Consider the following 69,781-nt stretch of genomic DNA (forward strand, 5'->3'; position numbering starts at 1 on the left):
GTTTATATGCATCATTAGGTTTTGACTATCTCTATGTTTCTGGTGTGAATATTACAGCAAGTGGAAATATAAGGCAGCTTTACTGCCTACAAGGTGACTAATAATGAACAAATGAACCAAATGGAAGATGTCTCGTTTCTGTAGAGCTCTCTCTCTCTCTCTCGATCATTTTGGCATATTTGCTGGTAGTGAAGAAACCCAAGACCCCTCCAGCCTGATTTCTAGTTTGGAATCTATACGCACCACCACGTAACTTATCTGCACAGAACATTCCACTAAAGCTTTTTCCTATAGATTATTGTTTTCTTTATTTATGCTTTGTTCATGTTAAATCTTTGTTTCTTTTGACATTTTCAATTCCTCGTTTTTGTCCTCTTTTCGGGACAGAACATGATGTGTTCCTTGAACTGGCACTGTTTGCAGTAGCATAAGCAGGTAGGTGAAGAATTACTCACTAAAGAGTTTTTAAGGACTTGCTAATTGCCATATTACTCAGTGCTTTCATAGATAGTATATATTAATGATGCTTATGTTGATGTTTTAATCTCAATCTCTTGATGATGATGATGACCGTAAATCCTAAAATTTAATAGTGATCTAGAGTTTATTCTATGAAAGATAAAATGAAAGATAAAATGACGTAGACAACGATATCTTTAGAAAACAACGATTTAATCAGTTTCCAATAGGCAAAGATAGATTTTATTGATGAATAAGAGTGAATACAATGAATGAAATGAGATCGAACCAATTTCCTTAAAGCATGTATGAGTATAGCTCTCTCTATGATTTTCAACGTGTCTTCCTTCGTATCCATCGATCTCTTTTTATAGCGGATAGACTCTGCGATCTTCGCAACCGCTCTGCGATCTCCGGCTCCTTGGGTCGATCTCTTCTTGTTCGTAATGGGCCTCTAACTCGCTCCGCGTCGCACGGCCCAGACCCCTCCAGCCTGATTTGTAGTTTGGAATCTAAACGCATCGCACGTTAACTTACCTGCACATAACATTCCACTAAAGCTTTTTGCTTTAGATTATTATTTTCTTTCTGCTTTGGTCATGTTTTATATTTGTTCCTTTTGGCTTTTCAATTCCTCTTATCTTTTGAAAATCTCATCTTCGGGACAGAGCATGGTGGTTTCCATGAATTTTTATATAACATAAAAGCAAAACTTCTTTTTGATATTGTTGTTTTGTCTTTAGCTCGGAGTAACTCATGTGATTTTTCTTCAATTCTTTTGTAATTAAATTAAGATTGCTGATGTGTTGGTGATTACTTCGCGTATCAATCTCACTCTCTGGTTCTAGAAATCTGCATAAAGAGATGTGAACATGTCAAATAGAACGAGAACAAACGAAACTCATTTAAGGTTTTATCCGAAGTTAGCTCATTTACATCTATCCTCTTTCCAATTCTAGTTGGGTATTTCAGTTTCCATTCTAGCTGACCAATGAGTCAATGACTATGCATGAGGAAAGACTAAATGTTAAAACAACTACCAACAATTATGGAATAAATTTATATTTATTGATGAGATAAAATAAATATAAAATGTCATAATTTAAAATTTTCTCCAGTTTAGTTTTGATTAGTAGCTCACCAGCGAGTCAATGACCATGAGGAAGGGTCTACAACAACTAGCTAGCACCAACCATGGAAGAATTTTTTTTTCTTTTTTTAAAAATCATGAAAGATGAAAAAACTTACAGCTATATATATCGAGAATCTACAAGACTCAGTTTCAAATATTAAAAGAGCAGAGCAACAAAGCAAGAGAGAAAAAAAAAACAAAACCATATAAATTTTCTTTGAGGTAATGTGTATTTGCATATGCATATAATATTTACCAATACTTGGTCTCTTTTATTCTGGTTAATGTCTTGTAGTTATATATATATATATATATTTTTTCAATGTCCTCACATCTCTATGGTTACTTCATAGTTTTCTTCTAAATCATATTTCATTTCCGTATTCTCTCTCATTTTTAAAGCATTTGATTAATGGATATCTTTGTTTGATTAAGCAAAAACAGACCCTAAGAAGATGTCTTCATCGCAAAACAACTCAACTTCATCATCCTCAACTCAGTCTTCCCTCCCCGCAGGCGCCACCACCGGAGAAAACAACGTTATTAGCCGTGAAGGGACGGCGATTACGTCGACCCAACAACTAAGGGCGATCTTGGAGACGGACACAGTCAAATGTGGAATGTGCGGCAAATATTATACAAGAGAACAGAATCCACATCCTCACCGGAGGGGACACAACAACAATCCAAGGGGACGTAAATGAGGAGAAGTGGAAATGGCGAGTAATGCTACAAGCATTACGATGTTCGGTCTTTGTCTGCAAAAGCTATCTATAATAAGACTTGCATGAAACCATTATCTTTTCTACCTAAACTATGTTGTACTGTCTTTCTTGGTTTCTTTCAATAATATTTGTGTTTCCTTTTTATAATTACCGGTTTCAATGATGTTGTTCGATCATATCAAATGAGAATGCATATAAAACTATTAGTGTGACGAGTAATTTCAAGTCCAGAAACAAATAACTTTGCCAAATTTTCCATATTATAACTCATGCTTTGATTGATAGTATATATTAATGATGATGATGTTGATGTTTTAATCTCAAACTCTTGATGGTGATTGATGATGATGTTTTAGTCTGATTCTTAAACTAAGTAAACGTCTGTTTCTGTTGGATGTGTGAACAAAGGGCTTTTATCACTAAAGACAAACTTAAAAGAAGCAAGAGCCAAAACCATTAAAATACTACCCAAGTCAAAGGCCATGATCTGGCGTCATTGTCTGGTTTTAAGTAGCATACAACATATAATTTTGATAAGATCTTTTAGACCTTCAAGATTAAGCAGCAAGTTGAAGAAAACTTTAATTATTTTCAAAAGTGAGTATGGGAAGTTCTATTCATGGTCATGTACCCATCAGAATCTGTGTACTTGACTTTTCATTGGATTGTGTGTATCAGATTGTTTCTATTTCTTTTGTGGTTTGCTCTATTTATTACTACACAATATTCAGCATCTTTCTTTTGATTTGCAAGATGTTACTAGAACAAAAATGTTGCATTTTCATAGCATTAAAGAGCATTTTTCGTCTCTACTCTGTTCACAAGAGATTAGAGTTTCATAACGCCATGGAAACTTAGACTAAAGAACAATGTTCCCAAAAAATCAGACTCCATGTATGAAACCAAAACGCACCATGCATCAAACTCAGGTCCTAACAACAGCGTTACGATGTTTTCAATCTCTCTGCAAAAGCTATATAATAAGACTTGTGATACCATCTTTTCTAACTAAATTAAGTCGTACCTTCTTTCTTGGTTTCTTTCAAATAATATTATTATTAATGATGATGATGTTGATGTTTTAATGTCAAACTCTTGTTGGTGATGATGATGTTCTAGTCTGATTCTCAAACTAAGTAATCATGCGTTTCTGCTGGATGTGAACAAAACAAAGAGCTTATTACTAAAGAAAAATGGCTTAAAGATCCAAAACCATTAAAAATCATATCCGTATCAAAGGATCTGGCGCCATTTTCTGGTTTTAAAGTAGCATACAACATATAATTTAATAATTAGATCTTTAGTCTACCAAGTCTTGGTTTCCACATGTAAAAGGCTCTTGGTGAAGATCATAATTAGATTCATGGTATCATGTATCCATCAGAATCTGTGTCATTAGGTTTTGACTGTCTCTATTGTTGATGGTGTGAATTTGACTATAAGGTGACTAATAATGAGACAAGTGGAAGATGTCTCGTTTCTGTAGAGCTCTCTCTCGATCATTTTGGCATATTTGGTAGTGAAGAAACCCAAGACCCTCAAGCCTGATTTGGAATCTATACGCATCACCACGTTGACTAATTTGCACATAACATTTTTTTGTAACTGCTAATTTGCACATAACATTCCACTAAAGCTTTCTTTTAGATTATTATTTTCTTTCTGCTTTGGTCCTGTTTTATCTTTGTTCCTTTTGACGTTTCAATTCCTTGTTTTTTCCCTCTTCTCTTTTGAAAATCTCATCTTTGGGACAGAGCATGGTGGTTTCCGTGAACTGTTATAAGTTATAACATATAAAAGCAAATTTTTTTTTTTGATATTGCTGTTTTGTCTTTAGCTCGGAGTAACTCATGTGATTTTTCTTCTATTCTTTTGTAATTAAATTAAGATTGCTGATGTGTTGGTGATTACTTCGCGTATCAATCTCACTCTCTGGTTCTAGCAATCTGCATAAAGAGATGTGAACATGTCAAATAGAACGAGAACAAACGAAACTCATTTAAGGCTTTATCCGAAGTTAGCCCATTTACATTTATCCTCTTTCCAATTCTAGTTGGGTATTTCAGTTTCCATTCTAGCTGACCAATTAGTCAATGACCATGCATGAGGAACGACTAAATGTTACAACAACTACCAACAATTATGGAATTGTTATGAAATAACTTATAATTTATAGTATCGAGAAATTTAATAAGAGTAAAATTCAATACCCGTAGGAAGCAAATAACACTAATATAAGTGAGAGAGTTTATTATAAAGAAGAAGAAGAAGATGTAATGGTGTACAAAAGAGTGAGATGAGTGATGGTATTTATAGTGAGCAACAATACATAAAATATCAAAGATGGTGCTTGATTTGGTAAATGAGTGGGTGATCATAGTGCTTGATGAGTAGATGATCATAATGCTTGATGAGTAGATGATCATAGTGCTTGAGTTGGTAAAGGAGTGGAGGATCATTTCAAAGTTTATCTTATAACACTCCCCCTTGATCATCCATCTTGTATTAAGTTTCGTAACACTCTCCTTGGGGACCGGTGTCACTCTCCGCTCTCGCTTAACGTCTTTGTTGCCTCGTTAAAAACCTTTCTAGGAAAACCCAATGGGAAAAACCATAGTTAGGTAAAAAGAGTACAACTACGTAAGCTCCCCCTCGATTGAGCAGTCATAGATCCTTCTGATGACGCATTCCAATGTTATGGACATGTTTTCTGAATACCGAAGTAGGAAGTGCTTTTGTGAAGAGGTCGGCTGCATTGTCGCATGATCGGACATATCTTACTTCAATCTCTTTCTTTTTCTCGAGCTCGTGAGTGTATGAGAAGAACTTTGGATGTATATGTTTTGTTCTATCACTTTTGATATATCCTTCCTTCGTTTGAGCAACACATGCTGCATTGTCTTCATATAGAATAGTTGGCCCCGTACTTTTGTCAATCCCACTACTTGAACAAATGTGTTGGCTTATTGATCTTAGCCATACACATTCTTTACTTGCTTCATGGAGTGCGATGATCTCAGCATGATTTGAAGAGGTAGCCACAAGCGTTTGTTTCTGAGAACGCCAAGATATAGCAGTGCCTCCGATCGTAAAAACATATCCTGTTTGCGATCGGGCTTTGTGTGGATCTGAAAGATATCCTGCATCTGCAAAACCAACCATTTGACCATTTGAATCTTTAGGGTAAAATAAGCCTAAATCAATAGTCCCTTGTAGGTAACGAAAGACATGTTTAATTCCATTCCAATGTCTTCGTGTTGGAGATGAGCTAAATCTTGCTAGAAGATTAACAGCGAATGATATATCAGGCCGTGTACAATTTGCAAGGTACATCAACGCTCCAATTGCACTTAGATATGGTACTTCCGGACCAAGTATCTCTTCTTTTTCCTCAGGTGGTCGAAATGGATCACTTTCAATGTTAAGTGATCTAACGACCATCGGGGTGCTAAGAGGAGTTGATTTATCCATGTTAAATCGTTTCAACACTCTTTTAGTGTATGTGGATTGATGCACAAATATACCATTTTGTGAATGTTCTATTTGTAGGCCAAGACAATACTGTGTCTGTCCAAGATCTTTCATCTCAAATTCTCCTTTGAGATAGTCTGATGCCTTTTGTATTTCTTTTTGAGTTCCAATAATATTTAGATCATCAACATATACCGCGATTATCACAAATCCGGATGTTGTTTTCTTGATGAAAACACATGGGCATATAGGATCATTCACATATCCTTCTTTTGTTAAATGTTCACTGAGACGATTGTACCACATACGTCCAGATTGTTTTAACCCATATAATGATCTTTGCAATTTTATTGCACATAACTCTTTAGGTTTGGAACTTAATGCTTCTGGCATTTTAAATCCATCAGGGATTTTCATGTAGATATCAGTATCTAATGATCCGTATAGATAAGCTGTAACAACATCCATGAGACGCATCTCAAGATTTTTATCAGCGGCTAGACTCATCAGGAATCTAAATGTGATCGCATCCATTACAGGAGAATATGTTTCCTCATAATCAATACCAGGTCTTTGAGAAAATCCTTGGGCTACAAGGCGAGCTTTATACCTTGTAATCTCATTTTTCTCATTTCGTTTTCGAACGAAAATCCATCTGTACCCAACTGGTCTCACATCTTCAGGTGTGAGTACAATAGATCCAAACACTTTTCGTTTGTTAAGCGAATCAAGTTCGATTTGTATTGCTTCTTTCCATTTATTCCAATCATGTCTCTTTTGACATTCATATATGGATTTCGGTTCTGGATCATCGGTATCTTCATTTACCTCACTTGACACGATATATGAGAAAGCATCATCAAGGTCATTTTGTTCATTTCTATTCCATATCCTTTTATTATGGATGTAATTAATAGAAATCTCATGATTATCTTTCGATTCATGATGCTCTGATTCATCAGAGTCCTTATCATTTATTTCTTCCAAAATATTTTCTGCTATTTTGGGTGCATCATATATTTCAGCTTTCTTCTGTTTCCTAGGATTCTTATCCTTAGAACCAGCAGGTCTACCACGCTTCAGGCGTGTTTTTGGCTCTCGTGTGTCATCCTCCTTTTCTTGTTCATTTGGCATTTTGATACGAGCAGGAGCATTTGCAGCTGGTATATGAGATTTAGTTACCGTCTTGGTATCTGCAAATGCATCAGGTAGCTGGTTAGCTATACTCTGTAAATGCATAATTCGTCGAACTTCTAGTTCTGACTCTTTAGTAGGAGGATCAAGATATAACAATGATGGTACACTCCATTTTATATCACTTCCAACATTTTTGTTTTCTCCCCCTAGAACTGGGAATACATTTTCGTCAAAATGACAATCAGCAAAACGTGCTGTAAAGACGTCACCAGTCTGTGGTTCTAGGTATCTTATAATTGATGGAGAATCACAACCAACATATATTCCCAACCTTCTTTGTGGTCCCATCTTTGTTCGTTGTGGTGGTGCTACAGGCACATATACCGCACAACCAAAGATTCTAAAGTGGGAAATGTTTGGTTCTCGACCAAACGCTAACTGTAGTGGGGAATACTTATGGTATGCACTCGGTCTGATCCGAATGAGTGCTTCTGCATGCAAAATGGCATGTCCCCATACAGAGGTTGGAAGTTTTGATCTCATGATCAATGGTCTTGCAATCAATTGCAGACGCTTAATTAAAGATTCAGCCAAACCATTTTGCGTATGAACATGAGCAACCGAATGTTCAACTTCAATTCCCATTACCATACAATAGTCATTGAATGCTTGGGATGTGAATTCACCAGCGTTGTCTAGTCTAACTCTTTTAATAGTATAATCAGGAAACTGTGCTCGCAGTTTGATTATCTGAGTTAGAAATCTCGCAAATGCCACATTTCGAGATGATAATAGACAAACGTGTGACCATCTACTGGATGCGTCAATTAATACCATAAAATAGTGGAATGGTCCACATGGTGGATGTATCGGTCCACATATATCACCTTGAATTCTTTCAAGGAACTTTGGTGATTCTTTATCGATTTTGGTTGGCGATGGCCTTACGATCAATTTTCCTAGAGAACATGCAACACATGTCATTTTATTCCCTTGAGAAATCTCCTGGATTTTCAATGGATGACCATGTGAACTTTCTATGATTTTACGCATCATTGTAGTGCCTGGGTGGCCAAGGCGATCATGCCATAACGTGAACTCTTCTGGGTTCCGTTTTACTACAAGATTTGATTCGATCTCATCGATATAAGTATGATGTAATCCCGAAGGAAGTTCTGGAAACTTTTCCAATATGTGTTTTCTGCCACATTTTTCAGAAATTACATACATGTATTTCTTTCCATCCTCAGTTGCAGACTGAGTATCATATCCGTGAAGATATATGTCTTTAAAACTCAACAAATTCCTTTTAGAACTCGGAGAATATAAAGCATTATTTATGGAAAATTTTGTTCCATTCGGCAAAGTAAAGTTTGCTTTACCAGTTCCTTCAATCACGTCTGCAGGACCTGATATTGTATTGACGACAATTCTTGTCGGTTTTATATCAGAGAAATATCTCTTTTGTCTCAGAATAGTGTGCGTTGTTCCACTATCTGGTATGCATATTTCACGAATCCGTTTCTTGGATTTTGCTCCATTAGTATTTTGATCCATTTCTGAAATTATCATAAACATTAAATAAAAGTGAAACGTGAAATTTATTCATTGATTATATAAAGAAAACACACAATAATTATACATATATTGTTGTTAAAACAAAATTATTCTTTAAAAACATAATTATTATACATTACAAATGAGGACTATTCAGTAGTCTTATTAGAAACATTTCTGTACTCTTCAAGAGTATTCTAGTCCAGCTCATTTGCGAAATCAGAGGATTCAAGGTATGAGGTCCCTTCAACGTTTTCCGTGAGGTTCACCTCTTTAGCCTTTCCTTTTATGGATTCTTGATATAACTTGCACAAATGTGGGGGAGTACGACAGGTACGGGACCAATGTCCTTTACATCCACATCTGTAACATACAGTCTCACTTTTCTTTGTGGTATCCTCTTCGGTTTCTTTGCCTTTATGAGGTTGTTCAGATCTAACCATTTGTTAGATCTAATACTTTTAGGATAGTAAGGCTTTCCACGTTTGTTGTTGAAACGCCGACCACGACCTCGGTTGGTATGGTTTCTCCTTCCCGAATATTCTACCGCCGTAGCATTCACTTCGGGAAATGCCTTGGCTCCCGTAGGTCGGGAATTATGGTTTTTGATTAGTAACTCATCGTTCTTTTCAGCCAACATGAGTGTTACCATCAATTCAGAAAATTTGGTGTACCCACATTTTCTGTAAATTCGGGATAAGACGTTGTGTTCTTTGTGGAAGGTATTGTATGTCTTGTCAAGCATTTCTGCTTCGGTGACAGGGTTACCACAATATTTTAATTGTGCAACTATCCTCAAGATAGTGGAATTGTAATCTCTAACCCTTTGGAAATCCTGAAACCTCAGGGTTTTCCACTCTTCAAGAGCGTGAGGGAGATTGATTTCCTTTTGATTATCGAATCTGTCTTTCAAGGCTTGCCATAGTACAGCTGGGTCCTCAACGTCTCCATAGTCGTGAGTTAGATTCTCATCTAAGTGCTTCTTCAGGAAGATTATCGCCTCGGCTATATGCTCGGGTGGCGATTTGTTACCGACTTTTATAGCTTCGGATATCTTTTTTATTACAAGATAAGGTTTCACATTTGTGACCCATCTGACATAGTTTTCGCCGGTTACTTTTAGAGCCGGGAACTGGAGTTTCTCAATGTTTGCCATTTGTATTTCTAAAACACAAAATAATAATTTTATTAGAACTTCATAATTTAAAAACCGTTTACATTAATCATACAAGCAATTACAAGGAGAAGCGATGTAAATAAAATTAAACCGATATTCATCTTAAATTCACTCGGAGTAAATTCTCCAACGAATAAACCATAAATAGAAACACAAATAAAAATGGCACATAAAAACAAAAGTGCGCGAATCATCTTTCTTGAAATGAAAAATCGGAGGAGAGCGATTTGAAATTTTTGAGAGAAGATGAAATGTTTTGGATGATGAAATGGAGTGAAAATGAGTTGTATTTATAGATGAAAATTACTGTTCATGACCGTTGGAGAAAGGGGAAATTTTTGAAAAATTTTCTTTGTGACCGTTGGGTTAAATCGAGTGCACCAAAAATTAGTCTGAAAATATCGTATTAAACGGTCAATCAAATCTATAAAATTTCATAAAAGTGAAAAATTATGACAATGAAATATTTATGTTATATGACAACAAATCATGCGACGGCTCAGCCGATCAATGCAGAATAATAAATAAATTATACGGCGGCTCGGCCGACCAATTAATAATAAACAGAATATAAGGGGGCTCAGCCGACCAATAAATAATAAACAGGATATAAGGCGGCTCGGCCGACCAATAAATAATAAACAGGATATAAGGCGGCTCGACCGACCAATAAATAAATTAAATTACTAGTAAATAATATAGGCGGTATTCCGGCTATTATAACATGATATAAATAATAGTAGAGGCGGTATACCGACCATTATAACAGGGTATAAATGATACAAATAAATTTTACCGAATCGCAGAGTGATCGTGCTGATAACGTGTTATGAAATAACTTATAATTTATAGTATCGAGAAATTTAATAAGAGTAGAATTCAATACCCGTAGGAAGCAAATAACACTAATATAAGTGAGAGAGTTTATTATAAAGAAGAAGAAGAAGATGTAATGGTGTACAAAAGAGTGAGATGAGTGATGGTATTTATAGTGAGCAACAATACATAAAATATCAAAGATGGTGCTTGATTTGGTAAATGAGTGGGTGATCATAGTGCTTGCTGAGTAGATGATCATAATGCTTGATGAGTAGATGATCATAGTGCTTGAGTTGGTAAAGGAGTGGAGGATCATTTCAAAGTTTATCTTATAACAGGAATAAATTTATATTTATTGATGAGATAAAATAAATATAAAATGTCATAATTTAAAATTTTCTCCAAGTTTAGTTTTGATTAGTAGCTCACCAGTGAGTCAATGACCATGAGGAAGGGTCTACAACAACTAGCTAGCAACAACCATGGAAGAATTTTTTATTTCCTTTTATAAAAATCATGAAAAATGTAAAAAAGTGCAGCTATATATATCGAGAATCTACAAGACTCAGTTTCAATTATTAAAAGAGCAGAGCAACAAAGCAAGAGAGAAAAAACAAAACCATACAACTTTTTTCTTTGAGGTAATGAGTATTTGCATATGCATATAGTATTTGCCAGTTGGTCTCTTTCATTCTGGTTAATGTCTTGTAGTTATATAATTTTCTTCTTTTCGTGTCCTCATTCTCTATGGTTACTTCATAGTTTTCTTCAAAATCATATTTCATTTTTATATTCTCTCTCATTTTTAAAGTATTTTATTAATTGATCTTTTGCTTGATTTTTTTTTTTTTGAATTATACGGAGGTATCCTGGCCCCACATAAGTGATCCAGACTAGTCACGTGTTGCCATGTGCCGGTCCTCTGTCCCTGGCGATGCCGAAATGTTAATTCTCTAGTGGATCTTTGTTTGATTAAGCCAAAGCAGACCGACCCTAAGAAGATGTCTTCATCGCAAAACAACTCAACTTCATCATCCTCAACTCAGTCTTCCCTCCCCGCAGGCGCCACCACCGGAGAAAACAACGTTAGCCGTGAAGGGACTGCGATAACGTCGACCCAACAACTAAGGGCGATCTTGGAGACGGACGCAGTCAAATGTGGAATGTGCGGCAAATATTATACAAGAGAGCAGAATCCACATCCTCACCGCAGAGGACACAACAACATTCCACAGAGACGCAAATGAGGAGAAGTGGAAATGGCGAGTAATGCTATAAGCGCGCGTTACGATGTTTTCAGTCTGTCTATGCAAAAGCTATCTATAATAAGACTTGCATGATACCATTATCTTTTCTAACTAAGCTATATGTTGTACCGTCTTTCTTGGTTTCTTTCAATAATATCTGTGTTTCCTTTTTATAATTTTCATTTCTAATAATGATGTTGTTCATATTATTGATCAATATCAAATGAGAATACATATAAAACTATAGTGTGACAAGTAATTTAAAGCCCAGAAACAAATAACTTTGCTAATTTTCCATATTATATCAAATGATGATGATGTTGATGTTTTAATCTCAATCTCTTGATGATGATGTTAATGTTTTAGTCTGATTCTTAAAATAAGTAAACGTGTGTTTCAGTTGGATGTGTGAACAAAGAGCTTTTATCACTAAAGACAAATTTTGAAAGATGCAAGAGCCAAAACCATTAAAATACTACCCAAGTCAAAGGCGTCAGCCCGTCACTGTCTGGTTTTAAGTAGCATACAACATATAATTTTGATAAGATCTTTTAGACCATCAAGATTGAGCAGCAAGTTGAACAAAAGTTAATTCTTTTCAGGAAGTTCTATTCATGGTGTCATGTATCCATCAGAATCTGTGTACTTGAGTTTTCATTGGGTTGTGTGTATCAGATTGCTTCTATTTGTTTTGTGTGTTTTGCTTAATTTAGTACACAATCTAAAGCATCTTTCTTTTGAGTTGCAAGATATTACTAGAACAAAAATGTTGCATTTTCATAGCGAGTAAAGAGCATTTTTCGCCTCTACTGATTACTCTGTTCACAAGAGATTAGAGTTTCATAACGCCATGGAAACTTACACAAAAGAGCAATGTTCCCAAAGAAATCAGACTCCATGTATGAAACCAAGATGCACCCTGAATCAAACTCAGGTCCTAACCAGACCCGTCTTAAAGATAAAATGGACCCTGAGCAAAAATGATAAACTGAGTCCATTTCTTCACCTAGCTTAGTTAGAAAAGATAAACACACTCTCTTCTTCAGATTCTACTGGTTTCTTCCTCTTCCTCCCATTCTCTGCTTCCTCTTTCTTTAATTGTTACTGAACCATTGCATCATCATCATCATCATCATCCTTCTCCACAACTTAACTTCGCTAGACCTAATTACAATTGCTTTAAAAAAAAAAGATTTCAAACAAGATAGATAAGCAACACTTGAGTGCAGTAGACACTTGACTAAACAATTTGATATTCTTCAAAATCTATACTTTCCAACTCAGTCTAAAAGCTGCAAGCAAGTCTCAATGGATTATCTTCCACGGAAACTAATTTCATGAACCAGTCCAAAGAGTAAAAAAAAAAACAAGTTCTATCTCTTTTTTTTTTTTACCATTCTAATCTCTCTCAAACTTCTTCAGAACAGTTAACACATGATTCACTACCAGTCTACCACCAATAAACAAAAAGAGAGTGAGAGAGACAGAGACTCACCTATGAACCCATAAGACTGAGATACTAACCCAAACAGAAGACAAAATCACTACCACCATTCTCACTGACTCAAAATGGAACTTAAACCCCGTCGAAGATGGATACAGTTTTCTCCCACCCGCTCCACTAGGCGCGTGGTTTCGCATTCTACTCGTTTTCGTTTCGAAGCTGGTCTGTTCTGGTCTGGTCGGATAAGAGTCGTAAAGACGGCTAATAGCCGCGTCGTTTCAAAAAGATATCCTTTTTCTTATGTGACTTTGGGCTAAGGCCTAGTGAGTTTGGGCTTAGCCCCAATTACAATCTTTGAAAAATACAGCTGGTTTAGCGGTGTTTATAAATAAACCGCCAGGTGGTGGGTTCGAATCTCGACATAATTCATATACCCTGCAACACAATTTGTCGGAAACCCTAGTTTCCAGTTTCTGTGTCGTGTCGTCATCGTCTCTTTTCCTCCCTTCCATCATTAAACCCTACTGCACAATATCGAAACGCTAATTTCATTTTTTTTTTAAATCATCGTCTCCTTCGACTCAGAGCTCTAATAGAATAGGAGCTCAGGTTTTGCGTCTGTGATAAGATTAAGGAGGAAGAAGAATGAGGAAGAAGGTAGACGAACGTATCAGGACTCTAATTGAGAACGGTGTCAAACTGAGACACCGTTCCATGTTTGTCATCATCGGTGACAAGTCTCGTGACCAGGTCTAGTGCTCCTTGCTCTAAAGCTCTCTACTTTTCACTCACATCCCCCACTAAACTTGTGTGTGTGCTTCTTCTCTTAACAGATTGTGAACCTCCACCACATGTTGTCAAAGGCAGTGATTAAGTCTAATCCGAGTGTCTTGTGGTGCTACAAGGACAAGCTCGACATCAGCAGGTAAAGTCTCAAGCTTTAGAATTCATTCTTGTTTTAGCTCTGGAGAGTGCATTGAAAGTTGATAGCTTTGTCGTGAATGATGATTGTCAGTCATAAGAAGAAGCGTACGAAGCAGCTGAAGAGACTGAGGGAGAGAGGACAGCTGGACCCTGAGAAGCTTGACGCCTTCTCGCGTTTGCTTGATGTGGGAAGAGTTACTCATTGCTTGTACAAAGACTCTGAACGTATCCTTGGAAACACTTTCGGCATGTGCATCTTACAGGTACTTTTGTCTCTACTCACTAAAGATTACTGATTCATTTTTATGGGTGATATTCAATTATCTCTTCTTGGTAAATTCAGGATTTTGAAGCTTTGACTCCCAATCTACTAGCGAGGACGATTGAGACTGTGGAAGGTGGTGGGATGATTGTGTTGATATTACGATCACTTACTTCGCTAACTAGTCTATGCACAATGGTTATGGTACGAACGACATGTTTATTTATTGCTTACTCTTAAGGGAATGGGGGGCTTAAAAATTGTCTAATTGCTGTTTATATTATCTTATTAGGATGTCCATGACAGATTCAGAACCGAGTCGCATTCTGAAGCTGCGGGCCGATTCAATGAACGTTTTCTGCTATCAATTGCTTCATGCAAAGCATGTGTTGTCATGGATGATGAGCTGAATATATTGCCGCTTTCCTCTCATATCAGATCTATTACTCCAGTTCCTACAGAAATGGTAATCTTTATAGCCAAGTGAACTGGCTTCCGTTGTAACAAAATGCTTTTCAAAATTTCACTGATAACTCTTCAATATCGTGTCAGGATTCCGAGGGCCTCTCTGAGGCAGAACGGGAGCTGAAGAATTTGAAAGATGAACTAAGTGATGATTTTCCAGTTGGTCCTTTGATCAAGAAATGCTGTACACTGGATCAGGTTCAAAAGCTATGAATTGTCTTTTTAATGCTCTTGCTTGTCTTATGGCTGATGTTTAATGGAGATTCTGCATTTATTTTTGTAGGGCAAAGCTGTTGTCACCTTTTTTGATGCAATTCTGGATAAGGCTCTTCGCAGCATAGTTGCTTTGATTGCTAGTCGAGGGCGTGGAAAATCTGCTGCACTTGGTTTAGCTGTTGCCGGTGCCGTAGCTGCTGGGTAAAATTACTCCCATATGTTCCTTTACTCTCAAGTAGTTTTTCTCCGGGGGATGTTTGTTAAAATTATGGTGTGCGTTTTTTTTTTGGCTTTTAGGTACTCAAACATTTACATTACTGCACCAAGCCCTGACAACTTGAAAACATTCTTTGAGTTTGTTTGCAAAGGTTTTGATGCACTTGAATATAAGGTAAAGCAAATTTCTTTTCCTATAGACTACCAGCACTTGTTCCATTTCATTAAGTAAAACCTTCAAGGTGAAAGACATGCATTTTTTATTGAGATGATCACTGAAAATTAGGCCTATGCTAGCTCAAATAAGAAGAATGTCATTCTGCTTTGCAATGTGGTCATATATGTTTCTGAAATACCTTTCGCTCGCTCTTTTTAAAGGAGCACCTTGATTATGATGTTGTGAAAAGTGCGAATCCTGATTTCAAAAAAGCTATTGTACGGATAAATATCATCAAGCAGCATAGACAAACTATCCAGGTTTGTTCTTTCCTCAGTTAATTCATTCATGGTCTTTAAGCTGTTGTGATTTGTGTCCATCTCTGACGTGTTCCATGCTCTTGATATTTTCATGCAGTATATACAACCGCACGAGCATGAGAAGCTCTCACAAGTAGAGTTGTTGGTTATTGATGAAGCGGCAGCTATTCCTTTACCAGTTGTGAAGTCTTTGCTTGGTCCTTATCTAGTTTTCCTGTCCTCAACTGTCAGCGGGTATGTGAAACATAGTTTGATGCTATTTCCATATTATGGGGAAGCTATATGCACGTTCTGGTTTTAATTCAGGGATACTCATGCCACTGATGTTACTTGTTTCTTCTTCTTTTTGTTGAAAGGTATGAAGGCACTGGTAGATCTTTATCACTGAAGCTTCTCCAACAATTAGATGAGCAAAGCCGGGCTCCAGCTACTGGTCTTGAAGGCTCTCTTTCTGGTATTTAATTGATGCTTCTTGCTTTCGTTCTTGTATGTGAAAATTATGAGGGAATATTTTTAGAGGCTCACCTTCAAGAGGATATGAATGTTTGTGGTTAGGAAGGAAAGTATAGTGCTTCTAGCATTTGTTTATAAAATTTTCATTTCCTATGTTTAGCAGTGAGCTCAATTGTAAAGATTTAAGTGGCAGTCAATGTAGCTTTAAGTAATAAATGTAAACGTTCTCTTGAAGAGCAGTACCTTCAGTTTCACTTTCTCCTCTAAGAAGCATGCAAAGATTAATTTAAGTTTCATGCATAGTAGCCCACTCTACTAGTGTATCTGATAAATTCATTATCCGGTAAAATGCCCCTGACTCTCTTAAATTACTTATGCAGGTTGTCTTTTTAAGAAGATAGAACTTAATGAGTCTATTAGATACGCTTCTGGAGATCCAATAGAATCCTGGCTTAATGGCTTGCTTTGCCTTGACGTTGCTACTAGTCTGCCCAATCCTTCATGGTCTGCATATTCTACTGAAGTTTTCTCTTTTCTTCCGGTACTAATCGTCTATAAATGTTATTTTTTTGATTCATCCTCTTTCTTCTTTTTGTATAGCCATCCTCGGCCAAGTGAGTGCGACCTCTATTATGTCAACCGAGACACACTCTTTTCTTATCACAAAGATAGTGAAATGTTTCTACAGGTAAATGGTGTTGATTTGATCCATACATTCTTTTATTATTTTGACAAGAGACTGATATAAGTGCATCCCTACAGAGAATGATGGCGCTATGTGTCTCTTCTCACTACAAGAACTCTCCTAATGATCTTCAACTGCTGGCTGATGCTCCTGCCCATCATTTATTTGTGTTACTTGGTATGCAATTTTTCCTTTCCCCCACCTACTTAAATTTTCAGAACCATGTCTAACTCCCTTTAAACACAGCTCCTGTTGATGAGTCCCAAAGCAAACTTCCTGATATACTCTGTGTTATCCAGGTAAAAAATTATTTGAACGCTCACTTCTTAGGTGTATTGAAATGCATAACAGTTTGATTTAGAATAGTGAGTCAACAGTCTTCATGAATATAGACTTATAAAGATTAAATAATAAGCTTTTTACTGCCTTCTCCACATTTGGCATAAGTTTCTTCCTTGTGTCCCTTTGTAACCTGTGTGATTTTAAGCATCATCGTAATTGGTATTTTTCAGGTCTGTCTGGAAGGACAGATATCTCAGAGCTCAGCTCTCAAAAGTTTAAGGGATGGCCATTCACCATATGGAGACCAGATTCCATGGAAATTCTGTGAACAGTTCCGGGACATTGAATTTCCACATCTCTCTGGTGCTCGCATTGTACGCATAGCAGTCCACCCTAACGCCATGAAGGTAATCTTTTTTCTTTATGCGCATGTTTTTTTACCTGTCCAGTTAGATTTCGTGTGGGAATAACAAGTTTCTGTTTGCTTTGTAGATGGGATATGGTTCTGCTGCAGTCGAGCTCTTGACCAGGTAATCTCATGAAAATGCGCATACGAATTTGTTATCATGTGCATCCCATACATTTCTTATATCAGGTTCTGTGCTGGACAATTTAGACTTTGTACTTACTTGGTGTGGTTATACTCTTAAAGAAATAATGTACTCTTCCTTACTATGCTGATCGACATTTTCAGATATTTTGAGGGCCAGATTTCTCCAATCTTAGAAGCAGATAATGAAGCTGATGTTGAGCATTCACCCATTAGAGTTACAGAGGCTGCTGAGAAGGTTTCTAGTTTTTCTATATATCTGTGTGGGCCATGGATTTTATAGTTCTCTCTCTTGTTTACATGCTTAATTGGCTCCTTCTTGACAGGTCTCCATGCTCGAAGAGCAAGTAAAGCCTCGCACAAATCTTCCACCTCTACTGGTTCCACTCAATGAACGACGACCCGAGAGGCTCCACTACATTGGTGTCTCCTTTGGTCTTACTTTGGACCTATTCCGGTTTTGGAGAAAGCATAATTTTGCTCCTTTCTACGTTAGCCAAATCCCAGTTGAGAATACCTCCATCCTCTCTTCTTGATTGCCATTTCTTGTAGTGGTTTTCTAACAGTGGTTTATTCCTTGTGCTTGGATCAGAGTGCTGTGACTGGTGAGCACACAAGCATGCTTTTAAAACCTTTAAAGAATGACGAGCTAGAAGTCAACGAGTCCGAGGAGTTGGGTTTCTTTGCTCCCTTCTATAAAGGTTTGTTGATTCTTTGATCAAGAACTGAAAACTTTCTTGATCTTCCTAGTGTATCATTGATGTTTAACAACTTCTTTTGCTTTGTTCAGATTTCCGGATAAGGTTCTCTAAGCTTTTGAGTGATAAATTCAAAAAGATGGATTATAAACTTGCAATGAGGTAAAAACACTAACATTTTCTTGTCATTATTTTGCAGTAATATCAATTTCATATGATTGTTTATCTTGTCATATCATTCTTTGTGCAGCGTCTTAAACCCCAAGATCAACTTCACAGGGATTGATTCATCAGACGGATTTTTGAAGACACTTGACGGTGTACTTTCTCCATTTGATACGGAGAGGCTCAGAGTGTTCACCAACAATATGACCGACTTCAATCTGGTTAGCATTTCTTTTTTTGAGAACTGAACTTAGGTTAACTTCTTTCTGTTTGTAACCAGTTTCATTGTCTTATGGTTGAAAGGTTTATGACATCTGCAAAACACTAGCACATCAGTACTTTGAAGAGAAGATCCCTGTATCACTGTCATATGTTCAGGCATCTGTATTACTGTGCTTGGGATTGCAGGAGTCTGAGTTCTCTAGCATTGAGGTAATGTGTTTTACACTATTTTGCTTGATTATGTTTCACCAAATCATGTTGAGAAAACGTGCCAACACTTTTGAATATTTGATTTTGCAGAGACAAATGCAGTTGGAGAGGGGACAGATACACTCTCTTCTCTTGAAAGTCTTAAGGGAGTTATACAAATATCTGAACGGGATTGCAGCAAAGGAGATTGAATTAACCCGCCCTCGTTTGCAAAGGGTAACTCCTTACTGTTTTCTTTTCTCAGTAATTGATCCATCAAATAATGTTCATAAGAAACACATTTACAGAACCGAGAACAGTGTTTGGATCTTTTTTGCCATTGCTTTGTGTCAACATATGGTTTAAACTAAGTCCATCTGTTTTATAAAGGCTAACGTACGGTTCATCGTTGCAGAGAGTGCTTGAACCTCACAATGTATCTGTCGACGATGATCTCAGGGAAGGAGCAAAACAAGTCGAGGTAATTCTCCTACCTTCCCTTTCTCGTGTAAAGATGTTGTTTAGTGTTGCTTTGCTTCGTTTGTAATTTGATAGAGCTTGTCCTTGTGTATTTTTAAAGGAACAAATGAAGGAGAAGACAGAAGGATCAACTGATGCAGAGCTTCAACAATATGTAATTGGAGACAAAGAAGCAGAGGCTCTGAAACATTCAAAGATCCCTGCAAGTGGTATTGTCAGTGTTGAGTCTACCAAATTGGAGAATCAAAATGGTTCTGATAAAACCCCCAAAAAGAGAAGCAAGGATAAGCATTCCTCTGAGTCTAAATCCAAATCTTCCAAGAAGAGAAAAGCCTGAAGAGTAATTTCACCATGAATGATGAATCTTTATATTCAAAAATTTTGGTTATATTTGTTGTAATCTTGATTTTATAATCAGAAATGGTTTAAAACTTTAATGAAATTACTTTTAAATCGGTTTAGTTAGCAAAAAGGATCGCTATATTAGATGTCTTCCTGAATGAGAGATCAGCAGGGGAATATGAGATGTCATGTTAAACCACTCCAAATCTCCACATTAAACCTTTGAAGCGTGTATATGATGGCTTAGATCGAGTCAGAGGAGGTGGATGCAATAGATGATGAAGACGTGTGCAAATGATTGAAGTTTAGTAAGAGATATGATGTAATGAAAGATGTTCAATGATGATTGTTAATTCCATTTCGATTTCTTCTCTGACTTAATAAACTCTCTATCAAGTGTGTTTTTGATAACCAACTCTCTCTATCAATTTGATTCTCACTAACCCCTTTTAGCTTTAAACATTTCAACTTCTTACGTTACTCCTTTAATAGACCAAAACTTCACGTATACAACTTTGAGTGCATGGAGCCTAGCTAATTAACACAGGTAGAAAAAAATAGAGAAATAAAAATGATGGAAGGAGCGAGCAGTTGCAGAGTGGTTAAAAGAGAGATACCAACTCTTTCATCTTCTGTGTCATCCATGGATTCTCCACACGCCTTGCTGATGCACTTTGGAGACAGACACCTCTTTCTTACCTTTCCTTCTTCTCCACTCTCTTCTTTTTTTTTGACATCAAAGTAAATATTATTAAAAACTCAAACTGGTTCGTTTAGGCCTGCTGCATGAGCGAGCCCTTGATGAACCAAAGTGTTTACATTCTCAAATCTCAAAGCACGTGATCGTCCTCCCTTAGCTAAGGAGTCCGCACGGAAGTTTAAAGAACGAGATATATAAGATAACTCAAATTTTTGAAGGCATGTAGCAGTAGCTTTTATGTCTTCTATTTCATTCGCCATTGAAGGCCATTCCTCCTCTTTTAGGATGATGTTGACCAGCTGCTGACAGTCAGATTCAAATCTTACTCGATGGAATCCGCGGTTCGTGACCTCTTTCATAGCCCAGCTTAGGCTCTCCGCTTCGGCGTGAAGTGGTGCTTGTGCGCGAGTGCAGCACCTCTGTCCTTCTAAGATAATCTCCTCATTTGCAAATAACACAAAGCCTAGCCCCATCCATTCTTCTTTAGCCGACCAGGATCCATCCACTTGACAGGTCCAGATGTCTGCCGAAGACGTTCCCGTAGGTTGGTTTGTTTGCGTCATCGTTGTCACATCTGAGTCCTCCAGAGGTTCTCCCAGCTGAGCTATTTTCCATGCTATGGCTTCCTGAGTAGCTAGCTGGAGTGTATCGACCGGTGATATGTCTTTGCCGTTAAAACACTTATCATTTCTCGCCTTCCATATATACCATACTAGCCAAGGGAACATCGAGAAGGACTCGGACAGGCTAGAGTTTATGGACGCTTGTTGAAGAAGATAGTCGAAATTCACAAACAAAGATGAGCACGGGAAAAGCCCCGGAGGTGAAGGGATATCAGACAGTGCCCAGCATTGTAGAGCTGGTGGACATTCAAAGAGAATGTGGTTGATGTTTTCCACTGCTGATCCGCATCGCTGACATGTTGTGTCTGTACCGCAGTGTCTTTCTACGAGCTTACTTGCAGAAGCTACAAAGCCCGATAAAGCTAGCCAGAGAAAGTGCTTTATCTTCCTCGCAGTCTTCAGTTTCCATACCTTCGTCTTTAGAGCCCGTATACTTGGTTCGGAAACCTGGATATCACTCTGGTTTCTCCTCTGTGCCACTGCAACTTCGTATCCAGTTTTCACAGTATAGTTCCCCGATAACGTATGCTTCCAGACATAGCCGTCATGACGTCCTGTCTTGCTTATTTTTAAGTCAAGGATCAATGGAATATCTACTGCATCTATCACCTCAGAGATGAAGGCCTCATCCCACTGCTTCGTTTCAAAATCTATAAGGTGATGCACTCTTAGGTCCGGATCATAGTCCAGCTGAGCTGGGCGTGCCGGTCTAGCCGGAGATCCTGGGATCCAGACGTCCTCCCATACCTTTGTCCTCGCTCCCGTTCCAATTGTTCTGCATAGGTTTCCTTCAAGCACATGCTTAGCCGCCATCAAACTGCGCCAGCCGTAGGATGGGTTATGAGCTTTCCCTGTTCTCAAAGGGTTCGAGTGCCGGTAATACCGTCCTTTGAGGACGCGCGCTAGGAGAGAGTTAGGATACACAAGGAGTCGCCATACCTGCTTTGCTAACAGTGCAAGGTTGAAATCTCGAAAATCTCTGAAGCCAAGACCCCCTTCATCTATTGGAACACATATTTTATCCCAAGCCACCCAATGGAGGCCTCTATTATTTTCTTTTGTGCTCCACCAGAATCTCGCCACAGCAGCGGATAGTTTTTTACAAATCCCTTGAGGTACAAGGTAGCATGACATCACGTAGGTCGGTGTAGCTTGTGCTACGGACTTTATTTGCACCTCTTTCCCTCCTCGTGAAAGTAGTTTACCCGACCAGTTGTTGATGTTTCCATTCATCCTCTCTTGAACAAATGAAAAGACTTGATTCTTTGAGCCACATATCTTTTCGGGCATCCCAAGATACATCCCCATTCCTCCTTCTCTTGTTATTCCAAGTGATCTTTTCAGACCTTGTTTAGAGGACGCTACGACCTTAGAACCGAACAGAACTGAAGATTTTGATTTGTTCAGTTGTTGTCCTGAGGCTTTACCGTAGACGTCAATGATTCGCATCAGTTCCTCACATTGAGGTTGATCTGCTCGACAGAAGAACAGACTATCATCCGCGAATAAGAGATGGGAGATTGGGGGACTCTCTCTTGCGATTTTAATACCCGTAATCGCCTTAGAGGATTCTGCATGTTTTATATGTGATATAAGAACTTCCGTGCAGAGAATAAAAAGGAAAGGGGATAGCGGGTCGCCTTGGCGCAAACCCCGCGATGGCATGATATGACCTTTTGCCTCCCCGTTGATAAGAACCTGATAGGAGACTGAGGATATACACTTCATTATCAGTCCTACCCAGTGATGGTCGAATCCAAACTTCAGCAGCAGGGCCTCCATGAATCTCCATTCCACTCGATCATAAGCTTTACTCATATCTGTCTTGACTGCTATGAATTTTTCTTTACAGCTCGGATTGGTTCGAAGAGCATGAAACATTTCTTGCGCCACCAGTATGTTATCGGTTATCAGTCTCTTAGCCACAAAGGCTGATTGAGTCTCGGAAATCAATTCCGGAAGAATTCTCTTTAATCTGGACGAGAGAATTTTAGAGATAATCTTGTATCCAACATTACACAAGCTGATCGGTCGGAACTCTGTCATGGTAGCTGGTCTATCTGTCTTCGGGATCAAGCATATGTTAGTCTGATTTAGCCTTTCGTCGAGCTCTCCCGTCTCATAAAAGTTGCGTACCATAGTACAGATATCAGGTCCTATCGTACTCCAAAACCTTTGATAGAACAAGCTCGTCATTCCATCTGGCCCTGGAGCCTTTTCTGGGTTTATCGCAAAAGTTGCTTGCCGGATTTCTTCATCGTTAGGAATTTTCAGAAGCTGTTGGTTCATATCAGAGTTGACTGCCGCGGTAATAAACCGGAGTGTATCATCAATGTTCTCCGGGTTCGAAGAAGAGAACAGGTGGTGAAAATATTCAGTTGCTACCGCTTCTATTCCTTCCTCCGTCTCGACCCACTGCCCCATCGAGTCTTTCAGTCGCGTGATACGGTTTCTGGCTCTCCGCTGCTTCGTCTTCGCATGGAAATACTTAGTATTTCTATCTCCTGCTCGTAGCCAGAGGTTCCTACTTTTCTGTTTCCAGTACAGCTCCTCATCTCTGTAGGCCGCACATAGCTTCCATTTTATATCCAGCTCTTCTTCACTTGATATCCTGTCATCTTCTTGCGCTCGCTCTAGTTCTTTTTTAAGCTTCTCGATCAGTTGTAAATTATTGGAAGGGTGCCTCTTCTTCCATCGTGAGATAGCTCTCCGACTCTCCCGGATCTTCTCAAAAAGACTGGCATCGCGGTCTAGAGAAGACGATGCCCATGCTTCCTTAATTGTATCTTGGAATCCTTCTTTTCCAATCCACCGCCTATCGAATTTGAAATTTCGCTTGTTTTCTTTTTTCCTGGATTGGAACCTTGCTAGTATAGGTCTATGGTCCGAGCCCCATCTCAATAAATACTCCACATACGTGTGGGAAAACAGTTGATGCCAATCTTCATTGCCGACTGCACGATCTAGACGACATCGTACTCTCCCTGCTCTTGTCCGACCTGCCCAAGATAAGGGGTCTCCTGCAAATGGAAACTCAATCATACCACAGCAAGCAAGCATATTCTTAAATGGAAGAAATGATGCTTCAGATCTTTTTCTCCCTCCTTTCTTCTCCGCATTGCTTGTAATCTCATTGAAATCGCCTATCAGTAACCAGGCGCCGGTCCTTCTTAAGCCCATTCTCGATAGGCGTTCCCATACATTTTCACGGCATTCCACCACCGGATCTCCATACATGAAAGTGATATACACTTTATGTCCTTCAATCTGCGCTTCTACATCAATCATACGATTATTTGAAAAAATAATATCAACCGCAGAATCATTCATGTAGAACAAAGCCAAACCACCGCTCCTACCAACAGGATCCACGGTGCATAAATTGTCATAACCAAACTCAATTTGAAAGTCTTGCATAAAAGAAAAATTATTTTTTGTTTCTGAAAGAAAAAGAAAACTAGGGTGAAAACAGCGGTGCAACTCCCTTAGGTGTTGCTTAGTCAGGTAGGCTCCTGCCCCCTGACAGTTCCAGGCGATGGCACTCATATATGCGTACTGGGTGGTTTCTGGGACCCCACCGAACCTGATACAGTAGAAGATTTTCGGCCTTTAACAGCCGAAGGATACACCTCAATACGAGGGACCACTGTTGCGCCTGAAACTCTCCCGGGATGTAGACGCCCTTGTTTAGCCTGTTTGCCTTTAGGAGAAACACGCCCTCTGCTTGCGAGCTTCCTTGACGCTGCTATTCCTTTTGGATCTGGGCTTCTCATTCCCCGACGCTTATTAGTGATAGTGTGTTGTTGTTTCTCTGGCGGGCCTCTTTTGGATCTATCCAGCTCCTCGCTTGCTTTTGTTCCTGCTCTTTCTATCTTTTCTTTCTCTTTTCCTACCCCTCCCAGAGCTTGATCCTCTCCCCTTTTCTCCTGCTGAGTTTGTTTTGCAACCTCCTGAGTTTCTGGTATCACTACATCCTCCTCCATGCTTTCATCAAGGAGATCATCATCTTCTAGCATTTCTTCGTCCATATACAAATTAACACTTGCATATTGGTCCATCATTTGATTTATCTCCTCCTCACTCATTAGCTGTTGATCATCCTCAGTTGTTTCTTTATCTCCATGTCCTGTTTTTCCTTTCGCTATTTCTTGTTCCCGCTTGTCTCTTATTCCAGGTGAGGAAAGATCCACATTTATAGATGACTTCTGTAGCACTTCATTGGCTTTCTCTATGTTAGATTTTGCCCCACCCTTTTCCACGTACACCTGATTCTCAGGGATCTGCATGGGAATTGGTTCAGAAATTTTAAGAACTCCACTAGCTACACGCATGGGACCCTGGTTGTCTTCTTTCTCACAAGTTGTCCCTACAATGGATTTTCCTTTGATTCTTCGCCTTCGTTCCTCCTCTGTTTCCGGCACTGCATCACGCTCATTTTCCTGTCCAACCACTGGCCTGGCCTGTATATCTGTCCTTCTTTCTGCTGCACGGACTGGTTGCCATTCCAACCTAGGCGCATTCCTTGGTTGGTGTTCGTATCTTCTCTCAACGTGATCACTCATATTGTAGCGATGATACTCAGAGACCGTACGTTGAGAGTCTGGAGAATTTCGGTTTGATCTCGATGACAGTTCAAATCTCCTCCCCACATTAGACTGCGACTGATGGCGGTTCTGGTTTTTAGGACTAGAGCCTTTTACTCTCCAGCTGGAGGATGATGCAGAGTCTCCATATCGGCTTCTGTGGACGTTATTCTCCGAGCTTCTTTTGGACGATCTCGCATCTTCTCGTATATCTCTGTTGTACGGATGATACCTCTCCCGATCTCGGGGAATTTTTCCAGAAGAGTTATGGTCAAGTCTATTCCAGACATTATTTTCAATATTGTCCCTTCTACTCGAGATTCTAGCACGGAGGTCACCATGTTCTGTTACTCTACCCTGCTCTGTTCTTCTTCTATCGTTCCTTCGTAAGGGAGGTTCCGCTATTTTCCTAACCCATTCTGGACTCTGCGATTTCCTCATCTGTGCATCGAACCTCGCCCTCGTATCCAAACCTCTTACCGGGGCGGAGAAAGCCTCTCTAGCAGCTAGTTCTTCCTTCTCTTTTTTCTCCAATCTTGCAATACGATTTGCTTCTCTCTGTTCTGGGGCCAGCTCCGGACAGGTACCTTCCTCATGGGAGATTCTCTTACACGTATAGCAGTATCGGTGTAGTTCCTCATAAGACAACGACACCTTGATCACGTCTCCGTTTGCGTATCCAGCCTTACGTTCAAATTGTAGAGGTTCATCTGCGTTTATTTGGACTCGAACTCTTCCATTCTCCACGTCTACCTTATCAACCTCTCCAAGAGCCCCTCCTATGCTTCTGTAGGATTCATCTTTTTTATAATGTGTAGGTACACCAGTGATCGTCACCCACAGGAGGAGGAAATTTGGATAGTCTTCATTGATTGTTGGGGTCCATCTTTCCAGCGAAAAAGTCCATTTATTGAAATGGCATGGTCTGCGAAGCAACACCTTCTGGAGGTCCTCTTCTTTATCAAAATCAAATTGAAACTTATTATTCCCAAGGTTTGTTCCGCGTACTCTACCCTCGACATCCCAGATCCTACGCTTTGGCATGTGCTTGATTAGGGCATCCACGCTCCGTCCATCCTGATGAAACATTCTCCCCACAAGGGAGAGTTTGTATTTTTCAACTAGGTCTGTATAGTCAAACTCCGGGACTTTTATGATCTCCTCCTCCTCTTGAAAGCGTCTCCGGACATGTCGGGAGTTTTCAGCCTTTGATCTTTCGTTCCTAGTACGGTACATCGTAGCCGCCCGTACCAATACAGCAGCGCCCTAGTAAAGGGGAGAGTTTGAGTTATCAAAAACAAACCGTCAAAAGCTAGTTTTCTTGATGCTCACGGTAGTCAAGGATCTGTTTACAAAAAAACAAAAAAGCACTGCAAGGGGCAGGAAACCTAGGACGAGAGGAGTGTGGAGTAGTCTCCCTCTCTCCTATAGTCGTCGTAAAGCTCTAGATCCTACGCCTTGTCAGAGAAGGCTCAGATCTGAAAATCGCCTTGGTCGTCGCCCAAAACCCTAGCTATTTTGGGCTGGATATCACCAAAAAAAACATGAGATATGAAAGCCTTGTTACAAAAAAAAAAAAAAAAACATGAGATTTAATCACTTTAAATTCATATTCTGATGAATGAAAATGGGGTATATATATCGTAGGAAGATATGGTTAGTTTTTTTTTTTTTTTTTTTTTAAAGATATGGTTAGTTAATACATGCATGAATACAAGATTCAATGAAAACATACATGTAGTAGGCATTGACTGATAATTAATATAATCCTGGAGTTACTATAGATTATGGTTATGACTTATATTATCCCAAGTTTGAATTATTTCCAATGTGTAACATTGAAGGACCATTTAAACTTTGATCTCAAAGAGATAAGTTCGTCAATGAAAAGAACAATGCATGTAAATTTGCATGAAAATTTACTTTTCTGCGCCGAGTCATACTAAGAGACTATTACTATGGTTCAGAAGTTTTAAATAAGACTGATTATAAAAAACTAAAATTTACAAAGTAGATGTGCTCTGCATGTGTATTTTGGCATGACTCTTAAGTGTAAGAAAGACAAGCTCCAGGGATTAAGGTGGCCGATCAACTGGAAATCAGCCACTTTGATTTCTTGTCTAATTTATTTTTCCAAGTCTCTACAAAAATATTTCTTACAAGTACATATTTAGACCAGAGCACATTGGATTTATTACATTTACTTATAAAGATATAGTTTAATTTGTTTTATATATCCTCGGTCTTTGAGGTTTTCAGCGAGGCTTAAGCCTTATGCGCCGTTCGCGGCTATTTGAAAAATGAAGATCAGACAAATCATTTATTTATATCATCCACAAAAAAGTAATGCTATATTTTTAAAAGATCATTTAAATTAGTGAAATCATCGTATAGTAAACTAATTCATATTTACATACAAAACTCCTATTCGAAGTTTACATACCTGAGACTTGGATTAAAACTGGATGAAATTTTGCGTATTACCAAAATTTAATAATTTTCTAATATGTGTGTTTTTGAGATTAGTTTGATAGAATCAATCACTAACTAGCTAAATGTATATGTAGTTAACGATATATGATTGTGTGTAGAAGACATGTGCTTATTGGGATTTGTTTGGCCTCAAGAACCCCTAAAAATTCCTGCAACTGGTCCAAGATTCCATGACGACAAGGACCTTTGGCCTAATTTGCATTGATACGATTGCCTAAATTTAATCCATTTGTAGATCCAAATGAACACCAGCCAACAAAAACAATTAATCAATAATTAAGCCATAATTAATTACAACCATTAATATGGTAAAAATAAATAAATTCATATATATATATATATATATATATATATTTTCTTGGATGATATCACAAAACAACCTTTGAGTAAGTCATATATACTTTGGCATTCTGCCTAAATTTTTTGAAGCTTTATCTATAATACTAGGATAAGACATGCGCCTTGCGCATGGTGAGTTTATTTGTATATATTATCGATAGTTTCTTTTATATATTTGATCATTTTATTTATATATATATAATATTTTTTGTTGTTATTATATAATTTCTTTCCGATGGATCGGATCAATTTTTATTAAAAATAATGGAACAAAACTATAATTAATACATCATGGATTGATCGGATTGGACATTAAACAAATTATGACATAAAAATCTTATTTTTTCTATAGAACACATTCTTTACAAAAATGAACAATATTGTTTTCACAGTTGAATTATTTTGACTTTTATCTTTCATATGGTTTTGAAAGCTTTCAAATCAACCATCGAATTGATACATGTCATTTTAATATTTTTAGTCGTATACTTAAGGAAAACTTACATTTTTGTAATTTAAAGTCGTTTTAAAAAATACAAAATATAACATAAAAGAAAAAATCTAACATATAAGAAAAATATAACATATAAGGTGTCCTCATTTTTGTATTTTAAAGTCGTTTAAAAAAATATAACATATAAGGTTTTCTCATTTTTGTAATTTAAAGTCATTTTAAAAAATTTAAAATATAACATATAAGAAAAAATCTAGTTTTTTAATTATATAGTTAATGTGATTGTTTATTTTTTTTAATAATATAAAATTAAAAAAAAAATGAAGGAGGATGCAAAAATTGTTATCAAATCTTTATTATTCATAATCATTAATTGTCATATATGTGTAAATCATATTAGGTAATTTCGTAGTTTTTATTTAGGGAAAGAATACACACTTCTTATATTTTAGGTTAATATAATGTTCTCTAGTGGACATTAAACAAATTATGACATAAAAACCTTATTTTTTCCCTCGAACACATTATTGAAAAGTGAACAGTATTGTTTTCACAGTTGAATTATTTTGACTTTTATCTTACATATGGTTTTAAAAACTTTCAAATCAACCATCGAACTGATATATGTCATTTTAATGTTTTTAATCGTATACTTAAGGAAAACTTACATTTTTGTAGTTTAAAGTCGTTTTAAAAAATTCAAAATATAACATATAAGAAAAAATCTAAATATAAGAAAAATATAACATATAAGGTGTCCTCCTTTTTGTATTTTAAAGTCGTTTTAAAAAAAAAATATAACATATAAGGTTTCCTCATTTTTGTAATTTAAAGTCATCTTAAGAAATTCGAAATATAACATTTAAAAAACAATCAAAATTTTTTATTATATGGTTAATGTAATTATTTTTTTTTTAATAATATAAAATTAAACAAAAATGAAGAAGGATGCAAAAATTGTTATCAAATCTTTATTATTCATAATCATTTATAGTCATATATATGTAAATCATATTAGGTAATTCTGTAGCTTTTATTTAAGGAAAGAATACACACTTCTTATATTTAGGTTAATATAATGTTCTCTAGTGGACATTAAACAAATTATGACATAAAAACCTTATTTTTTCCATCGAACACATTCTTGAAAAAAGTGAACAATATTGTTTCCACAGTTAAATTATTTTGACTTTTATCTTCCATATGGTTTTGAAAGCTTTCAAATCAACCATCGAATTGATACATGTCATTTTAATGTTTTTAGTCGTATATTTAAGGAAAACTTATATTTTTGTAATTTAAAGTCGTTTTAAAAAAATTCAAAATATAACATATAAGAAAATTCTAACATATAAGAAAAATATAACATATAAAGTGTCCTCATTTTTGTATTTTAAAATCGTTTAAAAAAAATATATATAACATATAAGGTTTCCTCATTTTTGTAATTTAAAGTCATTTTAAGAAATTCAAAATATAACATATAAGAAAAAATTTAATTTTTTTATTATATGGTTAATGTGATTGTTTAATTTTTTTTAGTAATATAAATTTAAACAAAAATGAAGAAGGATGCAAAAATTGTTATCAAATCTTTATTATTCATAATCATTAATTGTCATATATATGTAAATCATATTAGGTAATTCCGTAGCTTTTATTTAAGGAAAGAATACACACTTCTTATATTTTAGGTTAATATAATATTCTCTAGTGTTATATAACTATGGAATAATGTGACACCATTAGATTAAACTATACTTTATATTAGATGCTCTAGAATTCTTTGAAATGAAATTTAGAAGGCATTTAGAGTGCCACCTAGGATTTGAGATTTTTTTAATTAATACAAAATTAAGTTTCTAATTTTTCAAATGCTTCTCAATTAATATATAGGGGATTTTACATCTCTTTCTAAGTACAAGAGTAACTTTGGGTGAAAAAATGAAAGTGTAGAATAAATCAATGTTGTTGATCCGATCTAAGTTTGGGAAATGTGGGAGTTTAGTTGAAGTTAAGAACAGTGTATAAACTAAGATTTACTATTAGTTGTAGGGTGGGGTTGGGTCTTATTCAAATCACCAAACACAAGCAATAACTTATATATTTATATCAAGTTTATAAAATATTATAGAATCATCAGAAGGTTGTCTGCGTTTGTAGTAGATTAACTCAAATTAACAGAAGTGAAACATGAAGTGGTGGGAATCTGAGGTTACAAAACAATATAACCACAAATAAATCATAGGAAGTGTTTGGTTTCTTTAACCTTACGCAATGTTTTAATGACTTTGAGCTCTTCCCGATACCTAATTAGGAGTTTAAAAATTCAGTCCTCAGCCAAACCCTTTTGTGGTTCACTCTACTTCTTGTGTTGCACCACACATATACATAATTTGTTTTTATTCCTAAAACAAGTAAAATTTTGAAAAATCAGGAAATATTTTGGTTTTTATGCTATAAATACAAAGAAGGCACGTCAATATATATTGGATCTATAAATAGATTACGTGTATGTGGTTCACAATTTATTTTGCGTGTCCATCCTAATCGATAACACAAATTAAATCACACCTACATATTAGCTTATCATATTCTTCGTATTTAAATATTTTAATAAATTTACAACAACATTTTCTCGCTAGGGATTAGGAAATAAAATTGTAACTAACCAATTCACTTTAACTTTGTGTGAAATTCTGTGGAAATTTACAATCGCGTTACAAGAAGAAAAAACAATCATTTTCTTGAAAAAGCAAATTACAAAAACGCCCACTAGTCCAAGACCTTTATACAGAAAACAACAAGGAAATGAGTGGCCAAAAAGTCAAGAAAATCCTTTATAAAATCCCTCGAGTGTTGATCACAACAATGCATAGAGAAAAAAAGAAACACACAAAATAAGTGTGAGAAAGAGTCTCTCTCTTGAGTGTTGAAGTCATGCAGCTCAAAGCATCATCATCTTCCTCATCATCACCCTCCATGAAACTCAAAACCCTAATACAAAATCTCCTCGCACACCCTCTCTACCGTTTCCTTAGAGCTGTCTCTAGAGCTAAATCAATCTTTCTAGAGATGTCTAAACACAACAACAAGAAACGAAAGCTGACGATGTTTTATCCAAGAAAGGCTTCCAAGAATCAACGCAAGATCTTCTTTGGATCGTTCAGATTGCACTACAATTGGTGTTCATCTGATGTTGTTCCTGTGCCTCAGCCTTTCCCTTTTTCTGTCTCTGACATCAATGGTGGAGAAGATGATGAATCTCAGCTCTCTGGCTACCTCGAATGGCTGGAGCACAAGAAGGTCGAGGATTTGGAAGAGGTAAGAGATGATGCAGGAGCCAATGATGATGATGATATTGATCATTTGGCTGATATGTTCATTGCTAATTGCCACGAGAAGTTCTTGCTGGAGAAAGTCGAATCTTACAGGAGGTTTCAAGAAATGTTAGAAAGGGGTTTGTGAAACATAGATTTGACTTTTGTCTCATTAATTAATAATCATGTTGTAAAATCTTAGCTAGATTGATTGATATGCCACAAGGTGGGGAAATGTGTGTCTTGAAAGTTCTGGTGGTAATGTGCAAGAAGTTGGAACTTTTGGGGTAGTCAGTGAAACATGGTATTGTAAAAACAATAAATATTCTTGTCCATCTAATTGGGCACATCTAGTTAAGTTGTGAGCTTTGATTAGTGTTTGGTAAACTATATCCACCTTGCCTAGTACTTAACTATGCCCAATCTTGAGAGAGATTAAAGAAAATAATTAAACGAGGAATTAACAAAGATCAGAATCAACATTTCTACCCAAAAAAAAAAAGAATTTAACAAAAGATAAAATTGAAAGACAAAAAATACCTCTGTTGGAAGTGCAATATAGTCTTAAAAACGAAACATAATTGATAATTCATTGCGAACAGGTACCGTTAACATATGTATATTGATTGATTAGTAATGCCTTTAATATAAATGCGTATAACTCTGAGATTAATTTCTTTTTTTTTCTGAAAATGTGAAGCAGAGTCTAACATAATTGTTTATGCGTAATTAAATTGAGTCTATAACTTTCAATCCGTAAAACTCGAGATATACTGTTGTGAATACTTGAAAAATAATATATATATATATATATTTTATATTTGTGAATAATATCTAAAAGTCTAAAGTACGCTAGTATTAAGGATCGATCAAATCTCGATAAATATCTAAAGCACAATTCATTGTGCCTTCTCAACTACCCATAGATCAATTTTCACCTAATTTCGGACTTTATAGGACGAAATTGTGATCTTTCCGTGTAATTGCAATACTCATCTCACCAAATGATGATTTTTTTTACCTTAAAATATAAAAAAAAAGTTGAAGAAGTAACACTTCTCAATGATTGGGATGGACATTTTTTCCACAGGTTAATAAACATCAAATCAGACGAAGGTTAATTACTGTAATCATATATTGTTTCCTGTAAGAATATCATAAATTTATGAAATGGTTTTGAAGTTTATCAACACTCTTTCTCCTAAGAAACCTACTGTGTCATATTGTATGCAACATATAGATTAGCTTAAGTGACTTATTTGAAGAAAAAATATGACATTAATGGTACTTTTTAGAAACGCTCTTGCAGTTTAGTATGCGACTTCTTATTCAAATGTTCTTAACAGACGATCGATTAAACAACTGAAAATGGACATATGGTCAATTCGTTATTTCCTAGAAGATAATATAGAGCCTCAACTGATTGTATAGTTTTATATTTCAACTAAACATGAGTTCTAATGGTTACTTTTTCCACTACTTTTCCACATTACAATATTATATGCACAAGAACTAGCTTTTTCCTTCAAAGCAACGTACTAGACTTTAGGCGTTTGATTAAAACTTTTGGCCTTTTAAATGGAAATTAAAAAGCTAATTGGTATATATTTGGCTAAAATGTACATGATCTAGAGTCTCTTTTCCACATCCCTAGATATTGTTTCGTTGACCTTTGCAGTTTATAACTTTATGTAGCATGCTCGAGACCCAAAATTAATGCTATATTGGAGAATGTTTATGAATTGAATAGACTAAAAATATACGAATACGATGCGGTTACATCGTAGCACCAGCAAAATGCAAATTGGCGAGCTTCTAACTTGACCATCAATTTTAATTGTCTCTGTTCCTTCCTTTTCGTGTAGGTTTTATTATTTGGGAAAAACTACATTTGTAATTCAAGTTTGGTTAGTCTTGCCATGATTCAATGAATGCTCTTCTTTTCTGAAAAAAATATTCCAAGTTTGGTTTTCTGTATTTGAAACTGGCTACTCAGAGCATCTCCAATCCCTAGCTATTTTCACCTATATATGTTATAATAGAGGTAAAAGTGCTCAATCTCATCTCTATTTTCACCACTAAAATAGAAATTGCTATTTTTTCCTCTATTTATAGAGGAAAAAATAGCATTCCTCTATTATAGAGTCATACTTTTTTATTTTCAAAATAGTCGTTTAACTTTCAAATTTTTATAGTTGTAACCAAAATAATTATATTTATAGAGAAATACAGCTTTTATAAGAGTATAATAACATTTTTTATTTACATAATAGTCTTTTAACAAAACTTTAGTTTAAAAAAATTCATAAGTTTATGAAAATATTTTAAAAGTTAAAAATAAATAGGGTTAGTTATCAACTTTTATAAACAAAATGTATCTTTTGTAAAAATAAAATAGAATCTTTTAAGAATATTCTTTTATAGAGGCAAAAATAGAGAAATACATTGGAGATAAATTCATCTCTATTTTAGAGATGCTCTATTTTAGAGATAAAAATAGAGGAATGCATTGAAGATAGTCTTAGCCATCGGGTCCTTGAGCTTTGTAAAAAACATATATTTTCTTGCATTTTCAAAATTTTAATGGTAAAACCTTTTACAAATTTTATATAATATTTTATTTCTTTTAATATCGTTTAACTAGGAGTCAAGGAACTGTAATCCAATCACTATTGACAAATCTAATATACATTACATCCAAATTTAATAGAAGAACAAAGAAGATTTTATCCCAAAATAAGTCAATACAATTATTAGAAGTACGTCAAATTTTAATTATTTGCTTTTGTTTGCTAAACAAAATAAACCCTCGTAAAAAAAAAGTGACTCATCTAAAGTAAACTGTTAAGAAAGTTCGTTACATAACCGCTACCTTCTTCCACAAGTCATATAAATACAGCTTCTTCCCCAAACTTCAAGCTCTTCTCTCTCATTCACCTCTGCACCACATTATTGCGCCAGAAACTATTCGAAGCTTCCTCTGTTCCTATCTTCAATGGCGGATCAGAACGACCCACACTCCGATACTCCCACCGGTACGTCTATTCAAAAAACCTCCTCACGCTTGTTGTAACGTTTCGATCGCAAGCCTCAGTAACTAGGGTTTTCAAGTAAGAGGATCACCTTAGGGTTTTGGTTAGTGATCTGATCTTGATTCCGTTTGCAGAAGAAGCAACTCGTCTCCCTCTGAAAAAGAGAGGCTACGCAGCGAAAACACTTCCTGGTTTAAACAACAACGACGACGACTCCTTCTTCCCTGAGGAAAAGGACATGAAACTCGATAAACTCAAGAAAAACGCTTACTACGAAGTTCTCAAGGCCTTCATCGCAGAGTCTTCTACAATATCCGGAGTAATCGCTTACTACGAAGTTTAACCCTTTCATGTCTTTGTTTCTCGGTTCTTGATGGTTGCGCTCATGTTGTTGTTTCAGCCAAGGATTATGATCATGAAAGAACTCAAGAAGGAGCTGATGATCGATCATGACACTCACAGCGATTGTCAGAAGCGAGTCAAAACTGATACACTGGTCCTAGAACTGAGGTATCTTGATCCACACGCAAGAGAGTGATCTTTCTCCTTTTAACCTAATTCTCAATCGCTCTGTTTCTTAGGGGAACTTCTTCTGAGAAGGCAACAGAGAGAGTCACTAACGCTGAGGAAGAGAAGAGCACTTCCGTAGAAGGAGAAGCACTAAAGCCACGTCTAGTAGTGGACAAGAAATACGTTCTCAAACTTGTAAGTCCTCTGTTTCCAAGTCCAGAAGCTTTTGTAAGTTTTGACTTCATTTGTTTTTTACTTGCTTAGCAAGAAAGATTCAACGTAGCTCCAGCAAAGATCCAACAAGAAACGGCTGAACCGAGCGATACTAATACTACTGCAAAGATCCAAAAAGACAAGGCAGAAGCGAGTGCTACTACCACCACTACTCCACAAGAGTTACCTTTCCCAAGCTGGGGCCATGTTGCTCCTGAGTCTCTTGTTAACAGCATCATCAATATAAGAATATACGGTGACAACGACCACCTTCAATTCCAAATCAAAGCCTATAACGCAGAAACGGTAACTTTCTTCACTGTTTCCTTTCTCTGTCTTGTCCATCAAGTTAGGTCTAAGAAACCCTAGCTTTCCGATTTCATAACAGGAAATGCACCAGCTGGTGACTTTAGGAAACACAAAGGAACAGGACGACCCGTTGGACTGGATCGATATTAGATATGTAAGAGATCAAAAACTGTTACTACATCTCTTCTTGATCAGAATCTGAAACCATTGATCTCAACAAAAAAAAAACTCACTGCAGTTTCCAAGGGAAGATATAGTATGGCAAAATCAACATCCCGGGTTCACAACACGCAACTGCTTACTTAAACCAGGCCAAACCATCTTGAACGCAACCACTACAGCTCGTGAGAAGACGCCAATCAAAGTGGTAATATATATATATATCTTGCTCCTTCAAAAGTTTCTTTCACCCTTCACTGACACAACTCTCTCTGATAGGTTGGAAGATCTGCCAGTGGGATTCCTATTATCAAGATCAAGAAACTTGATAAGGGAAAAGCTAAAGCGCAGTAGGGGGATGTAGAGAAGACCAGAAGCATGACAAGAATCAAGACAAGAACACTCTCTTTTAGACTTGTTTCAGATCTTTTTCTCTTTTAGTATCGCTGTACATATGTTTTTGATGCCTTAGTAGATTCTTGAGACTATATAAGATAGTTAAAGCAGTGTAATAATGACTCTCATAACTTCCTTGTACGTTTCTTTGGGCGAGTAGAAGAACCTTCCTCCTTTTCACTAGCTTCTCTTTTAGAGGCTGCACTTGTGTTTTTCTTTGCAGGTGTTGTTCGTTTCTGACCTGCAACAGCTTTTTCATGCTTAGTGTTACTTCTCCTCTGTTCAGCTCCTTTCTTTCCACTAGAGGAATCATCCTTCACCGTCTCTAGCACAGTTTCAGCTCCTTTCATTCTCTTAAGAAAACTTGCCGCGCTTTGCTTCTTTGAGACGGCATTTGCTGTGGTCTTACCCTTCTTTTCTTGATCACTTTTCTTCTGATCATCATCCAAACTGGTCTTAACAACGTTTCTGGTTCCAATTTTTTTAGCTGATGATGAGGTTGTTGTTGTTCTTCCTCTAGGCGTCTTCTTGGGAACAATAGGTTCCTCATCTTTATCAGTGGTGGTTTCATCTTCCTCCTCCGTCTCTGAAACTTGCTTCTTCTCATTCTCATCCGTCGTTGGAACTATGTTAGTTTTTTTCTTGAACGGTTCAGAAGATCTAACAGCTAAGGAACTACGTTTCCTACAAGCTTTAACAGATACGGACACTTCTGTCTTCAGAGACAACAGTGTGAGTTCCTCCTCCTTAGACGTCACCAAGGGTTCGTCTTTTGTTGGTGATGTTTGATTAGACGTGTTGAGAGTAGTCATCTGTTTCTTGATGAGTTCGTGAAGCTGCGTTGCGGAGTTAGAGTCAGGAGATCGCTCGCCGTAGAAAACCTTGGCGTTGTTGATTAGTACAAGTAAATCTCGATGAAACTTGGTCTTGGAGCTTTCGTAATAACCTTCTTCTACACGAGTTCGAATCAGGTCAAAGTCTATGTGCTGCCTTATTATCCTCTCGTACTCCTCAGGTGTTTCCTGCAGCTTCAGAAGGAATCAAACACGGACTCCCTCAGACTTTATAAGATAATAATTAAAGCTTAGCTTGTCCAAAAAAAAAGGCTTACACTATACATTAATACTAGTACGATGGATGTTTTTGCCATGCACACAAATTAAAAATATAATTTTCTAAAAAAAATATAATTTAAAATTAATTTATTTAAAGTTATTGAAAACATATGTTATTGCGAAACAGCAAAAATTTCACAAAGCATTTACATTTTATTAACGGAGGAGTTTTCAAAAAAGGAATTGTTTTCAATTAAATTTATTTTTACATTAATAGAAAAATAGAAATTAGGGCCAAAGAGTAAGAAATAAATTAAGCAAAAAATCAGCATCGCTGTTTTAACCTTTTGTCATATTGTTTTCTTAATCAATCAGTTTTATTTTTATATCCTAAATAATAAATTATTCAACTTTTAAATTTATTTATAAAACATAAATTTTTCTGTAGTATAATATATGCACACGCACAGAGAAGATAAAATCCTCAGACCGGACATTAAAATGTCACATTCTCTAAATCAAATCTTAGTTTTTTTTGTTAAGTACCAAAGAATTCTAATTTTTTAATGTATTGCTGACTAAGCAGACAAAGGATTCTACTTTTTTTTTTTTTACCTGGCTCTCGAGCCGGCGCGAAAAATGGGAGCCAATAGGATGAGAGCAAAGCATCTCGATGAATTCAATCAACGGCCTAGATTTAACGAGCGTCTTATTAACGGCCAGAGATTGATCCTCGTTATCCGGTTGGTCGTGTCCCACCGGCTTCTCCTTTCTCGGTAAGCTCGCCGAGCTTTGCACGTCACTCGTTTCTTTCACTTCTTCCTCTAATTTCAACTCGGGCGAGTCTTTACCCTCTCTTACTGAGTCACCTCTCTCCGAGTCCTTCGCCACGCTCTCGCAACTTCCCCTACCCGAATCCTCCCTAACCGGTTTCTCATCGGTTTCATCTCCCCCGATCCGGTTCGGTTTTTCTTCAATTGATTCGTCGATTTCCCGGTTCGGCTCGATAACCGGAACGTCGGAGTTGTTAACCGTTTCCGTGATTTTAACCAGATCTGGAGATTCAGTAACCTTCTCCGCCTCCTCCTTTAAGCTCTTCTCTCTCTCATCTTCCAATCTCTTCACCTTCATCTGCAAAGACGAAATGGATAGATCGTAACGTTCGACTTCTCGACGGAGCTCATCGACGCGGAGCTTTCTCAGCTCCTCGAGCCACCCAGAGATCTCGGAGACGGTATCTCCCCCGGGGGAGAATCGTCGTTCGAGATCGTGGTATTTGTGACGACAGTCGGAGGCGGTGAGTGCACGAGAAGAAGAGTTTTGTTTGTGGATTTCGGCGGCGACGGAGTCCCACGAATCGATACCGTGACGGTGAACGGCGCAGGCGAGGAGGAGCTCCTCCCATGTGCTCCATGTTTGATGATTTTCGTTGTTTTCCGGTTTAGCCATTGAGAAGGTTTTGGTTATTGTCACTTTTGTCCAAATGATCTTCCTCTGCAAATCGTTGGCTTCCACTAAGAAGAAACCCTTTTGCGACTCTGATTACGTTTTTTATTAGTCGGACAAATAATTATTGTTAGTGTTATTACAAAGGCGCACCAGTTGAGAAAATGTTTGCTCGCTTTTGTCGGATCATGTAGTGGGCCCAGGCTATGACAACTGGGACTGGACCCATTACCGATTTGGAACCAAATGCTCCAATCAAGTAGTCTCCAATTCTGGTTATTACCATTTAATATTTGACTTGTACGGAATAAGTTAATATAAACCAAATTAAAGGCCCAGCCCATTACCTCTTTGTTCTAATCCTCAAATCAAACCGAAAACCAAATTAGCCATTTCGCTTTAGGAAAACCAAAATCTACAGTATTAAAATCAAAAAATAAAACATGTAAAATCTAAATCTAAAAATTTAAAACCAAAAACCATTCAAACAATGATTGTCTCAGTCTGTTTCTGCACATTGCGGAAACGTAATTGCTTAGACCATGATTAACCCGAGCTTTTAGGATGGAGTTCTTAGCTTCGGTTAATAACCGTTTCTTAGCTTTTAACTAAAAAATGCTAAGAACCGTTTCTTAAATAAGAGATATAAGAGCTGGCTCTTAGCCGAAAAGTATTAAAAAAAATATCAAATCATGAGTTAAAAACCTTAAATTAAGAACCCGGGTTAATCATGCTCTTATACTGTTATACACTCACCAGGGAAACAAAAATATGAGAGTAACCGAATTCTGCAAATTTTAAAGGTGAAAAATGTAAATATGATCAATTATCAACAAAGATATATGGTTAGCACTTTTCAAAGTAATATTTATTACATTTTCTGTTTACAGTTTTATTTACTTACAAAAAATTATTTTTGCTGTGTAAAACATATAAAGAGAATAAAAAGAGAGAAAATCAGATGAATGATTTGCGGTATCTTTTTTGCATACGAGAAAGTAAAAAAAAAAAGCAACCAAAGGACAAAAAAAAGCTTCTAGTTATAATTCATATCTTACATAAATAATTAAACAGTTTTTATGGTCCAAAATATCCTTGTTCAAGTTATGACAAATTAATTTCTCTTTTCAATATTCCTAAAATAGATTACAGCAATCATATTTTTTATAGGAAATAAAATTTGTATGGAAGATTGGGAGAAGAAACAACAATCAATCAACAATGGAGGAGGAAACAAGTATTTCAAAAATAAATAGCATTAGAGTAAAGAAAAATGACAAATAATTATGTTAGAGTACAATATATTAATACTTATTTAATATTTTATATTAAATTGAAAACTGCAATAGCTAAAAGAAATAAACTAAGATTATCTGAAAACCTATCGTATAAGCTTAAAATAAATAAATTAAAATTCTTGTTAATTATTATCATTATCAAAAGGAAAAAAATAATAAGGAAACGAGGAAAACATAAGGAAAATATAATGAAAACTAAGGAAAAAAAATAGAAAACAAACATCAACATATCACCAATACTACAAGATGGATAGTCCACAAACCACTATGATCATTTCAAATGACCAAATTTTGCAAATTATGAATGTGAAAAATGTAAGGGTGATGTAATATCACGAAAGAGAAGTCATTTGTTAAGCTCCACTGGAAGTAAGATTTACTACATTATTTTATGTTTGTAGTTTTATTTCTCTTTTTTGGATATGATTCAACGTCGAGAACTCTGAAGTTGGGCTGAAGAATGCACATTGAAGAAGAAGAAGACAAGTTGAATTTGAAGTTTAGGTGAAGTCATTGAAAAGATGAAATAACAATGAAGATTATACCAAGTCTTGGAAAGCTTACGAAGAACTCGATCCGCGCAACCGTGCAGGTTTTTGTTTTTATTTATTTTTATATAAACATTGTTTTTCAATTCTAAATTGGTATATATTATAATATATATGTGTCTATCAATTTTTAAAACAAAATAAGTTTCAGTATATTTTTTCCATTTATTAGATTGTTTCAAACTTTCACATTATTTTTATCTTCTTCTATATATATATTTTCGGATTATTATTTCATTATTAAAATCGTAACTATATATATATAAAGATTAGTAAAATATTGGTTTATTATCATATTCAAAGATATTGTAACATTTCACAAATTTAGAAAGTTTTTTAAAAATTAAACTTTTTCCTTCATAGATTTATACTATCGAGTAAATAATTAAACATTTAGTTTTTGTTTAATGTTTAAAATAAACTATATAGTTTAAAATTTGTTTCCATTGGTTTAAGGTAGTAAAGATTAATCATTGTTAGATAATATGATTTTTGTTATTTAAAAAAAAAAATTCTTTATAATTTTCAAAGTTAACATCGACAAATATTTAAATAATTAACATATGGATGTATAGTATTACAACATTAAATTATATCTATTTAATTTATATTATCTAGAAATTCAATAGATCATCTATTGTTTAAATCCAATTATTGATAACCCAATTAAAATTTCTGGTAGGCCCAAAATTTAAATGATAAGATTAAAAATTAAATGTAACATGGTTTTCTAGAAATAGGTCCATTAGATCTATTTTTTAAAAAATCACACATGAATCAAGGTTGTGAATTCTGTTTTAATATATAAGATTTGTTTTATGCTATATCACCTTTCCATTATCATCTAATGGTAACTGAACAAATCCTTATAGCATCAATAATGAAACTGCAATCAAAACATATATTTATGTACATATTTAAATACATATTTAAATCTCAGTTTATATAGTTCTAATAGTATGTTCACCATAACAAAACAAAAAACTTATGAATTTCATTTTATATACTAAATATATTTGAAATAGGAACAATTATAGCAGATATAATAAATTGAAATATGAATTTTTAATCTATACTATTAAAATAGGAGCGTTTCCTTTTTAATGAAAAACGAAATCTTACCTAAACTGATCCTACTTTTCGACGGTAATTTAATACTTATTAATTACATTTTAATTTCTTGGTTTTGGATTTATAGTAAGAGAGATTACTCAAAATCTAACAATATAACAATGTACTACAACAATATGATATTAGCTTATCGGGACCATAAAATTCAACCACATGATATATAATTTCCTAAAAAATCATATTCATTTATCTGAGGCAACATATTTGTTTCTTTATAATTTTAACTATATTCAAATCTTTCCTCTAACTAATTAATAGCGGGGCTTTGGATTTTCGTCGGGTTCTAATAGATTTCCAATTAACGAGTTTTTCATTAAACCCGAACCTGATTATATGTAGAGCGGCATGCCTACCGGTTCGACCACGAGTCTGAATTAGATATTAAAAACTGCTTGAAACATAAACATTATAATAGAACAAATTTTAAATTGCATATTTTCTAATAAAAAAGTTATTATTCATGAAAAAATTATTAATATGGTCAACGAAAAAGATATATGTCTTTTAAAAACGGACCAGGAATTAGTAGTAACTTCTAAACTAAATAGAGATAAAAAAAATTAGTATATATTGATGGTTAGAGCTATAAAAAAAATATATGACAAGAGAACCTCAGTTTCAATTTAAAATGGATGATTCATATATTATATAATATTTCAATAAGGAGAACAAATTATTCTTCAGTAGAGAATATATATACTATCAAATCATACATATCATCTCTAAATCTACTTCGAACAAATACCACATTTTCAAAAAATAACACAAATGATAAAAAACATAAAACTCAATTGTTAAGATTCAAAACAAAAAATGATGATAATCTTTAAAGACTTATTCTTGGGTTCACGAACCTCTAGGTTCAACAACCACTAGAATTTCATTATTTTAAATTTGATATCTTTTAAAAAAGGAAACAAAATATTGTCAAATTATATTATCTTTTTTAAATTAAAATGTAAAAATAAATAAATAAAAAATAGTAGTAATTACAAAAAAAATATTTTTAACGTCGTCAGCAAAACATTAAACCCTGAATCCTAATCCCTAAATCTTAAATCCGAAACCCTAAACCCTAAACCCTTGGGTAAACCGTAAAATCTAGGATAAATCTTAAACTTTAAATCAAAATCACTAAACACTAAAACACTCAAGGGTTTAGGGTTTAGGATTTAGGGTTTAGGGTTTAGAGTTTTAAGATTTAGTGTTTTTATTTAGAGTTTAGGATTTATCCAAGGGTTTATGGTTTATCCAAGGGTTTAGAAAATCAGATGAATGATTTGCGGTATCTTTTTTGCATACGAGAAAGTAAAAAAAAAAGCAACCAAAGGACAAAAAAAAGCTTCTAGTTATAATTCATATCTTACATAAATAATTAAACAGTTTTTATGGTCCAAAATATCCTTGTTCAAGTTATGACAAATTAATTTCTCTTTTCAATATTCCTAAAATAGATTACAGCAATCATATTTTTTATAGGAAATAAAATTTGTATGGAAGATTGGGAGAAGAAACAACAATCAATCAACAATGGAGGAGGAAACAAGTATTTCAAAAATAAATAGCATTAGAGTAAAGAAAAATGACAAATAATTATGTTAGAGTACAATATATTAATACTTATTTAATATTTTATATTAAATTGAAAACTGCAATAGCTAAAAGAAATAAACTAAGATTATCTGAAAACCTATCGTATAAGCTTAAAATAAATAAATTAAAATTCTTGTTAATTATTATCATTATCAAAAGGAAAAAAATAATAAGGAAACGAGGAAAACATAAGGAAAATATAATGAAAACTAAGGAAAAAAAATATCCAACTGTGTAAAACATATAAAGAGAATAAAAAGAGAGAAAATTAGATGAATGATTTGCGGTATCTTTTTTGCATACGAGAAAGTAAAAAAAAAAAGCAACCAAAGGGTTTAGGGTTTACCCAAGGGTTTAGGGTTTAGGGTTTAGGGATTAGAGATTAGGATTTAGGGTTTAATGTTTTGCTGACGACGTTAAAAATATTTTTTTTTAATTCTTTTTTTTGTAACTACTATTTTTTTACTTTTTTATTTTAAAAACATAATATAACTTGCAAATATTTTGTTTTATTTTTTAAAAGATATCAAATTTAAAATAAAGAAATTCTATTGGTTGGTGAACCTCACTATGTGGTGAATTTAGAGGTTCACCCTATACGGTGGATCCAAGAATAACTCATCTTTAAATCAATAAGTGAAAAATAAATCAAATAAATCCGCTGCTTTAAACGAGAGTCAAAATCTACTTAAAGACTTTAAAAAGCATGTGTTCCGGTCAACAACAAACAATGTTCGATGAGTGGTGATGCAACAATGACATCAGCATAAACTTAGTTTCAATGCTTGGACAGAGATTGGTCTAAGAAGTCAGTTTTCGCAGATATGTAAATGTTTGGAATTTACGAGCAATCGTGTTTTGCATTTTACATGTAGGCTTGTTCTTCTTTTAGCTTGTTTCCTCTTTGAATACGATCACTACACTGAAGTATATCGTATTGCCGGTGCCGGTGATTACTATATGATACGCTTTCTGCGGCCGCTAACGAGATCGAATCGGGTGGATTCAAGTATGGTCCTCGGAACTTTTGCTAGATATTCTAATTCAACTGGATATTAACTCTTACAGTCCTTCAGATGTTCACATAAATACGTAGCAAATAATACATGTTTCTTCCCAACTTTTTGTACAACCAGACTTGCTAGCAATCATCACCAAACACTCATTCATATTCATCCTACACTAAACATCTACACGACTAGATCTCCAGTTAGGACTGAACATGACTAATAACTCCACTGGAACTTGTTAAAATCCTTGTCATAGTGCCTAATCAATTGCTTACAGATAGCTTTCTAGATATCCCACTTTGTTTAATCAGCATAACCGCAAACTCTATTCCAAATCCATATATATTCCTTCTAATACAATCAAGCTCATAGCTCACTGCCAACATATTATACTGATTCAAATCAAGCAATATCTAGTTCTATACATAATCTCATACTAAAACTCTTACAATTGCATTAAATCATCCAAAACAAGTTCTGAAAATCTTCCAAAATCCAGCAGCAACTTAACGCATATATACAAAATCCAGAGATAAATTAAGCAGACGAATGAAGTGCAATTCTAATAAACTCTCGAGAACATGGCCAATTACCAAATACCATCGAGAAGCTTTTTAAGCAGCTCCTTTCAAAGCTTTCTTCAGCTCCTCCGCCACGTCACCCTCTTCCTTGCTCTTCTTCCCACCGCAATCCGACGTCGTCCTCTCGCTGCTCCACCGATCAGCTCTTGCTCTACCATTGTTGCTCTTGCTTTTGTTATTGCTCCTCTCTGCTTCACGTTGCTTTGAGTGCGATCCGTAATCTACTGTCGCCTGCGAGAACGGCGAAACGTTTGACATCATCACTCCCCTGAGATCTTCGACAGCTCTCTTCAACTCCCTGTTCTCCGACCGAAGCTCCTCCATAAACAAACACACCTTCCCCAAATCAACACCACCACTACCCGTGTCCCCCGTGGGTTTACCATCCACGTGTTCGATCCCAATCTTATCCATCACCAGAAACGGAAACCTCCTCAGAGAAACCACAGCCGTCGGATCAAACTCCCGCCTAATCTCCGCCGGAACCCTAACCCCCCACCTGAAATTCACAACGGCGCGTCCCCTCACAGGCAAACTCGTCCTCGCCGCGACCTCAACCCCAGACAACAACCCAGCGATGTCTCCAGCCGAAGCCGCCGACGGAAAAAGAGTCACCTTCGCCGGAGAATCCACAACCTCGATCGACGGATCCTCCTCCGAGACGGATCCGTTGAGACTATTCGCGTCGAATCGAGACGAGGAGTGTGATTTCTTGATCGAGAAGTCGCCGAATTGGGGTTTGAAGTGGATCATGAAGCTAGGGTTTCGCTGGCCGAGGAGGTTGAACTCGGCGCTCATGAGCATGGAGGTTGAGAACGGGGAGCCGAAAGATCCGGTTCCCGTTTTGACGATGAGGGAGAAAGGGTTGTAAGAGTCGTTGGGGCGGTAAGCGATCTTGAGAGATGGGCCTGATTCGAAGAAGGTGGAGAGGTTGAGGCTGAGCTCCTTGGATTCTCCGGCGACGATTCCGGATTGAAACGGTAGGCCTATGATGCTCAGAGGGATCTTGGCTCTGAAGAGAGGCTTCTTCTCTTCGCGAAACTTCATCGACGCCTTCATCGTCTTCTCAATCAAAATGGAGAGATGAGTTTTATTGGGATTATCAACAAGGAGTTGTTGTGGAGAGTGTAGAGATTGGAACCCTAGGAGCGGAGAGAAGTAAGCATCTTGGAACCCAAACACGTGTTTTTTTAAAACTCGCTTTATAGTTACGGTTTTACCCTTCTGTTATGTAGAGAATAACAGATAAGCTCGTTGACTTAGTTCGAAATGAAAGGTGGACAAAATCACTTGTGTTTTGTTTATCTGTTCTGGTTCTTTATTGCTCCCGTTGTTGATACATAAAGCCCGTATATATAAAATGGGCCTGATTGGGTTAAAACTCACACACATGTGGATAAGGATTAGCTAGGGACCTTGATTGTTTCTCTTTCTTTTCTTTTTTTGACGCTGGTTTTATTTCAAATTCAATAAGTACAAAACACTTTCAAACAAAACACACACGCACCTCCAAACAGAGGATTGGGAGGGAATGAAAAATAAAGCAAAGTAAAGAACAAAAGGGAAAGCAAAAGATAAATAAAAGAGAAGACTGCAACACCAGTAGGTGCCATCAAGTCAAATCCGCAGATTAGGGCGGATGAGGAAGAGAACCTCACATACTAAGAGGAAGCTTCATGTCAAATGATTGCATCAAGCCATATCGGACCTCCAGCATCAACATAAGACTGGTAACGGTGATCTCGGGTGACGCTGACTGCAATGAGGGATCTTGATTGTTTCTCACGCCATTGTTTTCTTAGGCAGGATTTAAGGCTGGCAGTATCATCAACGATGTGGTTTATCCATTCACTACTATTAAGGACAATATTTCCTATTGAAGTTGGAAGAGATTTCTTAAAAACTCATCTAACTTAATATTTACAGCGAGAAAAACAATCACAATACTTAGAAAGCGAAATATATTGGAAGTAGATTTCACTCCACTCCAAACCTTGTCTAAGAATTCAACTTAATAGTTCAAAGACTCGACAACATGATAATAGGACCATGAAGAATGAAGGCCTATCCCAAGCTCAGAAAAAGTCAATGTCGTTGTAGATCATATTATCATTACGATCATTCTCCGAATAGTTATAAAGAAACGACAAATGAGAAGGAGAGGAGAGCTCCAAGCATAGACGGCCTTAAGGCCAAGCAAAGCAAGCATCCGCTTGCAGCCTCAAATTTTGCAGGTTAATATATAGCCTTTTAAAACAGCCAATATTTTAGAAAAATATAGACTTTTTCTCTTTTCGACTGCGGCATTAAGTGAATACGTGAATCTCAGGACCGGCTCTTGCTCCAAGTCTCATACATCAAAGCTATATAAATGGTTTTCGTGTTCACTTGTATTTTTATACCAATTATTCATCGTAGCTGTATAAGCTAAGAGATCAGTAATATATATTTTTCATACAGTCGATAAATAGTTTTTTCATTATTATTTTTCTATACGTTGTACAAATCTAACTCTAGTTTTTTGAGTGATTTTGAGATTCATCAAATTCAACTCTTTAGCGGTCGCTAGTTTGGAATCCGTGGGATAAAATTAGGTATGAGCGTTCGAGTACCCGTTCGGATTCAGATCGGGATTTTCGGGTTTACGCTCCTGGATCTCACACTAAAATTTTATTAGTACGGGTCGGATTCAGATAATAACACTTCGGATTCGGTTCAAAATTGTATTACATCCTAAAACCCGTAAAGTAACAATATATCGTTCAGATTCAGGTTATATCGGTTCGGTTCGGATATAACCAAAGTAAAAAACAAAAATTTGAAACAAAACATAAAAAAAAATCTCTAAATTAAATAAAAATTAATCTATCACACATAAAATTGATAAAATAACAATAAAATGTTAAACCAAACATGAAAACAAATATCATTTGTAAACAATATGCATTACCTTATAGAAAATAGACTTGTTATTTCATTGAGCAAATTATAAAGTACTTATTTATAACTAACTGTATACTTAGAGCATTTATTAAAAATCTAATATTTATTTGTATCTATCATATCACCACAAATATTAAATTTTATAATTGAAACATTTATATATATTTCAAAATTTTTATACTGACTATTAATTTCAGATTTTTCAGGTTATCCGTTCGGGTTTGGTTAATAACACTTCGGGTTCGGATATTTTTTGTACCACCCTATAAGATCCATCTGACTATTTTTACATTTTGGATCGGATAACGGAACAGGTTTTTTGGTTCGGGTTCGGTTCGGATTTCGGGTTCTGGACTTTATGCCCATGCCTAGATAAAATTTGTCAGTGGTTAGACTATTTGTTGCCACATTTTGAAACATGTACTTAACGTGGGAGATGTTAATCCAGAGAAGTACTGTGCATCTATATGTTACATTATTTTGTTTTTTCTTACATAAAAAGTTTTAATTTAATGAATTAATATCGTTTAATAAAAAAAGAGAAAACAAGCAAAAAAATTTTGATTTTTAAAAATAGTGCAAGCCCTTTGGCCTGATACTATGCTCAAGAGCCATTATGTTTTTTTCTTGCATAAAAGGTTTTAATTTAATTAATTAATATCTTTTAATAAAAAAAAGAGAAAACAATAAAAAAAATTTGATTTCTAAAAATTGTGCAAGCCCTTAGATTTTAGATTTTTGTTAAAAAATTTGATTTCTAATAATTGATTTCTAAAGGCTTAGTAAGATGTTTTAGATTTTTTACTTGTTCTACAAAGATATATTTTCTATATGTTTAAGGTATTCTTTATGCTTTTAAAAAATATTAAATGAAAAATATTTGAATTGATTAAATTTCATTGGTGAAAAGTTATTGGAAAGTGTATAATAAAGTAAAAGAAAAATTAAATTATAAACATTTATTAAATTCATAATAAGCGTGAACACTTTAGAAAATCTTACTCTAAGAAAAATTTGTTTTACCAATTTTCTGAGTTTATATAGTTCATGGGAAACCTCTTATTAGTTATTACATCAATTTCCTTTGATGAAGGAATAAAACTTAGGCCTTTTTAACAAATATTTTGAAAAGGAAATTAACTAGACCGTTATATTGGTTAAATACTTAATGCGTTTAGCTGTATGCCAAAACAATAAAAAACTAGGTTATAAACATAACAAAATCTGATAACGTAGATATATCCGATTAAACAGATATGATATATCAAACAATATACTCATTATTGTTTCCCCATAAGAAATCATACGCAGTTGTTTTTTTAATAATTTTATCCTTGTTTGCTGACAAAAGAAAAATGTTTTTTTTTTCTTTGTCGGGGGTCCACATTCCATCCAGCTAAGAGCGATGTACAAAAAGATTAGAACTGCGAACCACGTCAAGCAAATACGATGGAGGACCACAGCCAATACGGCTTAGCTATGTGCACGTGTCTGACATTCAGCGGCTTAGTTGCCCGCATGTGGGCCGAATCTAAAAGAGAGCACAAGACTCGTGTGTTCGAACTCTGAGTCCCTGACGCACGCATTTGTACAGAGTTCTAACCAAATCGGCAGACCCTTTCTGTTATGTTTCAGTTCTCTCTCTCTCTCTCTCTCTCTCTATTGTAGCCCTTAGATCACTTTCCTATCACGTCTACATCCGACGGCTATTATTTATACACCATTGACTCTATTTCTCTATATAGCTTAACTAATATATAAACCCAACTGAGATTGTGCAATAAATATCTAAGGTTTTATTTAAGGTTTAGCATGTGTATAATAAAGATGATCGATCCACGTATATGTCCTCTTTAATTAACAATTTTCGGTAAGCTTATCAAAAATTAACATTCTTTAGTTAACGTATTAAATTAGGTTTTTAGCATATACAATATAGAATCGCTAGCTGTCTTTATTAATTTATCTTCTATCAAAGTTGGCAAGAGATATTTACGGGATAATATATACTCTCTCCGTTCCACGAAGATAGATTTTTTAGGTATTTCATACAAATTAAAAAAAAAAACACATTAAACTACCATAATAAATGTATTGTTTTCTGTAATTTTCAATTTTCAATAACTTTTAACCAATAGTAATTCAATAAAGTCAATTAATTTTTTTGAAGTTTACAATTTTTTCATAGAAAACACAAAAAATACATTTTTCTGAAACAATTTTTTTTTCTAAAAAATTTATCATTAAGGAATGGAGGGAGTATTATATATAGCTATGCATATTGGTATATTCTCTTCTAATTCGTGGATGATCACTAAACATAGTAATGAACTTGCTGTATATAGATTTCGATTTGTTCTAGATAATATACATGTATAATATCTGTTAAAGTAGTAAAATATTACTCCTTCAAGTTTTGTTTTTCTGCTAAATCAAAAGGTGTTAAGTTTTGTTTTATTTGTAGTCGCAATTTGATAAAGCACAAGGGAAAGAAGAAGAATATTAAAATAGACGTAAGGAAGTGAAACTGCCTCGTGCATTATGAGAAGAAGGACGTGAGACAACTAAATGAAAAAGATAAGTGAGAGTCACCAAAGAGTCATGCCATCTCCATGTCTTCGCATTCCACTTTATCATTTATCTTCAACTTTTCTACATTATTGTCTGATTATCTTTTGTTTTTGCTAAAAATTATTTTCTTTTTGTTCTGATGAAATCCTTTTATTATCTCTCTAATTTGAACTCAAGCTAATCGTTATTGCATGTGTATATATTCTTTTGCGGTTACTTAGGCTAAACATTGAACTTATGCAAATTAAAAGTCCAGATTTTAGTATATGCAAAGGTGGATCTCTACCATCAACCATACAATATATAAATATATAAAATAATATTTTATTCATGGGAAAAACAATCATAAGTTTGTTGAGTTTTTGTGCATTACATGGGGCCAAGTTTGTGGAATCCTACTTATCTATTAATTTAATCAGTTAACTAGTACTACCTGCATTTATCTATCATAAGCACAAACAGACACAGAACATAAATATTTCAACATTGCGTAAAATATATAAAAATAGCTATATTTAAAGAAATTACAACATGATCATTTGGGTAAGAGGGGATCAAATGCGCTTCAGCTATTTCATGTCTTGGGAGGCATACTTACACATACATGTAATTCTTACTTACAAAAAAAAAAAAAATCTTACTTACACATTTTCTCATAATTAATAACTACATGTAATTAAGTTAATTGACCCAAAATTTCCTTTGAATTTAGATGATGGTTATAACTTTGTATATATGTTTGTTTGATTACGAAATGGGTTCTGGTCATTACAAAAATATCAACAATCCATTAAATTATTTGCCTACATCTTCTGTTCGTATATATATATGCATAACCATATTCAAGTATTTAAGTTTTTTTTTTGCCAAAAATCAAGTATTTAAGTTGAAAAAGGAATGATTTAAATAATTTATTTCCCTACATCTCATTGTTCATATATATATATATATATATATATATATATATATGCATAACCATATTCCTTTGTCCTCCTATATAACCTACCCATATCTCCACTTACTATCAAATTCACCAACCACATCTTTCTCTCTTCTAACAATCAACCCTAATAATTCCAAAAATGGAAGCCACGATCTTCAAGGGCAGAAGAACCTCATCATCAGCCCTAGCGATGCACAAACAGTCATACTCAATAACCAAATCAAAGCCAAAGATACGTATCATTCACATATATGCACCTGAGATCATCGAGACCGACGTTGCCAACTTCCGTGAGCTCGTGCAAAGCCTCACCGGCAAACCAGAAGACCATGGCGTTTCCAAGACAAAGCCAAGAAGAGATACTCATCGTCTACGTCATCGTCAGGTCCTAGACATGACCAACGCGGAGAAACTAAGAGAATCGGAACATTATGATCAAGGGTTCTGCTTAAACTCAGAGATGGAAGAGATCTCGATGACTTGGAACGGTAACAACGGTGTTGGTGAGAGCTCCGGAGGGTTCTTGAATGGTATGGGAGATTTCGAAGGGTTTATTCAAGAACTTGGTGAATTTCCCTATTTGCCCTTGACATCCATGGATGTTTCTGCTTCTTCTAATTCACCTTCTTCCTCTCATTTACATGGCGGATCAGTTTTCTCAGATTCCCACCACCAATTCGTGTGACTCTCTGTCTCTCAGACGAAGTAACCTTTTCTTTTTAAGTGATGTAATTTATTTTGTTTATTAGGTTTTTGTGAAAATAAATTTAATTTATTATTTTTGTTTAATATGAAGTTAATTAATTTATCTTATTGCATGAAAAGCTTAGACTCCTTTTAATTCTCCATTAATGTCTCATGAGTTCATCGTGTCAAGCATGATACATTTACAATAATTAACTCTTTTTTTCGCACGTCCTCTAAGCGATTGATACAAACGAAAGATGCTTAATATGAGGCTAATCAATTTATTTTATTGGACGAAAAGCTTAACTCTTTTTAATTATGCGTTCATCATGAGAAACATGTTATAGAAGTCTTTGCGTCCAGAGATATATGGTATTCTTTCGTAGCTCCGACGAGTTGACTTAGTGTTCTTTCGAAGTCTTTGCTGTATCCTTTGTGTCGTGTGGGCGTTGTTGTAGCCTGTTGTACCGTTCATGTTTGACCGTAACTCGAGCTTCCATGTAAACAGTGTTGCTACGGTGAACTTTGTCTCTTCGTCGAGATGGCTCGGCTTTGTTGGTCGAGGTCCTCCTCCAGCGGAGCTCCGGAGGCGTATGCCAGACGCTTCCGTTGACGCCTGCTCTGAGCCATTTCGGTGAGTTCTTGACGGAACAGTGTCAGGTAGAGTAAGAAGAGTTATGACTAGGATGATTATATTGTTGTTCTGCTTGATCTTTTACCTATTAATTACAAGTTTTCTGTGTTAGAAACTTTGAATTAATCTCTATGTATCCTAATGATTTTTTAATTTTTTTGCGGTCACTAGGATCAAATCAGCTCTTAACAGATTGTGGTTTCAATTAAATTTGTAACCGAACTTTCATTTTCATAATGATATTTTACCATTTAGCAAAAAAAGAAGAAGAGATATATGGTATTCGAAGTATTTCAGTTTGTATTCAGTTTGTTTGACATTTACAGACATAAACAGAGGAACATAAAGCAACAATGTCTCTTTGTTAAGAGACGCGATCGTCAATGAAACAATCTTGATGATCACTATAATTAATGCCGATTAACTTCGTTTTTACTAGCTCTATCATTACATGCTACCAAATGGTTTATCATAAACAGATGATCAATACTGGATTCATTGATATCGGTACATAATGCAACAACACATTAAACCGTTGATATTACAATTTTTTTTAAAAAAAAAACAGAACCGAAAACCCGAATCGAAACCAAACCGAAATAACCAAAACGGTGAAACCAAAACCGGACGGAAACCTTGAACTACCCAGACCAACCCGAACCGAAAACTACTTGAACCGATCTGAACCAAAATTTGTATGATGCAAAATGAATCCTCTAACCTCCTATCCGACGAGAACCAAATATCCGGACCGATATCCTAAATGCCTACCCGCAGCGCCCACTTGTGTTGGACATATTTTTTCTTCCAAATCAGCCCTACTAAGGTTTACTTGAGCCTCGCCCTCGGGATGGCCCAATTTGACATCACTAGGCCCAATGATTGGTCTTGAGCAGTTGAGTGTAGTAGGCATGCCTTGAATCTTTTGGCCTCCGGAGATGATCGCCGCCGTCAGAGCAGCGATTCTCAAGCCACAAGGCTATTCTTCTAACGTCAAAACTGCCTTCTTGTTCCATTCTACTCCCATCCTACAACGCAAACATAAATCCGTCAGTCTATCTCTCTTATTCTTCTTCTTCTGCACGTTTTGCTTGTATCTTGAGTCTTAGCTCTCGTTTTGACTTTCGCCATATTGACGTGTGACAGAACTCAGAAACACGGAACAAAAAGTTGTCAAGAAGTAGGGCAAAGCAAGATTTGCGCCGTAACGTGAATGCTTTTGCAGAACACTTGTTTGGGGTAAATATCTTTAATGTCTGAATTTTTTTTATCTTTCTTTTACATTTTTAAAAGCTCTCTCAGTGTTTCAACAGATATGGAGTGATGGGTTTGATTACTCTGAAAAGCGCACCTCGTGGTTCGAGAAACAATACTTTAGGGTTTGCAAAAGAAACCGGATTGGTAGTAGATACATTCATCAACGTTTGGATAAAAGTAAGACAACACACTCTTCTTTGCCTCTCTGCTTCCTCTTCTATGTCTGAAAAAACTATATAGGTTAGAGTTTGTAAAAAAGGGATCAGTCTAATGAACTTCGGAGTCTTGGTTTCATTTTGCTTTTTTTGATGATTGTGTAGGTTGTTTTGATTTCAGTGGAGTTGATGATGAGTGTGAAATTGAATACTTTCTAAGGAGTGCATTGGGTGCATCATACAAAGAGAGGAAATCTCGGTGGAGAGCTCGTCATATCTATGGCTCAAACAGACAAGAAGAGGGTGAAGCTCACTCGTGGAGGTATTCTAACAACAACAACCGTGGAGGAGCCAGCTGGAGACAACGAGTAGATCAAGAAGAAGAAAAGGAAGAAGAAGAAGACAAACATTCTTCAACGGAAGTCAACGACTTAGATTCGAGTGAGCAGTCTCATAGACAAACACTTGGTCTTAGTTCCTCAGGTCCCTTAACCCTTGGAGATGTCAAAAATGCGTAAGTAAATTAGTTACTTAATTTATCTCATCAGAGGGAAGCTATATGTTTCTATATATTGATCTCTCTAAACTCTTTGCGTGCAATCAGATACCGACTTTGTGCATTAAAGTGGCATCCAGATCTTCACCACGACTCTACCAAGGTAACCAATACAATATAGGGATGTTAAAATGGTAAAACCCACCCCATTTAAACCCACCCCGTTTAAGACCCACCTCATTTAAAACCCATATCCGTTTAGACCCATTAAAAATAGATCTATTAGGGATATCCATTTAGATCCACAAATTTTGTACTAACCCATTTAGACCCATTAAAATTATTGTTGATTTAAATTTTAATTGTTATAACTTTATGGTTTTTAACAAAAAAATAAATGAAACAAATAAAAAATTTAACTAATTTTTATTATTTAAACGCAAATCAAATTGTTCTGGTAAAACCGTAAAATCAAGTTTTCTTCTAAAACCGCAAAATTGATTTTTTCCGCTAAAACCGCAAAATCAAGTTTTCCAACCAAAACCGTAAAACGGAGTTTTCCCGCCAAAACCGTAAAAGCGAGTTTTCTCGCCAAAACGCAAAATTCGATTTTTCCGCCAAAACCGTAAAATCGAGTTTTCCCGCCAAAACCGTAAAATCGAGTTTTTCCGCCAAAACGCAAAATCGAGTTTCCCGCCAAAACCGTAAAATTTGAGTTTTCCCGCCAAAACCGTAAAATCGAGTTTTCTCACCAAAACGCAAAAACCGAGTTTTCCCGCCAAAACCAAAAACCGAGTTTTTCCGCCAAAACCGTAAAAATTGAGTTTTTCGTCAAAACCGTAAAATCGAGTTTTTCCGCCAAAACCGTAAAACCAAGTTTTCCCGCCAAAACCGTAAAAATTGAGTTTTTCCGCTAAAACCGCAAAATCGAGTTTTCTCGCCAAAACCGCATAATCAGATTTTTCCGCCAAAACCAAAAATGTGTTTTCCGTCGAAAGTATAAAATCCAATTTTTTTTTTGTCAAAACTGCAAAATCGGAATTTTTCTGCATAAATCGTAAAATCAAAATTTTCGCCAAAATTATACAATCACATTTTCATACAAAAAATAATTAATTAATTATATTAAATTAAATGGGTTAATAGAGTCCCCACTAATTTTAAGTAGAACCCATTTAATAAATGGGTCTTAACAAAACTACCTATTTAAAACCCATTTAACTAATTTGGTCCAAATTGACATTTTTTTTTTAAACCCATTAAAAATCAGCTAACAAAACCCATTATAACATCCCTAATACAATATGTGGTCACTACTTCGTTGTTTTATTTTGACAACTCAGTGTGAATGTGTTTACCGGCACTGATTTCAACTTGGTATGTGAAACACAGGATGCAGCTGAGGAAAAGTTCAAGCTATGCAGTATAGCGTATGAATCGTTATGCGAAAAGTTTGCCATGAAGTAATAAGATTCGAGTTTGGATGGACACCGTGATAAGAGTTGGATAGGATATGAGTTCCTAAAGATTACGAGAGAGATCAATTTATAAAAAAAAAGATTACGAGAGAGCTGTTTTTCTTTACAGTTTTGTTGCGTTCTTACTTATTAAGTAGCTTCTTTGGAGTTGCTAAAGATTAGGGAGTTGATTAAGAGAGAATAATAGGTAGAAGAGGATATGTTCTTCTTTACTGGTAAATTATCTGATTTAATGGAGTTGATTGATGTATCAAAATAGTAGAAATCAATATTCAAAAACCTTCCCACTGCTCTATAGAGAATTAGGTGAACAATTCTTAGGTACGCCATGTGGTGAATGGTTAAATTCACTACACTCTTCGTAACCAATCAAAATACCACGTAAGAAGAGTTAAAAAATGCAGTAAAATAAAAAAATAAATAGCTAAAAAAAAATAACACCGACATTAATTAACGTTGTCTGCAAAAGTCTAAAAACCTAAACTCTAAAACCATAAATCCTAAATCCGAAACACTAAACCATAAATCAATCCTAAAATCTAAACATAAATCTTAAACCTTAAACCCAAACTCTAAACAATAAAACCTAAACCCAAAACTCTAAACCATAAACCCTAAATCCTAAAATCTAAACCCTAAACTCTAAATTCTAAACCCAAAACTTCAAATCCTAAACCCTAAACTCTAAATCCTAAACCCTAAATCAAAACCTCTAAACCGTAAACCCAGCTGCTAGTTAATAAGATTAAGGTTTACGGTTTAGAGGTTTGGGTTTAGGGTCTAGGATTTAGAGTTTGGGTTTAAGATTTAGAGTTTTGGATTTAGGGTTTAGGATTTAGGGTTTAGATTTTAGGATTTAGGATTTATGGTTTAGAGTTTTGGGTTTAGGCTTTACGGTTTAGATTTTAGGATTGGGGTTTATGGTTAGTCTTTTGGATTTAGGATTTATGGTTTTAGAGTTTAGGTTTTTAGAATTTAGAATTTTGCAGACAGCGGTGTTAATTAACGTCAGTGTTTTTTTTCCAGCTATTTAATTTTTTATTTTTATTGTCTGATTTAACTATTCATACATGACAATTTGATTGGTTATGAAGAGTGCAGTGAATTTAACCATTCACTGTAGAAGTAAACCTAAGTATTGTTGTTCGAATTAGGTGGACATCTAGATCGATTTTCGAATGTCTAGACCGTTTTTTTTTTTGAAAATATCGTTATGGTAAAATCATTTTGATTACATTCAATTTACCAATTAAGCGAATGTCTAAACCGACTTTTGGAACATGGGTAGTAATGAACATGCAGAGTTATTGGCCTTGACAACTTAGCAGACTAATCTATAATTATAAAGTTGAAGTATCTGCCTTTTTAGTAGGAATGGCAATTGGACCGCAGCCCGCGGGCCTGGCCCGTACAAGACCCATGCGGGGCGGGTTTAGGTAGAGATACTATAGGCCCATTTGTGAGCGGGTCTCGCGGGTTAAGTCTCATGAGGGTTGGGCCTTTGCGGTTTGGGTCATTGCGGGTCTTGCGGGGCAGACATAAGCCGCACCACTTCCTCTTTTGTTGTGTCTACACCTGAAAAAAAAAGATGGACGAAAATGGCGATATGGCGATTCATGTTCTCTGTAGCCACGACTCCATTGACGAGCACCAGAGGAGCATCATCACCAACCGGTTCTTCTTCTCCTCGACTAAGGTCACCACCGGAGCTTCTCTTCGTCTTCTTTCCACCACCATAACTTCTCTTTTTGGAGATCCTGCCACCAGAACTTCTCTCCTTCCTCGAGCCTCCACCGGAGCTTCTTTCTGTCTTCTTTCCACCACCATAACTTCTCTTCTTGGAGATCCCGCCACCGGAATTTCTCTCCTTCCTCGAGCCTCCACCGGCGGGGCGGGTGGTACCGTTTGCCACTAATATTTGATGACCCGCGGGCTTTCAGCCCGCAAAGGCGTAAGATGTTAGCGGGGCGGGTTTGGGCTTAAGGATTGAGACCGCGGGTCGTGGCGGGCCAACCCGCAAAGAACCGCCGGAGAGAGAGACCGCTGCGGGGCGGGCTACGGCGGGGCGGGTGGTACCAATTGCCATTCCTACTTTTTAAGCTGTCGACGTCACTCTGGAGAATGGGGGTTTTTAGACACGTGTATCCAAAATCTTAAGTGGTCTGATTACGTTTTGTTTTTTTGGGCTTTATAGTTTTAAAACTGGGCTGTAACTAATTTGTGCACTGGTAATGCTTTGTCCACAAAATTCTAAATCTAATCTGAAAAAGTCTATGACGACGCTCTGCCAAGCCACTGTGGTACCGCTTCACCTCCACTTCAGAGCGCGGGAGTAACGTTATGTAATTATGACATTCAATGGAGGAAACCGTCAATGTCCTAATCAACGCATCTTCAGTTCGTCACTGGAAGTGGGAGCCCTCTCCAAATCCCTCCATTCCAGCGACCTCGTAGATCCCAAAAGGTACTTCTAATTTCGATTTATTTTTTCCCTTTAACGTTCACTGATTTCGTACTCTTTTATAGATGCACACAGGCTCAATACCTTCAAACACATTCTGAAGGAAGGATCTCCTATGAGATGAGAGTTTTTAATGTCACCAGAAGCAACCAAAACTTCAGATTTGTCGACAGCCCTGTTGCTATTAGATTCACGGAGATACAAAATTTGATGAGATAGCAGAAACCATTAACCCTCTCCCGGTGGAACTTTTCAGGTTTAGTGATTACGAACAACTTATGTTATTGACTAATACGAACACGGATTTGTCAGGTGTGTTTCTCTTTCGATTCTTCTCAGCCATTCCCAAGAAATAACTTTCATCGCACCTGAAACTATCATTACTACAATTGTTTGGTTTCAGATATTGCTCGTGAAGTGAGGGATATTAAAACCATTTACAATGAAGAAACCCAGAGCACTAAATGTATTATGCCTAATATAAGAAGTCACAGGTTCATAACAACATCCCCTTTATTTTGTTAACCTTTTTAAGACCAAGGTTAGTTTTAATATATCAAAATGTTTTACATTTCATCTCTTCCACTATACAGGGACACCAGTGTTTGTCTTAGTGTTTTTGAAGGACTTGCCATGCTTCTCCATAATAAATTAGTAATGTCTGGTGTTGAGCCTTTAGTGATGAACATCAACCTTAAATTAGTAGGAGGCAGACTTATATCTCCACGCTCATGTTCTGCTTTTCTGTTTATGTTTTTTGTTGGCACTTTGCAATTTCTAATAAGTTAGTTTTTAAAGCTTGGATGTACGCAAGAAACTCATATAGAGCAAGTTTTTTGGCCTCCTCATCACGTTGTTTGTACTTTGAGCATCTCTCCTTAGTGGAATTTCTTTCATATATTAACCCATGCCATTTGTTTCTTTTTCACCCCATTTGTTTCTGCAGAGTTACCTTAAAGGGTTAGGAGTTAGTGCAGAAAACCCCTCTGACACATTCCTTACCCTAGGATCTGTAGCAGTGAGTAAGGTTGTTCATCTACTTCTACAAAATATGGAGATGTCAAAGAAGATTGAATCTATAACCGTATCAGAGCCTAATGACTATATCCTGAATTCACCGCCTCAGGTTAGCACGCTAATGTCAACTTATGATCTTTTATGATCTGACTCTGCAGTGTTTGTTACTTTTGACGCTGAGATGACAAAATTGACCAATATTTGTGCTTCACTGGTCATGGTATCAGTCACCGAGTAACCCATTATATCTATGTATATCTTCTCATGATTTTTAACGTTGTTTACGTTGACATTTTGTGATACAGCATGTAGGCGTTGAAGACCCACATGTCAGGGCCCTCCCACAAGGCCTCCAAGATATTGTTGGCAAGATATTCACTTTCCGCTTTACAAATTTAATTTCTCTTTTAACATCACTCTTTCCCTGTCTCACGAATTTCAGTCGTCACCAGCGCCCATCAATAGCTAATTTCGCGGTCCAGGTGAGTTCAACAACTTAGAACTTAAGTCTTTATCCTCCTTGCGTAACTGGCATATTTTCAACGGCAATGACAACCCCGGCGATGTTATGGCGGGAGCTGCATCCATAACAACACATTCCTCTCATGGTGTGTACCACAATGTTCTGTGACCAGTAGAAGGTTCAATGGTCATGGTATGGTTGAAGAAAACAGAGGCGAGGCAGCTCTACTACGAGCTCGACCTGTTATTCTTGAAATGACTGCGGAGAAGCCAACAGTTACAGAGGATGGACACGCTGTAAAGAAGGCACGCGTTGAGTAAAATCTCAAGGGAGTCTATGACCCTCATGTCGTGGACCACAGCTACGCTGGAGTTTTTGTCAAATTTAGCATAATAATGAAATAGGACTACAACTCATTCCCACCCGTTATGTTAGGGTCTTTGTTTTTTTTTCAAAATTTCGTATGTTTCAAGTAAGCTCTCTTTGTATAAGTATGTAAATAACAACTCCTACCTTCCGAACTCAGAGGAAGCTTTGACTTAAAGGTTCAATTTAGTCGCTTATTTTAAGTACCAGTTTACAACAATCAAGTTCCTACCATGTATCACACACTTGACGAACCCTTAACCGTAGATAATCATTTCCTGCCACACATTTTATTTGTAAAACTAATCACTGCCGTAGTACGAGTTTCTTCAAAAAAAAACGTCATGGCATGTGCACATGTATCAATCAGATGTAGCCACTTGAGAACCTAACTGGTTAAAAGGCCAATTATCAATGGAAACAGACCCTCCTGATAGTGTCTGAGATTTGACTTCTCTCTTTGTGTCTCATTTTTGAGAGTTTTTAATCACTGTTTTTTTTCTATTCACCGCTTATTGTCTTATGTTTCGTTCCTTCCAAGTTTTTATTAGAAATTCCAAAATTTTGGTTAAACCTTTCCCTCCCCTCTTTTCAGGTTTTGACTAAGACATTGTTCTTAAAATTTCATGTGCACATGTTTAGTGATTTATAGTTACTTGATGGCACCAAGGATCTTTAATATATACGGCCAGTTAGTCTCCCCAACCGTTACAAATAATACATCTCGACAAAACCAACACTTATAGTAAGTGTCTACATAAGCTCAAAGCCTCACTTGATGGCCTCTCACATATACCACTTGACAACAAATATATAGAACATTATCTTAATATTGACACCTAGCCAAACACTAATGGGCTTCTTCGTCTGTATCATTCGTATTTACTGTCTTTTTGGTCAAAAAGAATATTTACTGTCTTTTTGGTCAAAAAGAAAACTACCAATCTTGATGATAAGTAATTTATTATATGTTTGGTTTGAGTCTGGAAAACGGTTATGTTGCATACATAAACCAAATTACATTTCATGATAACCACAATACAAATACATGTTATTAGACAATATAGCTCAAATTCAAAGGTGAAACCACATTTCCCATCACATAGTCTCTTTTCTCCAGAATTAGGTCTACTTTCCAATGAGGACTAATTGCTAAATAAATAAATAAAATATACTACAACACAATTGCCATTTCTAATATTTAATTTACAATATAAAAAATAATATATAACACCAAAATTTATAATAAAATTCGCACGGACAAACCACTAGTTAAATATAAAGTATATACCTTTTATATTAAAACGAAGAAACTATATAAAAGGTTAAGCATCTAAACAAGGGTTTTCACACCAGAAATGAAGGACACCTAATGAGATTTGGTAATACATTAATAGAAATCAAATTCGTTATCTTTCGACTTTTGTCCTCTTATGGTTTATAAATACTTTTTAATATTAAAGTTTATAAACTATAGAGAGGTGCACATAATAGCTCGTCTCATAAAATGGTTCTGATAATTCCCTAGCCGTCCGATTCAGATAATCGCGTGAAACTCAAGACCGGTATTAGCCTAAACCGGAGCGTACCAGATTCCTCTCCTTCTTCCTTCTCCTCTCTCTGCTTTAAGCCTAATTAGACAAGATTTGGACGTTTCGTAATCTAAAGGTGCGAATTTTCCATGGCGTTGCCAGCTAAAGCTTCAAGCTTGGTGTTCTAGGCTGATTGATCAACCATGTTCTTATGATCTTACCTTCCTAATCCCAGCTCCAGGTCGTTGATTCATCTCTTTCCAGCTCTTCTGGGTAAGATTTGTATCCGTTTCGTGTTTTCCCCTGAGCTGATTTTGGCTGGATCGAGAATTGCGGTTTGATCAACAAAGGCGTCTTCTTCTTCTTTTTTTTTTTGTAGAAGGTTGCGGATTTCTCAGGCGGGAGATTTGAGAATTAGGGTTTCATGATTCATGATATCCCCAAATTGATTGATTTAGGGCTGGCTCAGTAATGGACTAATGGCTATCTCTATCTGTAATTAGCTTCTTGTTCACCTTCTCATCGTTTATCGTTTCGAATCTGGAGCGAATCTGAGTATATACCCAATTCACACGCCTGTAGATTGCTTCCACGGTAATTTTCTTTTGTAAAGCTCCAAACTTTGGCTATAATATCTTTGCTTCTCCATTTGTTTTAATTCACTTGGACTTAGTTTTTTTTTTTCTAGGTGCACCGTCTGGTCTTTGGCTTCTTGTTCATAAACGTTGTGTTTGCTTTTACTTATATTTGGTGGTGATTCTTGTTCGTCTTAGTTTAGCTATGTGCCTGAAAAGAAAGCTAGATTGATTGTTTTCTGAGAGATATTACTTTCTTTGTTTCATCATACAGCTTGTGAACCGGATAACCTTATATTGGCTCATTTTGCTTCTCTTCCATGCAGGATACCGCAAGTGAAAAGCAAGAGCCTTTTATTGATGGGTGAGGAGCTAGCTGACACAATGAACCTGGATCTGAATCTAGGCCCTGGTCCCGAGTCAGATCTCCAGCTGGTGTCAAACGAAACTGTTAATTTAGCTGATTGGACTAATAATAACCCATCTGAGAGATCCTCTGAAGCTGTTACGAGGATCAGAACCCGGCATAGGACGCGGTTCAGACAGCTTAACCTCCCCATCCCTGTTCTCTCCGAAACCCATGCCATGGATATAGAGCTGAACCAGCTGATGGGAAGTGGAGCTGCTTTGCAGACTGGTGAGGGTAGTGAAAGAGGCAATGAGGATCTGAAAATGTGTGAGAACGGGGGAGAAGCTGTTGGGGACGGTGTATCAGAGAAGAAAGGGGATGTTGACAAAACTAGTGGCGGCGGTGATGGTAACTTCTTCGATTGTAATATATGTTTGGATTTGTCAAAGGAGCCGGTTCTCACCTGTTGTGGCCATCTTTACTGTTGGCCTTGTCTCTTCCAATGGCTAAACATCTCTGACGCAAAGGAATGTCCGGTTTGCAAAGGAGAGGTGACGGTTAAAACCGTGACACCTATATACGGGCGTGGGAACCATAAACGAGAAGTTGAAGAGAGTTTAGATACCAAGATCCCTATGAGACCACATGCTAAACGCATCGAGAGCTTGAGGAATACGATTCAAAGGTCTCCTTTTACTATACCGATGGAAGAAATGATTAGACGTATACAGAGTAGGTTTGAGAGGGACTCAGCCCCTGTCCCTGATTTTAGCAACCGGGAGGCTTCAGAAAGAGTGAACGATCGAGCCAACTCGATTCTTAACCGGTTGATGACTTCTAGAGGAGTTAGATCAGAGCAGAACCAGGCTAGTGCTGCTGCAGCAACAGCATCAGAGGATATCAATCTGAACCCGGACATTGCTGCTCCTGATCTTGAAGGAGAGACCACCACGAGATTCCATCCTCTGTTGATCAGGAGACAGCTACAGTCACATAGAGTCGCAAGGATCTCGAACTTCACTTCTGCGTTGAGTTCTGCTGAGCGGCTTGTAGACGCGTATTTTAGAACGCATCCACTGGGGAGGAACCACAACCACCAAGAGCTGAACCATCATTCTCCTGTTGTGGTTGATGATAGAGACTCTTTCTCAAGCATTGCAGCTGTTATAAACTCTGAGAGTCAAGTGGATACTGCGGTTGAGATTGATTCCATGGTCACTCTTTCGACGTCTTCTTCGAGGAGAAGGAATGAGAATGGGTCGAGAGTTTCTGATGTTGACAGTGCTGATTCTCGCCCGCCTAGGAGAAGGAGATTTACTTGAAAAACTAAAGCTTTCAGTCTGTGGAAGATGATGATGATGAAGAGGAAGATTGTAACTGTATTTTTCTTTTTCTTGTGTCGCTTGTTGGTTTGTTGTATTTTGATTTGTAATTTTCGCAATAGGGATGGTATTTTACTATTTTTAATCAAAGTTTTATTATCTTTTTTTCAGAAACTTTATTCTGATTGAACCTGGCAATAGTTTCTCAACCCATTGAATCCAATGTGGAATGTGTTTCTTATTTGACTAGTAGTGGACACCATCATGCAAGATGCATCTTAGGTGTATATCTAATCATCTTTGCACATAAAACGCCAACGCCAACATTCAAATTGCATTTTAATGCTTTTATAAAAATGTAAAATCATTAACAAAATGTATAAGAAATCAACAACCTTCTTAAGACAGCCATGTAGGCAAAAGAATGGAATAGCATGTACATCCACTTTTGTGAAGTTTATAATCGATCAGATAGTATCGCGTTAATCATCGTGCAAACAAGTCGCTTTGGCCGAGTGGTTAAGGCGTGTGCCTGCTAAGTACATGGGGTTTCCCCGCGAGAGTTCGAATCTCTCAGGCGACGAGTGTTTTTATTATTTCTTTTTGAAATATTACTTTCCCCTTGCGCCGTAACTCGCAACCTTTTTGTTCTCGAAACAAAAAACAAGATACTTTGAGCAGTGTACATGTCACATGCGAGCAGCAACACCCGACACGTAAATTATTCTTTTGAATGATCTACTCTCATATGTTTCTTGTCAATTATTTCAGTGCTGGTTTGAACATCATTCTTATTTTTTTAGTACATATTCCAACTTTTTTGACAATACAATAACCACCGCATAAAATACAATCGCAGAAACGGACATCTTCAAAACCATTTTCAGGCTTTCAGCATTTATAATCAAAATAGCATATAAATTGTAAACTTGTAATGGTCTGTTTTACTAAAAACTGGTTGACAATTTCTTAAAATTAGAAGAAAAAAAAATTACAAGTCTAAATTTCGTGAAGAAAATTACGTCAGCGGCAGGTATATATATATATATATAGAGAGAGCTTTATTCGGTTTAAAGCCAAATTTTAAAACAAAGATAAAAACAAAATGAAAATGATGTGTGCGGGAAACGAGCGTCGTCTCGTTACTCGATGCAAGAATCGAGCCAATAAGATATTTTGATTTTTAGAATTAGTTATTAGAGCTTTTCGTAATTGGTCATTACTTTCATAGTTTCGTAACAAGAGTTGACTTTTGGAGTCTCATTTCAACGTCTTTACCTGCTCTTTACTGCTTCTTTTGTTTTTACTCATAATAATCATATGTAATCTACGTAGTTTAAATTTTTTGTTTGGTTAGAACTTAAAAACATGAAAGATACGAAAATAAAAGTAATCGAGCGTTATAAGTTGTAAACACAAACGCAGATAGTAATAATTAGTAAGATAGTACAAAATCTAATAAAGTATAAATAATTGTAATTAAGGGGAGATTAATATAGTACTAGTATTGCTTAAATAAAAGGAGCCAAACACCACCACCATGGTTAATTGTGATGATTCGGTGTGGTTTTTTTTAAAAAAGTGGAAAAAAGACAAAACAGAGACCACCACCATTAATGACTTTCATTCGATACCAACAAGACATGACTCTCCTCCCGTCTCTTTTCATTTTCTGAGTGACCCAGAATTTTTTTTCATTCTTTCAAAAATCCGTCGATATCTCGTTTTGATTTGAATCTGAAACAAACAAAACACCTATAAACACGTGAACAGTCTGCTGTTTTGTTTCCAGGTAATGATCTTTTTTTTTCTTTTTTTTTTTTAATTTGAGGTCTTTTTGTCTGAAATCGAGAAAAAGATCGATAAATCACCAAATTCCGAAATTGGGTTCTCGGGTCAATGATTTATGTTAATATGAATCATCGTGTGACGAATATATCTCAAAAGGTCAAAACTTTCGAGATTTTTTTTTTTGAGAACCCTTTCTCTGTTTTGTTGTCTTTGAAACTTTTGATTTGATGGATTGTTTGTTTGAAATTGTTTCTTAGGGTAAAGAGAATGTTGAGATAAATGACATTGAGGTTTGCATTTCTTTACAGAGATTTCTGCTTAAAACGTGGTTTGAATTTAAAAGTTTAAAAACTTTGTTTTTTTTTTTTGGTTTAAAACCTTGCTTGCACGATCTTTTATTAGCTGTCATAGAGTTAGATTTGCTGATTCTTGTCCTAGTTAGATCTCTATTATTCTGTTTCTCTGTCTATTTAGATTGAATAATAATTATCTCTGCAAAGAAAATAGTTATATATTTTTTTCTTTTTGTTGATGTTTGATAGTTCTGCCATTCATTACTGTTCGTTCATTGGAATGGTGCAAAGCATTGTTCATAGCTTTGGTACCTATCTGAAAGTGCATTAAATATTTTTGCTTCAATTCTTTGTTTACTTTTGAGTTGTTTTATTTTATACTTTAGTTGCTTTAGGAAGCTAACACATCACATAAGTCTACTTTTTTCTCAGTATCAAGTTATGTGATTGCTAATTTTATGTTGTTTTTGATTCCTTTTTTTTTTTACTCTTGCAGCATAACAAATAGATCCAAAAGGAGCAAATCATCTGACTACAAGTGAAAGAACAAAGGCATTTCACTCACCATGGCTCCTGGAGGCAGTGCTTTGAAAGAAGTCCTTGAATCCACTTCGACTGGAATGGACTACGAGGTTAAAATAGCAAAAGCGGAAGCTAATAATAACAATAACAAACCTACAAAGTCAGGCATCGCAGGGAGTGGAAAGTATGGCATGCATTCAAACAATGGTGTCTACGAGCTTCTTGAATGTCCAGTGTGCACAAACTTAATGTACCCTCCAATTCATCAGGTTCGTCTCTCACTTTCTATCTCCCTGTTAAAAGTTTTGTAATTGCAAAGCGTAACGTTGTTTAAATTCTACAGTGTCCAAATGGCCACACCTTATGTTCAAACTGCAAAGCGAGAGTGCAGAACACTTGCCCTACATGTCGTTACGAGCTTGGTAACATAAGATGCTTAGCTCTGGAGAAAGTTGCAGAGTCCTTGGAAGTTCCATGCCGGTACCAGAGTTTGGGCTGTCATGACATTTTTCCTTACTACAGCAAGCTTAAACACGAGCAGCACTGCAGGTTTAGGCCTTACGCTTGTCCTTATGCTGGCTCTGAGTGTTCGGTTACAGGTGATATCCCCACGCTAGTTGTTCATTTGAAAGATGATCATAAGGTTGATATGCATGACGGATGCACTTTTAACCACCGTTATGTGAAGTCAAATCCACATGAAGTCGAGAATGCCACATGGATGCTTACGGTATAGTTTTCTTGTTTATCAATATGGTTTCTTGTAGTGATGGGCATTCTGGTTTTTGGTTCGGGTTATTTGTGTTCGGGTGTTTAAGACCTGTTTAGGAACCAAACATTTTTTGGATCGGATGGGTTCGGGTATTATCGGGTTCAGGTCGGTTTTCTATTTTTTTATAAAACTCGACGAATTAGAAATAGTTTAGGATTAATTTGTGTTAAACCCGAAAAAACCAAAAAATATTCGGGTAATTTGGATAATTCAGATTTTTTTATTTATAAATTATATTTTATATAATAAATATTAACAATAATTAATATGTTATTATATTTTAAATATTGGGTAGGTGTCCGGTTCTCAGTTCTGGTTTGGTTTTGGTTTTCCGGTGTAGAGATATAGAAACCGTTTGAGTTTTTGTAAATTTCGGTTCGGTTTTTGGGTTTAGGATAATATATGCCCATGACTAGTTTCTTGCTACACCGTTGAGTACTATATCTGATAGGGGTACTTGGTCTCATTTTCACATTAATCCTCCAATACATGTTGCTTTACACTCTAACTTGCATTCGGTTTTACAGGTGTTCAACTGCTTTGGGAGACAGTTCTGTTTACACTTTGAAGCGTTCCAGCTGGGGATGGCTCCAGTGTACATGGCATTCCTTCGTTTCATGGGAGATGAAAACGAGTCAAAGAAGTTCAGTTACAGTTTGGAAGTAGGAGCTCATGGACGTAAACTAACATGGCAAGGAATCCCTAGAAGCATCCGTGACAGTCACAGGAAAGTAAGGGACAGTCAAGACGGTCTCATCATCCCAAGGAACCTTGCACTCTACTTCTCTGGAGGTGATAGGCAAGAACTCAAGTTGAGAGTGACCGGTCGAATCTGGAAAGAAGAGTAAACCAAGAAAGAAATGATTGAAAATTTGATGTACATAAGAAGAAGCCTCTCAAGGAGAGCTAGTGATCGTATGGAAGATTTGAAATTGGTTGTCCGTTTTAGTCTGTCATGATGGATTCTTCTCCAATGGAGATGAAGATGAGATGATGATAATCTTCTAGGATGAATCAGTTTGGAGGGAGCCATTGTTACCATCTCTGTACTTTTTGGTTTCTTTTGTTGTTGGGTTTGTGTGGTTTCAGACAGGGAATGTAGGAGAAAGACACATGATTTTGGCTATGTTCTTGTTGTAAAACCATGTCCGAAACAGTTTGGTGCATTTTTTCTTTGTTCACAGTGGTGATTTTGATGCAAGAGCATTATTGGAACCTTTTTTAGAGACTACATAGATGTCAGCTCGCACAGGAAGCAGACAAAGACGCTTTAGTGCTGAGATGCATTTGAATCAAACAAGTATAAGCCAAACTTACCATTTCAACCCCCGTTAATACATGCTAAACTGTTAGCTTTATACGTGTCTGTATTGGCTTCAGTGAAGAATTGAAGGAGCTTGAAGGTTTCTTAGAGGAGATGAGGAGACTATGAATACAAAAACGTGAAAGAACAAAAAGACTTGTGGCAGTCACAGTCACAGTCACAGGTTAGTCCTTGTTCTAATCTTCTAACAATTTCTCACTTTTATGTGTAAACGCAATCTCAAACACAGACATCTACGTTTAA

At 36.1% G+C, this 69,781-nt stretch overlaps 9 protein-coding genes, 2 long non-coding RNA genes and 1 other non-coding gene across 15 annotated transcripts in view; 9 read left to right on the plus strand and 3 right to left on the minus strand.

Annotated features, from left to right (window-relative positions):
- Nucleotides 1–472, plus strand: part of LOC106377229 (TBCC domain-containing protein 1-like) — a 3,869-nt gene extending 3,397 nt beyond the window's left edge. The window contains exon 9 of the mRNA XM_048764776.1: nt 58–472. Within this exon, the coding sequence (XP_048620733.1) occupies nt 58–101 (44 nt within the window). The 3' untranslated portion in view covers nt 102–472. The remainder of the gene's footprint in view (nt 1–57) is intronic.
- A 10,313-nt stretch (nt 473–10,785) lies between these two features.
- LOC125591170 lies at nt 10,786–11,894 on the plus strand. Its single transcript, XR_007327152.1, has 2 exons — nt 10,786–11,118; nt 11,342–11,894. It is a non-coding gene; the product is annotated as an uncharacterized LOC125591170 (long non-coding RNA).
- A 586-nt stretch (nt 11,895–12,480) lies between these two features.
- LOC111209144 lies at nt 12,481–13,437 on the minus strand. Its single transcript, XR_002660893.2, has 2 exons — nt 13,220–13,437; nt 12,481–12,901 (listed from the first exon to the last, which is right to left on the minus strand). It is a non-coding gene; the product is annotated as an uncharacterized LOC111209144 (long non-coding RNA).
- Nucleotides 13,438–13,598: 161 nt separating this feature from the next.
- Nucleotides 13,599–19,907, plus strand: LOC106377323 (RNA cytidine acetyltransferase 2). Its single transcript, XM_013817569.3, has 26 exons — nt 13,599–13,918; nt 14,002–14,093; nt 14,184–14,355; nt 14,436–14,558; nt 14,647–14,820; nt 14,907–15,017; nt 15,103–15,236; nt 15,333–15,426; nt 15,630–15,728; nt 15,826–15,962; nt 16,085–16,182; nt 16,562–16,685; nt 16,782–16,869; nt 16,944–17,043; nt 17,113–17,165; nt 17,379–17,555; nt 17,641–17,678; nt 17,843–17,936; nt 18,025–18,204; nt 18,291–18,399; nt 18,489–18,558; nt 18,647–18,782; nt 18,865–18,993; nt 19,084–19,209; nt 19,388–19,453; nt 19,553–19,907. Exons 1-26 carry the CDS (start codon nt 13,814–13,816, stop codon nt 19,787–19,789), a joined length of 3,066 nt encoding a protein of 1,021 aa, XP_013673023.1. The 5' UTR covers nt 13,599–13,813; the 3' UTR covers nt 19,790–19,907.
- An 11,930-nt stretch (nt 19,908–31,837) lies between these two features.
- Nucleotides 31,838–32,678, plus strand: BNAA09G37170D. The gene has a single exon (XM_013804442.3). The coding sequence runs from the start codon at nt 31,927–31,929 to the stop codon at nt 32,452–32,454; it is 528 nt and encodes a 175-aa protein (XP_013659896.2). The 5' UTR covers nt 31,838–31,926; the 3' UTR covers nt 32,455–32,678.
- Nucleotides 32,679–34,908: 2,230 nt separating this feature from the next.
- Nucleotides 34,909–37,100, plus strand: LOC106362722 (protein EMSY-LIKE 3). Its single transcript, XM_022700161.2, has 8 exons — nt 34,909–35,341; nt 35,473–35,657; nt 35,739–35,848; nt 35,920–36,043; nt 36,113–36,367; nt 36,450–36,524; nt 36,609–36,737; nt 36,809–37,100. The coding sequence occupies exons 1-8, from the start codon at nt 35,302–35,304 to the stop codon at nt 36,881–36,883; spliced, it is 993 nt and encodes a 330-aa protein (XP_022555882.1). The 5' UTR covers nt 34,909–35,301; the 3' UTR covers nt 36,884–37,100.
- BNAC08G28910D lies at nt 34,994–39,858 on the minus strand. 2 transcript variants are annotated; one of them, XM_013805782.3, is made up of 2 exons: nt 38,596–39,858; nt 34,994–37,947 (listed from the first exon to the last, which is right to left on the minus strand). In XM_013805782.3, exons 1-2 carry the CDS (start codon nt 39,427–39,429, stop codon nt 37,051–37,053), a joined length of 1,731 nt encoding a protein of 576 aa, XP_013661236.1. In that variant the 5' UTR covers nt 39,430–39,858; the 3' UTR covers nt 34,994–37,050. The 2 variants fall into 2 exon arrangements, with proteins under 2 accessions (XP_013661236.1, XP_013661235.1); XM_013805781.3 differs by having other exon boundaries at nt 34,994–37,953.
- A 5,582-nt stretch (nt 39,859–45,440) lies between these two features.
- Nucleotides 45,441–46,841, minus strand: BNAC08G28920D. The gene has a single exon (XM_013805780.3). It carries the CDS (start codon nt 46,644–46,646, stop codon nt 45,621–45,623), a length of 1,026 nt encoding a protein of 341 aa, XP_013661234.1. The 5' UTR covers nt 46,647–46,841; the 3' UTR covers nt 45,441–45,620.
- Nucleotides 46,842–52,102: 5,261 nt separating this feature from the next.
- Nucleotides 52,103–52,868, plus strand: LOC106362721 (VQ motif-containing protein 25-like). The gene has a single exon (XM_013802576.3). It carries the CDS (start codon nt 52,184–52,186, stop codon nt 52,727–52,729), a length of 546 nt encoding a protein of 181 aa, XP_013658030.2. The 5' UTR covers nt 52,103–52,183; the 3' UTR covers nt 52,730–52,868.
- Nucleotides 52,869–62,594: 9,726 nt separating this feature from the next.
- LOC106406184 lies at nt 62,595–64,999 on the plus strand. 2 transcript variants are annotated; one of them, XM_022700162.2, is made up of 3 exons: nt 62,595–62,863; nt 62,973–63,184; nt 63,492–64,999. In XM_022700162.2, the coding sequence occupies exon 3, from the start codon at nt 63,526–63,528 to the stop codon at nt 64,834–64,836; it is 1,311 nt and encodes a 436-aa protein (XP_022555883.1). In that variant the 5' UTR covers nt 62,595–62,863; nt 62,973–63,184; nt 63,492–63,525; the 3' UTR covers nt 64,837–64,999. The 2 variants fall into 2 exon arrangements, with proteins under 2 accessions (XP_022555883.1, XP_013702257.1); XM_013846803.3 differs by having other exon boundaries at nt 62,596–62,863; nt 62,970–63,184.
- A 338-nt stretch (nt 65,000–65,337) lies between these two features.
- TRNAS-GCU lies at nt 65,338–65,419 on the plus strand. Its single transcript has one exon. It is a non-coding gene; the product is annotated as a tRNA-Ser (tRNA).
- A 953-nt stretch (nt 65,420–66,372) lies between these two features.
- On the plus strand, nt 66,373–69,395 carry LOC106402882 (E3 ubiquitin-protein ligase SINAT2-like). 2 transcript variants are annotated; one of them, XM_013843693.3, is made up of 4 exons: nt 66,373–66,628; nt 67,417–67,711; nt 67,786–68,172; nt 68,742–69,395. In XM_013843693.3, the coding sequence occupies exons 2-4, from the start codon at nt 67,487–67,489 to the stop codon at nt 69,060–69,062; spliced, it is 933 nt and encodes a 310-aa protein (XP_013699147.1). In that variant the 5' UTR covers nt 66,373–66,628; nt 67,417–67,486; the 3' UTR covers nt 69,063–69,395. The 2 variants fall into 2 exon arrangements, with proteins under 2 accessions (XP_013699147.1, XP_013699148.1); XM_013843694.3 differs by lacking the exon at nt 66,373–66,628 and adding an exon at nt 66,653–66,783.
- The last annotated feature ends 386 nt before the right edge of the window (nt 69,396–69,781 follow it).

Source organism: Brassica napus, chromosome C8 (genome assembly GCF_020379485.1).
Source record: "Brassica napus cultivar Da-Ae chromosome C8, Da-Ae, whole genome shotgun sequence".
Taxonomy (NCBI): Eukaryota; Viridiplantae; Streptophyta; class Magnoliopsida; order Brassicales; family Brassicaceae; genus Brassica; species Brassica napus.

Bases quoted from the DNA above. Each gene is read 5' to 3' on its own strand.
- LOC106377323 (XM_013817569.3), top strand. From the start codon at position 13,814: ATGAGGAAGAAGGTAGACGAACGTATCAGGACTCTAATTGAGAACGGT. The intron at 14,559-14,646 runs GTACGAACGACA...TTATCTTATTAG, and splicing joins GTCTATGCACAATGGTTATG to GATGTCCATGACAGATTCAG. The intron at 18,994-19,083 runs GTAATGTGTTTT...TTGATTTTGCAG, and splicing joins CTGAGTTCTCTAGCATTGAG to AGACAAATGCAGTTGGAGAG.
- BNAA09G37170D (XM_013804442.3), top strand. From the start codon at position 31,927: ATGCAGCTCAAAGCATCATCATCTTCCTCATCATCACCCTCCATGAAA.
- LOC106362722 (XM_022700161.2), top strand. From the start codon at position 35,302: ATGGCGGATCAGAACGACCCACACTCCGATACTCCCACCG. The intron at 36,044-36,112 runs GTAAGTCCTCTG...TTACTTGCTTAG, and splicing joins AGAAATACGTTCTCAAACTT to CAAGAAAGATTCAACGTAGC. The intron at 36,525-36,608 runs GTAAGAGATCAA...AACTCACTGCAG, and splicing joins ACTGGATCGATATTAGATAT to TTTCCAAGGGAAGATATAGT.
- BNAC08G28910D (XM_013805781.3), bottom strand. From the start codon at position 39,429: ATGGCTAAACCGGAAAACAACGAAAATCATCAAACATGGAGCACATGG. The intron at 37,954-38,595 runs GTAAAAAAAAAA...TTCCTTCTGAAG, and splicing joins CGCGCCGGCTCGAGAGCCAG to CTGCAGGAAACACCTGAGGA.
- BNAC08G28920D (XM_013805780.3), bottom strand. From the start codon at position 46,646: ATGAAGGCGTCGATGAAGTTTCGCGAAGAGAAGAAGCCTCTCTTCAGA.
- LOC106362721 (XM_013802576.3), top strand. From the start codon at position 52,184: ATGGAAGCCACGATCTTCAAGGGCAGAAGAACCTCATCATCAGCCCTA.
- LOC106406184 (XM_022700162.2), top strand. From the start codon at position 63,526: ATGGGTGAGGAGCTAGCTGACACAATGAACCTGGATCTGAATCTAGGC.
- LOC106402882 (XM_013843693.3), top strand. From the start codon at position 67,487: ATGGCTCCTGGAGGCAGTGCTTTGAAAGAAGTCCTTGAATCCACTTCG. The intron at 67,712-67,785 runs GTTCGTCTCTCA...TAAATTCTACAG, and splicing joins TGTACCCTCCAATTCATCAG to TGTCCAAATGGCCACACCTT. The intron at 68,173-68,741 runs GTATAGTTTTCT...TCGGTTTTACAG, and splicing joins ATGCCACATGGATGCTTACG to GTGTTCAACTGCTTTGGGAG.